This window comes from Lolium rigidum, chromosome 7 (assembly GCF_022539505.1).
Source record: "Lolium rigidum isolate FL_2022 chromosome 7, APGP_CSIRO_Lrig_0.1, whole genome shotgun sequence".
Taxonomy (NCBI): Eukaryota; Viridiplantae; Streptophyta; class Magnoliopsida; order Poales; family Poaceae; genus Lolium; species Lolium rigidum.
The window spans coordinates 226,592,598-226,664,686 of NC_061514.1; the positions used below are offsets into that span (position 1 = coordinate 226,592,598).

The following is a 72,089-nucleotide window of genomic DNA, read 5'->3' on the forward strand; positions in this document are numbered from 1 at the left end:
TCAAATGACAAATATGCAATGCCAGATAAAGATTGGAAAATATAAAGGAGTTGATCTCATTACTCTTTTCAGACTCTCCATTCAGTCTGTTAAAATTAAAGCCTGTGTATTGTATTCATACAAGGCTTCACATAATGCTCAATATTGTTTTAATGAATAGAAATTGGTGCATTTTGAATTGGAATCTGAGAGGAATTAATAGTCAAGTAAGATGGGATGATTTAAATAAAAAAATTGATGAAAGCAGCTGCAATATCATATGTCTCCAGGAAACAAAAAAAGAGCACTTTGATCATGCATATCTGAGGAAATTTTGTCCTAGAAAATTCAATCAATTTGCTTTTGTACCCTCAATTGGAAGTTCAGGAGGGCTCATTATTATTTGGACTGGTTCACTCTTTTCTGGTACTGTGGTTCATCAGCACCAATTTGAAATCACAGTCAAATTCAAATGTAACATGAACAATGAGGAATGGACAATAACCAATGTTTATGGGCCTACCAGTACTGAAGGAAGAATCTTATTTACTAACTGGTTACTTTCTCTTGATCCTGATGAGCATAATATGTGGATGTTTACTGGTGATTTTAATTTAATGAGAAGCCCCAGTAACAGAAATAGACCAGGAGGGGATCATAATCATATGCTTCTTTTTAATAGTATCATTCAGCATTTGGATTTAGAAGAAATACCTTTAAAAGGGAGATCGTTTTCCTGGAGCAATATGCAAGACAATCCACTACTAGAGAGAATTGATTGGATTTTTACATCAGCAGAATGGACATCAAAGTATCCTGATACTATGGCTATTCCCCTAGCTAAACTATCCTCGGATCACATTCCCATCCAGATTAAGATCGGGTCAAATATTCCAGTGGCCAGAATTTTCAGATTTGAGGAATTCTGGACAGATTTTGAGGATTTTAATAATACTGTGGTGTCAAACTGGCATAATAAAGGAGTATATAAAAATTCTGCACAAGATATTACTGCAAAATTCAAGAATTTGAGGCATGGCTTAAAAAAGTGGAGTAAAAGCTTATCTCAGCTAAATAAACTTATTGAAAATTGTTGTTATGTGGTTGCAGTTATTGATGGGTTAGAGGATCAAAGAGCTCTTTCTGTCATAGAAAGAAATTTCAGGGAGGCCCTCAAGAAGCATACACTCAATCTCTTGGAGGCTAAAAGAAAATATTGGAAAAAGAGAGCAAACATCAAATGGGCAAAACTAGGTGAGGAAAATACAAAGTTCTTTCATGCTATAGCAACAAGGAATTATAGGCATAACTATATTGCTAGTATTACAACTGAAGATGGAAGAATTATTACTGAGCATGCACATAAAGCTGCTTTGTTATGGGAATCTTATAAAGAAAGGCTTGGCTTATCGGCTCAGACTAATATGCAATTTGAGATTGGCACTAGTAATCACAATATTGATCTTGCTGAGTTGGAGAGACCTTTCACTCATGAAGAAATTGATGAAATAATACAGCACATGCCAAGTGACAAATCACCTGGACTCTGATGGGTTTAATGGCTTGTTTATGAAAAAATGCTGGGCTACTATTAAGGGTGATTTCTATAAACTGTGTGAAGCTTTTCACAATGGGAGTCTGGATATTCAAAGCATAAATACTGCATATATAACTCTCATCCCCAAAATTGATTGTCCAGAGACTGTTTCTGATTTCAGGCCAATTTCTTTAGTCAGTATGGCTCTAAAAGTGCTCACAAAACTCCTTGCAAATAGGTTGCAGAAAGTAATTATTCCTCTCATACACAGAAATCAGTATGGATTTATTAAGAGCAGAAACATACAAGACTGTCTTGCCTGGGCATATGAATATTTGGATATCTGTCACAAATCAAAGAAAGAAATTGTTATCTTCAAAGTGGATTTTGAAAAGGCATTTGATAAAGTAGAATATAATGCTATCATACATATGCTCAGATATCTAAGATTTGGGGACAAGTTCATATCTTGGATAGAAAATATCCTTGGATCAGCAACTACTTCTATTATCTTGAATGGGGTTCCAGGTAAATCAATAAAATGCATGAGAGGAGTTAGACAAGGGGACCCCCTGTCACCTATTTTGTTTGTCCTAGCTGCTGAGTTATTGCAGATTGTTGTCAATAATGCCTGGAATAGTGGTGAGATTCAGTTACCAGTTAATAATTCATATGGACAAGACTTTCCTATTTTACAGTATGCTGATGATACACTGCTCATTCTCCCAGCTGATACAATTCAGCTAAATAAGATAAAGGAAATTCTGGATAAATTCACGGTCTCAAGCTGGACTTAGAGTCAACTACCATAAAAGCTCTCTTGTTCCTATAAATATCACAGCTGCAAGGTGTAAAGAATTGGCAGACATTTTGGGTTGCAAGACAGAAAGCTTGCCATTCACATACCTAGGACTCCCTATGGGAACTACAAAGCCTAAGATTGAAAACATGGTATATATAACTGAAAGAGTGGATAAAAGACTTGCAGGTATTGCAAGATTGCTGTCATATGCTAGCAGATTGGAGGTTATCAAATCTGTTATATCTTCTATGCCCATCTTTGCAATGTGTACTATCAAGCTGCACTATACTATCATTGATCATGTGGAAAAATCCTGTAGAACTTTTCTATGGAATGATAAAGACATTCACAAGAGAGGGAAATGTCTGGCAAAATGGGACCTTGTTTGTAGGCCAAAGAAAAATGGAGGACTCGGAATGTTGAATCTAAGAAAGCAGAATCAAGCTCTACTCATAAAATTTCTGTTTAAATTTTTCAACAAAAAAGATATCCCTTGGGTCAATCTGCTGTGGGAAGCATATTACAGTGATGGAAGAATACCACAAGAAAAAAGTAATAAGGGCTCTTTCTGGTGGAGGGATTGCACAGAATTAATTGATTTGTTCAAAACAGTTGCTGCACCACAAGTTAAGTCTGGAAACTCTACTCTCTTATGGAAGGACAAGTGGTTAGATGAATGTCCGAAACTGAAATACCCACGACTACACTCTTTTGCCAAAAATGGAGACTTATCTATTAGTCATGCAAAGGGTTACATTGAATCAGATTTCTTTGATATGTTCCACTTGCCCTTATCCACTATTGCTCATAATCAAGGTCATGAACTAATTTCGGCAATGGAACCAATAAATACGAATCTAGGCAATGATATTTGGAATCTCTCATGGGGAGGAGGAGGAAAGTACAGCACCAAAAAGGTTTATGAAAGTATATCAGATTTCCCTCAGGCCTCTAGTCCTTTCAAGTGGATCTGGAAATCATGTTGCTTATCCAAACAGAAATTTTTCTTTTGGCTGTTACTCCTGGACAGACTAAACACCAAAGACCTTATGACTAGAAAGCACTTTTATGTAGAAGACAGCTGCTGTGTGATATGTGATGATGAGCCCAATGAATCTCTTTTACATCTCTTCTTTGCGTGTGATTTTAGTCAGAACTTCTGGTGGAGACTTGGATATGAATGGAATACTAACCTACCCCTTGTTGACATGCTCAAAGATGGGAAGCAAAGACATGGTGGTATATGTTTCAAGGAAATTCTCATCATAGGGGCATGGAGCCTATGGAATCATAGAAACAGAATAATTTTTGACAATGAAGACAGAAGCCAACAGACATGTTTTGCTATGTTCAAAGAATATTTTGCTCTTGTTATGCATAGAGCAAAGCCGAGTCTGAAGGAGGGTATGCAACAATGGGTTGACAGTTTGTAGAAGACTTGCTTCTCTTTTGATTTTATTTTCTCTTATTTTTCTTCTCTGTTTCTTGAGGAGCCCCTTTCCTCATTTGTAAATATTTGCTCTCTGATATATAATGAAAAATGAAGCAGTAGGGGTCTTCCCTACTGTATATGCTTCAAAAAAAAATAATAAAGTGTGGCTACCCTAAAGTGTTTGAAAAACCAAACACATGCCAAATTGCTAAATTTTGGCTTGGAAAAATGTGGCTCGGAACCAAACACCCACTAAATCAAATATGATCGTCGCGTTAAAAAGGAGTAGTTCCCGTCGGAGTTAGCCATTCAATATTACAAATTCAGGCACAAATGAAGTTTGGCAGAACAGGTTACCTTGAGTCGTCAATGGCGGGCACTTCAATCATCGTTTGTTTTTCTCCAGCACGTCTAGAACTATGACCTGGGTGATGAAGCTATAGTATAGGTCCATGTCGTTCTTCCACAGGGATTTGAGTATAAACCAATTCCTTTGAATCGTAGTTGGATCAAATCAAATTCTGGTTCATGAAAGGATCAAACACACATCCAAAACCTTGCACCAACGTTTAGAAATGATCTAAGAATAGGAAGAATTTAAACTAGACGACCAAAATTGCTTGGATGCAACTTGATCACCCCCAGCAATCTAACCAGAGATGTGCAACACAAACATGAGGAAGATTTCAGCGTCGATCACGCATAGCATCCATAAATATTACAAGGAAAAAGTTAGAGAAATGTTATGTGCTCAAGTTGATCTCTCAAATCAACCCAGACCAACTCGACAAGTTCTAGGTTCTAGAAGTTTACAGAGATCACAGAGAAATGGAACAAGGGAGAAGGGAAGAGTTTGGCTTCACCACCGAGCGATGATCTGATCTTCTGTTTGCTTCGACTGGTTGAAGAGGAAGTAGAGCTAGATCAGATCTAGATCTCGCTGTCGTCTCCTTCTCTTTCCATCCCCCAACCACTCTATCTTTTCTCTCTGGTCTCCTTCTCCCTCACCGTAGGCTCCCTTCTTTCTCGTGCGGGTGTACGAGGCGTTTGGTGGTGTGTTTCCTAAAATCCATATTGTGCGGATTTTGGCGGGAACGCTTGAATCCGAATAGTACCGGTTTTGGGGCGTCACACCCATTCACTATCTCAGATTGGGTAAATGATATCTGTGGCCAGTAATCTCAAGATCTCTTTCTTGACCACTTCTTGCAAGTGAGGGTTCAATCTCCTTTGATGTTCTTGTCTTGGTACACATCCTTCATTCAGATAAATCATGTGTGTAAACATTGTTGAGCTAATGCCTTTCATCTCAAGTATAGAATATCCAATCACTACTCTATATCTTTTTAATAGGGCAATCAGTTCATCTTCTTATTGTCCACTCAACTTGTTACTGATAATCACTGGAAATTGTTCTCCTTTTCCAAGAAATGCATATTTCAAATGGGTTGGCAAAGGTTTGAAGGTGTCTCTATCCATCTTATCTTTCTCTTTATCCTCTAACTCCCTAGATTCATCATCTGCAACTTGATAAATAGCATAGTGGCAATGCTCTGATTCATTCGGCTATTTTGCAACTTCCTCTGTACTTTGAAACTGGACAGGATAAGGTACACAATGAGATATTATGTTAACTGTCTCTTGATGTTCACTCAACACTGATAATCCTATAACATTACACATATTGAAAGTAATATGTTCATTACCCAATCTGGGAGTCAGATTTGCTCCTTTCACATCTATCAAAGCACCTGCAGTAGCCAAAAATGGCCTTCCAAGGATTATTGATTCAATGTTATCTTCCATTACCAGTACAATAAAGTCAACATGGTAAGAGAATTTGTCAACTGTCACTGGAACATCAGGTAGGATTCCATGTGGCTCTCTGAATGTTCTGTTAGATAGATGCAAAGTCATATTTGTTCTTTCCAGAGACCCAAGATGCATTGTTTTGTTGTACACACTGAATTAGGGATCACACTAACACTTGATACCAAATTATAAAGAGCTTTAAATTTTTTGTTTCTAATGACACAAGGCACATAAAAACTTCCTGAATCATCTATCTTTAGTGGCCACTGATTCTTCATAACTGCACTGCAGTCCTTTGTCAATGTCACTACCTCTGCATTATCCAAGCTTCTCTTCTTTGTGATCAGTTCCTTGAAGAATTTTGCATAAAGAGGTATTACTGCATCCAATATAGGAATACTTATATGCGCATCTTTCATGACTTCAAGGAACTTAGCAAATTGTTGTCCTATTTTGGTTTCTCTAATCTTGTTGGGGATGGCAGTCTGACCTGAGGGCACTCTTCTTCCTTCTCTGATTATTTTTCTGCTTCTGCACTTGATGTGGTTCATATTTTCTTATCTCTTTCATATGTGGTTAGATGTGCATGCATTGGGTTTGCTACAGTTTCTGTTCTCCTAGGACGTGCCACATATACAGGTTTTGTTGACCCTTTGGCATGTGTGGCATGTGTAGTCTTTCCTGACCTGGTTATTACTGCATTCCTTGATGTAATAGCACCACACTGCTTAGGATTTTCTTCAGGTTGAGAAGGCAATCTATTGGGTGTGTTGTGTACTGGTTGAGAAGCCAGAAAAGCTTGGAACATCTCTTGACTGGTCTTCATCATATTTGTAAGGTTACAAATCTCTTAACAGATCTTAGTGATTTGTTCCTTCATTTCTTGCTTCTCTTTCACAGCTTCATTGTCAACTGTTTGTGAGCTACCTGCAGTGCTAGCTTGCCTTGATTCATTATTTTGTTGTTGATAATGTTGAAACTGATGTGGTCTTGAATTTGAACTGCTATAGTATTGTTGTTGCTAGTTACTTCCATGTGCATTTCCTTTATAAGACATATTTGGATGGTTTCTCCAATTTGGATTGTAACTCTGAGAATAGGGACTATTTTGAGCATAACTGACTTCAGAGATATGATTGGAGGCTTTTGACAGGATGTTGTGTGCCCAGGGTCTCCACACACTTCACACTTGAGATTGTTGTAGTAGTTTATCTATTCACTCAACTGTTGGTATTTGCTAAAATACTAGACATCTGCTTGTTCAGAATTTCCACTTGAGTAGCTACTAAATTGTTTTGGATGATATTGTACATTCCTGGTTGTTGCTGGTGTACTGCCCTTTCATTTGTCCAAGAGAAATTGTAACATGCCATGCTTTCAATCAGTTCAAAAGCCTCATCCTGTGTCTTGTTCATCATACCTCCTCCTGCTGCAAAATCAACATATAAGCTCTTGTTTGTGAAGTCAAACCTTTATCAACCAATTTTCTTGGCCATGATTGGGACACATCCTTATCAGGCATTAATATCTCTGCCATGCATCATATAAACTCTCTCCATCAAACTGAGAAAACCTGGTGATTTTGTCTCTCGGATCAGCAGCTCTGATAGGAGGGAAGTACTTCTCAAAGAAAGCCTGCAGTAGATGTTCCCAAGTATCCTTCAAATGATATGGCAATGAGTGAAGCCACTATTTTGCTCCATTCTTGAGTAAAAATGGGAAAAACTGCATCCTTATCACATCTAGTGTGACTCCATTACACTTCACAGTATTGCAATATTCCAAGAGTTCATGAGGATCTTCACCAGGACTGCCTCCAAATGCATTATGCTGAACTATAGTGATCAGTGCTGGCTTGAGCTTGATTTTTTTTGCTTGAATCACTGGTGGACTCATATCTGAAATACGACTTTGATTGTTTAATATCCATAACTCCCTTAATGACTTATGTTCTCCCATTGTTTCCCTATTCTGTTGTCTGCTGCCAACCTTCTTCTTCGTGTGAAATTTCTCTCAATCTCTGAATCAAACACTTCTAATGGTGAATTTTCACTATCGCTCATCCAACAAATTCCTACAAGTACCACTTGTATATTATGAAATCACACAACAGCTAGAGATATGAGATGGTTAGTGTCCTCGTAAGCCGAAGCAACAATTAACCAACCAACTCAAAATCTACTACAAGAGCACACGATCCAGACTACAATCTTTCAGTTTCGTTTATATCAAATCCCTAGCAACGGTGCCAATTTGATGAAGCTATAGTATAGGTCCATATCGTTCTTCCACAGTGATTTTAGTATAAACCTAGTCCTTTGAATCGTAGCTGGATCAAATCGAATTCTAGTTCATGAAGGAATCAAACACACATCCAAAACCTTGCACCAAGGTTAAAAAATGACCTAAGAAAAAGGAAGAATTTAAACTAGACGACCAAAATTTCTTGGATGCAACTTGATCACCCCCAAAAATCTAACCAGAGATGTGAAACACAAATATAAGTAAGAGTTCAACATCGATCATGCACAGCATCCAGAAATATTACAAGGGAAAAAGGCAGAGAAATTTTATGTGCTCAAGTTGATCTCCCAAATCAAACCAGACCAACTCGACAAGTTCTAGGTTCTAGCAGTTTACACAGATCACAGAGAAATAGAACAAGGGAGAAGGGAAGGGTTTGGCTTCACCACCGACCGATGATCCAATCTTCTGTTTGCTTCGACATCTCGTCGTCGTCTCCTTCTCTGTCCACCCCCCAACCACTCTCTCTTTTCTCTCTGGTCTCCTTCTCTCTCACCACAGGCTCCCTTCTTTCTCGTGCGGGTGTACAAAAAGGGGACGGCCGTGGGCTCTCTCCTTCTCTTTTTTCTATACCCCTCCTATTCTTTGTCTTGTGACCCACGATGGTCCTCCAAATTGACTCTCCACCACGTCCACATCTTCTCCTTTATAGCCTTTTTCTCCACGTCCACATCTTATCCTTTGAAGCTTGTTTAAATTGTAATAATTGTTGCTTTTGCACCAATCAGTAGGGTAGTTTACCCAAAAGCTTGAATTAAAGTAACTAAAATATGTATGCAAAATGGAAAAAGGTGTCCAAAATTACATGCTGAAAGTACTTTTATCACTCGGCTTGTTCTGTCGGCGTCAAATTTGTTGTCACCGGTGCGGTGATCCAGTACACCATTGCATGTTGAAGTGTATAAGTCGTTGGCATAACACTCACGAAACATTATTTAATAAATATTACACCCCTCAGAGTGGTACAACAGAATCATCACGGGTCCAAACTAATCTCACTTTATAAAATAAGGTCACAAATCAAAAATCTACAAAGAATGCGAGATACTCCTCGGCCCAATGAGGAGTCAAAGCAAATGAAAACTTTGAATATAAGGTCTTGAAGCAAGATGACACAACTAAGTCTGACATCATCTGAGATTAGTAACTTATTTAGTAATTTGCTAAGCTGCTCGGCTCATCTATCATAATCTAAGAGTTTTGTCTCTGGTTCCTTCTCATCTAGTCCATAAACTATATCATAATCGATTCCCTCGACACCTCTTGATAGATCTGGTTCTACATAGTAGACCTCCTCTACTTCGGGTTCATCGGTAGCCTCCTCAACATTCCTATCGGAATCTAAAGAAGAGGTGAAGTAATAGATTGAGTACACTAGAGTACTCAACAAGTTATATGGTAGGTGTTTGATGTATAGTCGTGGATGCGGCTGGTTTTCAAAAATTATTATTTTATAAAAGGCAGGTTTTAGATTATAAAAACTATTTTTAGATTATAAAAACTATGTTCATCAGTCCCCAAGGGTTGTGAGAACTTCATGGAGTTCCTTTCCCGCAGCGGTCCTAGTTCTTTAGTCAAGAACATGGAGTATCATGCAACATTCTATACACTCTCGAGTGGTTCGCTACTTTACCCACAAACGTCTTAAGCCTTGGTGCCCAGCCACGAGTATGTCCATGTTCACATAATCCAAAATGGTGCGAGGCCCGACTAAAAGACAGGTCAATCACTGCTCTTGTTTGTGACCCAGTATAACGAGTTTCGGTTGAGATACTGCATTCAATTACCCCCAAGGTTTAAAATAGCGCGCTATTTTTTCGTTAATAGCGCGCTAGCATATCTGGACAGTCCATGCTAAATTTAAGTATTTTTTCTTGCTATGACGCTATTTGCGAAATAACATGATATATCGAGCTAAGATGTCATATTATTGGCGCGCTATTTTTTCCCGCCCACTTGCACAAAGGTATGATTTTTCCTTGTTAAAAAAAGAAGAAATTGTTTTCTATTTGTCGCGGTGATGAACATCAATCTGTTGGCTTCTTTCCAAAATCGGAAGATAATATCGTTAATTATGAATTATTAATAAATAATTTATACTATGTTGTCTCGTGGAGTGTTGATGTTAGGCTTCTAATAAATTGGAGAACTATTTTTGTTAGTGGTTATGTATGCATAAATTTGTCACTTTTGGATGAAAATACTTTATTTTTAGGCTATATCTTGTATATTTTCAAAATGTTATTTAAAATATATCACGCTATTTGATGCGGGCTAAGCCTCGATTGTGTGGCCCGATCTCACGAATTGACCAAGAACAAGGGGGAGAGGGATGAACACCAAGAACATGAAGAACACAACGAAGAACACGATGAACGCACGTAACACAACCCGATACAATTTTGGTTTACTCCCGATAGCTCGAACCACTATCCCGGTAGAATCTCTCGAGGGAAAGACACGAGGTTGAATCCCTGAGAGAAAGATCGGTATACGATCGATAGAGTCACACGAGTGAGAGACCGAGGTAGAATCACAAGTATGAAAGACCAATCATATGAGGAGTGCCTTGATACAATAGATTTGGTAATCTAAGGAGGGGGTTTCCCTAATCCCAAAGGGATGGTAGGGGCATAAGCCTAATTCTTCGTCGAGCTATGCCTTCTAATGAAGGGGTGGGAGCCTATATATAGGGAGCAACTAAAGGAGGGGTAGTTTAGGCATACAAAGGGATAAAGATACATAACAGCCACGAATATAGTTGTGGGTGACGCTGACCATCCATCTATCTTCAGGGCGGTAGAGCCGGCCCGCATGGGGCGGTAATGCAAACCTGGGCAAGGGCGGCAGTGCCGGTCGGGTGCAGCGGCAGTGTCGTCCCTGGAGTGTCCATCTCCTCTTCTTTCTTCGCTTCCATGCCTTCGTGACCTGGACCTTTCCCTCCTTGATCTTCCATGCTTCCCTCCTGTCTCTCCGTCCGTGATGATGTTACCCTAACATGGACATGAGGCGGATTATGAAGTAGTATGTCATCCTTGAGGGTAAGCAACGGAGTCACAAAGAGGATTGAATTCACCTTTAATTGATGGAACGTTGTTGACACAGATGATGCGGTGAAGACCTAAGGTCGGGCTGCATCATCTCCCCCCACTTGAAAAAGAGTTGTCCTCGATGATAACTCTTCATGAATGTGTAGAGGCGGTAGATGACACCAATGCTTGAATGTCCCTTCACTTGTCAAGAGCCCTATCAATAGCACAAGAAAAGCAAAGCAACACTCAAAGCGTAGCCAAAGTTTAATGATTTTAGCAATAGAGTGCAAGTAGAAGGAGGTCACCTTAGCAAGATGCATGTGTGCTCTCATCGAGAGATCTTGTGTAGTTGAAGTGTTGGGTTCGATCTTCTCACTGAAGCACTTGCGTAGGTAGCTCTCTAGAGCTCGTTTTGTCAACTCGTGCTCAATCGAGGTTGACATTCTCTTTCTTGTACCTACGCACATGTTAGATAACAAGAACGACGTGTGTGCATGGTATATGAACACATCATCCATCATGATGCGCCATTTCTTTTGCACGTCACCATTAGAGTTAAGCAAACTATTATAGTTAATGCGATGAATATGCGAAGTAAACATGGGAGCATGCTCAACATGGACATAGGCAAAATCCCCAAAATTTGAGAGAGCTATGGGGGCAATCTCATTTACAAGCATATTAACATTATTGCAAACCAAGCATTGGAAAGAGCAATTGTTCATCATTTTGGTTGAATTAATGGGAGAATATTGCAATCATGTAGCACAAAACATGTTCAAGTTTTTATCATAGCATGGCATGATCAAATTGTCACAAGCAACTACTTCCACATGATCAACAATGGTGGTATCACAAGTATCACAAGATAGAGTGAAAGAAGCATATGGCATAGCAATACGCTCATCAATATCATGCATGCACTCACAAATCGTCATGTCCACTAGTGGGATCATGGCATCATCAACACCCATATAGTTACCTTTGTAGTCAGACTCATTTGAAGTAGGTGTTGTGGAAGTAGTAGAATCCATGTGGTCGACATCTTCGTTTTCTTGTAAGCATGGTGTGATATCATCATCATCTTTATGTACCATGTATATCTTCGTCTCCGTGATCAGCGCTTCATCATCCATGGAATCTAGTGCAACATGAGAAAACACAATAGAGGGAGAGGTTAAGTTGTTAGAATGTGGGATGGTCTCCATGAACCTATCAACTACCTCTCTCATATCACTCGGTGTATCACTCATGTCCTCCAAATGAAAGCACTCAATCTCACATATGGGGTGGGAGTCACTCAACTCACTATCACTCTCACTCAAGTGGCTAAGTGGCTCTCATGCTCACATAGGATTGGTACATCTCATCATTCAAGCATATAGGAGTAGGCTCGATTTTCTCATCTCCATGTGCCTCCTTGGTTGAATAGAAATTTCCATGCTCAACCATCTCAACTCCATCGCCTCCCAAATGGACCTCGTGTGGTGGCGCCATAGTGTCTCTGAGAGCTAGGCTTGAATCAACTTCACCCTTGACTTGGCCTTGTCGATCTTCATCTTGAAGTGTAGTCGCTATGGGCCTCTTGGCGGCTTGGGCATCTAGCTCGTCGAAGTAGAACTTCTTGGCACTTGGCGTTGTGCATTGCCACGTCATGTGACCCTTGTCCTTGCACACATCACATAGGAGATTGGGACATTCCCGTCGATGGTGGCCTTGTTGCTTGCACTTGTAGCATCGGAGTCCATAAGCATATGACGATGTAGGGGGCCATTGTGGTGGTGGCACAAGAGATAGAAGTCACCTTATGAGGAAGGTCTGCTTGATGTGCACTTTCCACCCTTGGAGTGGTAGGCAGCATATGATGATGTTTGTCGCCTTCATGTCGAGGATCTCGTCTTCTTGCATCATCACCATGTCTTGAGGGTTGTCGTCGAAGATCCTTGGTGGATGCTTTTCAATGGCGATCATGAGGTGACCTGTGTCGGCGATGATCATGTGGTGATGTGCGTCGAGGAAGTCCATGAGGTGGTGATGGTCGACGACGAACATGAGATGGTGTGTGTCGATGACGATCCTCGACATGCCTAGATGATGGCTCATGTGCCTTGGCATGTTTCTTATGGCGCCTTGTTGAGCTCGGAGAAGAGTGTCGATGACGATCATGTTGGTGACGCTCTTGATGATCCACATGATGAGCTCGATGTAGATGATCATGTGCATAAGCACTCTCGTGGTGGCGCCGTCTTAAAGGTCATATATCTTCATATGTAGCTCCAATGGCCAAGATAGGGTACTTGGAAGCACCGGTGTTGTTCATGGTGGATTCGAGGTGAGGTTCCACCATGGTGTCGATGTCGTACTCGTGGTGTTGCTCCACCATGTCGTCCATGCTTGGTGAGCCATTGTCGTTGTAGAGCTCTTCGATGTCGTTCATGTCCGCGACACTTGCGGAGCCATATTCGGTGTCGAGCTCCACATGGTCCTCCACATCCGCGGTGCTTGTGGAGGTATCATCCTCGAAGTACTCCATGTAGTCCTCCGTAGCCTCTTCTTCACTATCCATGTTAGTGACAAGCAAGTTATATGTATATGGTGGAAGGAAAACTACACAAGTATCTCACCTTTCGAGATGGTATCGAAACAATGGTTCATGCCAAGAGCAAAGTTAAAATTGTACCGGGGTACTCACACACACACGCAAAAGGCTAAGAACTCTATATGTGGTAGGAGTGGAGTGGATAGCAAACAAAAAAGACCGAAGGAAAAGTCTATTGTCAAATATGGATAAAATCCAAAGTCAAATGTCAAAAGTGGTGATCTATGTCAAGGGAACACAGAAACACACACAAGGAGAACAATGGGGTTAGCGCGACCAAGGAAGTGAGCAAGTAACAAAAGTGGTCCTAACGAAGACTATAAGTTCGTTGTCACGCCAACACAAGAGAGACCGTAACTTGGTTGCATATGAGAGAAGCAACTAGATTTGCATAATATGTCACTCTTGTCTTTCTCTCTTTGTGTTTAGGAGCTTTGGACTCCTTTGTATCGGTGGCGCACACACTCTTTTGCATCTATTTCTTTTCCTTTTTCACTTTTTTCTATGCTTAAAAGTTTTATTTTTCTCTATATGTTACTATTTTCTTATTTTGTGTATCTTTCTCACCGAGCTTTCTTCGAAGCTTTGCTCAACACACCGCGCACACACTCTCACGATCGTGACAATTGTGCAATGTTTCGCAACTCTCGGAAAGCCACTCTCAATGGGATAGGTACACAAAGAAAGAAAGAAACGGGATTACAAGGGGTGAGCAAGTTATAGCTAGATGAAAATATTAGGTATTGTCGGAACACACAACTTGCGATGATGAACTGGTGTCAATGATGGTGTCGAAGTTGCACGAAATCCAGGATACCAAAGGTATCGTCGCGGTGTTGATGTAGGCACGGAAGCGAAAGAGACAACCAATGCATTTCGAATTGCGAGGCGGGAGCATGTCATCAAGGCAGGAGCGAGGCGGCAGGGGCCTGGGGCGAAGGGCGAGCTCTGGTGCAGCACGGGCGAGCGGGGTGCGGCTTGGGCGAGGCTCGGTCGAGCGCAGCAGTGGGCCAGGGGCGGCGGCAGCAGCTTGTGGTTTGAGCGGCCGGGCAGGATGGAGCGGATCGAGCTGTGGTTGGCCGGCTGCCGGAGGAAACGAGCCTCGTCGCTCGCGCGCGAGAGAAACTATGCAGGGGCGAGGTGAGCTGCATGATAAACTACATGTATAGGTTGTACATTATGTTGTATTATACCCTGTACGTATTGTACCATTGTAACCCTGTACACTATATATAATGGATGAAGGCCGGCCGTGTGTGCCCAGGTCGCTACCCTACCAAAACTACCCTACCGTATTGTTTCTCATGGTATCAGAGCGAGCGGCGGCGACAAAACCCTAGATCGGTTCATCGATCACCATCGCCGCCTCGATCCTCTCTCTCTTCCGCTGCATCAATGGGCACTCTGTCGCCTTCATCCTCAGAGTCCGTCGGCTCCAAGTCGAGCGCGTCACGGCTTCCCAATCTCACCCTCAACTTTGCCGGGTCCTCTTCCTCGTCGACTGGCGGCGGTGTTGCCGGCCCGTTCAACTTCGCCCCGATGGTGACCATCCGTCTCAACAACGACAACTACCTATACTGGAGGGCTCAGGTCTCCAACATCCTCTGAAGCCATCTGCTTATTGGTTTCGTCGATGGAACGTTCCCCTGTCCGTCGGAGATGGTTTCCAATCCGGCGGTCTCTACCGATGCCAAGGCTCCTCCCATGATGTACAATCCGGAGTTTACAGCCTGGCACCAACAAGACGCCGCGCTCCTGTCGGCGATCATGTCTACCTCGACTGAAGAAGTTCAGGGTTTGATCCTGTTTGCCTCGTCTGCGCAAGATGCCTGGAGCACTCTCTCCGCGAGTTTTTCCTCTCAGTCAACTGCGCGTGCGATGCACCTTCGCGATGCTCTCCATGAGTGCAAGAAGCTGGACTCCACCGTCTCCGCCTACTTCAAAGCCTGGCAGATACCCTCATGTCCATTGGGCAGCCTCTCAGGCCGGCGGAGTTCTCTGGCTATCTTATGAATGGCCTTGACCAGGACTATGATTCCCTGGTTCAGCTTGTATCCGCTCGGTCCCTCACTGATCCCATGCCGATCAAGGACATCTATGCCCAAATGCTGCACACGGAGCAGCGCGTTGCTGGGAGGAAGGCTGAGCTCAGTACGGACATGCACATGTCTGCAAACTATGGGGCAAAATCTTCAGCACATGGTGGTAAGCAGCATCAGCAGAACTACACACCCAACTATCCGCCGAAGACCGATCCTCGCCAGCAAGGGAAAACCGCGTACAAGCCTACTGGCGGTGCTCCGACTGGTGGTGTCAGTAGCATTGGCGGTGGCACACGTCCTACTTGTCAGATTTGCACTAAGTTGGGGCATGTCGCCTTCTGCTGCTTCAAATGCTTCGATTGGCATTACCTTGGCGCCGGGAACGATGGGCGCTACATGGACAAGCAGATCGCTGCTTTCTCTATGACTACAACTGGATCTCATGGGTCTACACCATCCTTTCCCGTAGATCCCAGTTGGTATGCTGACACGGGCGCGACAGACCATCTCACTAATGAGCTAGACAAACTCCATACCATCTCACTAATGAGCTAGACAAACTCCATACCAGGGAGCAATATCATGGCCAGGACCATGTCCACACCGCTAACGGAGCAGGTATGCGCATTACTCATGTTGGTCATTCTACTGTTCCCACTTCCTCACATTCTCTTCATCTAAAAGATATTCTACATGTACCATCCGTCACACGCAACTTGCTTTCTGTCAAAAAATTCTCCACCGACAATAATGTTTTCTTTGAGTTTCACCCTTAGTTTTTCTTTGTTAAGGACCGCGTTACGAGGGAAATTCTTCTTAGAGGGGGCTGTCGTGGAGGTCTCTACAATCTTGATTTATCTTCTCAGTCCAAGCATGTCTTCAGTGGTGTCAAGGTGTCCCGTTCGAGGTGGCACTCGCGTTTAAGTCATCTAGCTACTCCGATTGTTTAACACATTTTGCATCGTCATGAACTTCCTTTAGAGTCAGTCAATAAAGATGTAATATGTGATGCGTATCAACAAGGAAAAAGTCATCAACAACCCTTTTCGCTTTCTACTCGTGTTACTACTGCACCTCTCGAGATCATATACTCTGATGTTTGGGGCCCTGCCCAAGTTTCTGTTAGTGGACATGAATTTTATGTGAGCTTTGTTGATGCTTATAGCCGTTTTACTTGGTTGTATCTCCTTAAGCAAAAATCTGATGTCTTCCAAAATTTTCTTCAATTCCAACAGCATGTTGAGCGTCTATTGAGTAGAAAAATAATACATGTTCAAACCGATTGGGGTGGTGAATACCATAGACTCAATAAATTTTTCCAAGACATTGGCATCTCCCATAGAGTATCATGTCCGCATACGCATCAACAAAATGGCACTGCTGAGCGTAAACATAGACACATTGTCGAGACTGGTCTCACTCTACTCGCTCATGCTTCTGTTCCTTTCCGGTTTTGGAGTGATGCATTTACCACTGCATGTTTTCTCATCAACCGGTTACCCAGCCGTGTTATCTCCATGAAAACACCACTTGAGCGTCTCCTAGGAGAAGTACCTGACTACACCTTTCTCAAGGTCTTTGGGTGTGCATGTTGGCCACATCTTCGTCCATACAATAAACACAAGCTCGAGTTCCGCTCTAAAAAATGTGTATTCCTAGGCTATAGCTCACTCCACAAAGGATATAAGTGTCTCCACGTTCCTACAAATCGTCTTTACATCTCTCGGGATGTTGTCTTTGATGAGCAAGTATTCCCTTTTTTCCAACTTCCGTCCACCTCTACTCCTTCAAATTCATCAACTACACCTCTTCATTCTGACCAATTTGATGATGTCGCATATACACCCCTGCTTTTAGCTAACCATGATGCAGGGAAACATCGCGGCGCACGGTTGGAATTACTGGATGATGCGCCTGATGATCCACCACCTGTACCTCCCGTCGATCAGTTGCATGGCTCCGTGCTACAGCGCCATGCAGACCAATCCGCTCCCGTCGAGGATGGCTTTGCCACTCCTCCGCGCGCGCGTCTGCCTGCTGCTGGTCTCTCGCCGGGCACCGGCCCAACTTGCACCGGGGCCTCTCCCTGCATGGACGCGCCTCCTGAGCGATCGACGATCAACGTCGCCTCCACCTCGCCTACACCATCTGCATCTTCCACACCTCCACCAATACCAGTACCGGGTGTTACCACTCGTCTCCAGCGTGGTATTCGTAATCCGAAACGGAGGACAGATGGAACAGTCGCTTGGTCTACTCTTCGTATGGCACATATAGCAGATATTACGGTCGATCATCGTGAGGCTATGGCTAGCCCTCATTGGCGTGCTGCCATGGAAGCTGAGTTCTTGGCTCTTCAAAACAACAAGACTTGGCGCCTTGTACCTCCAGCTCAGGGTGTGAATATTATCGACTCCAAATGGGTCTTCAAAATCAAGCAGAAATCTGATGGTTCAATCGAGAGGTACAAAGCTCGGCTTGTTGCAAAGGGTTTCAAACAACGGTATGGTCTTGACTACGACGATACATTTAGTCCTGTTGTCAAGCCAACTACTATCAGGATGCTTTTATCTATGGCTCTCGCTCATGGTTGGCACCTCCGTCAATTGGACATTCAGAATGCCTTCTTGCATGGAGTTCTTGAGGAGGAAGTTTACATGTGTCAACCACCTGGTTTTGCCGATAAGGATCAACCCAACTATCTCTGTCGTCTTGACAAGGCTCTCTATAGACTGAAACAGGCTCCTCGAGCATGGCATGCAAGGCTCAGCTCCGTCCTTACCGGTCTTGGTTTTACACCATCTAAAGCCGACACCTCTCTCTCTGTGTTGCGCCGACCAGATATTATTCTGTTCCTCTTGGTATATGTGGATGATATTATTGTGATCATCTCTCGAGGTACTGCTATTGATCGCCTTATTCATCAGCTTCGTGATTCTTTTGCTCTCAAGGATCTTGGACAGTTGCACTACTTCCTTGGCATATAAGTTCAACACTCTGCTGGTACCCTACTGCTAACTCAGCGCAAGTATGCGTCTGAACTCCTTCGTCGAGCCGGGTTGCTGAAGTGTGCGCCGTCTCCTACTCCTATGGTTGCCTCCCCTCTCCGCTATTGATGGTACACCTCTCACCGCCGAGGAATCTACCAAATACCGCAGCATTGTTGGTGGTCTGCGGTATCTTACCATGACAAGACATGATCTGTCTTTTGCAGTTAATAAGGTCTGTCAATATCTTCATACTCCTATGAGCACTCATTGGTCAGCAGTCAAACGCATTCTCCGATATGTTCAGGGCACTTTGTGTGATGGACTGTGTCTCCGTCGACCTACTGCCTCTACTGACCTTTTATCTGCCTTCTCTAATGCGGACTGGGCTGGCAATGCTGATGATCGGTGATCAACCGGGGGATATGCTATCTTTTATGGTGGCAATCTTATTTTCATGGAGTGCTCGAAAGCAAGCTATTGTATCTCACTCCAGTACAGAGTCTGAGTACAAAGCACTTGCTAATTCCACTGCTGAGTTGATCTGGGTGCAGGCACTATTGGGGGAACTTGGTGTATATCAGACTCGTCCACCTATCTTATGGTGTGACAATATTGGTGTCACATATCTGGCTTCCAATCCAGTATTTCATGCTCGTACAAAGCATATTGAAGTGAACTTTCATTTTATGCGGGAACGGGTTGCGAAGAAGTTACTTCAAATCAAGTTTATCTCATCTAAGGATCAACTAGCTTCATCTAAGGATCAACTAGCTGATATATTTACCAAGCCTCTACCATTGCCATTGTTTCAATCATGTAGACGCAATCTCAATCTTCGTACCTTGTTGAGATTGAGGAAGGGTGATAAACTACATGTATAGGCTGTACATTATGTTGTATTATATCATGTACGTATTGTACCATTGTAACCCTGTACACTATATATAATGGATGAAGGCCGGCCGTGTCTGCCCAGGTCGCTACCCTACCAAAACTACCCTACCGTATTGTTTCTCACTGCACGCGGGTGACTTCCATTCATATCGTCGCACACCTAACCTCCAAGGAGGGCTTTTATATTTGTCTCCAGTCTTCCGTAGGACTTTCATACGTATCATCGCACACCTAACTTCCAAGGAGGGCTCGGTTATTTGTCTCCAAACCAAAGCCTAGGTTCAGCGGATGGCGGTGTCTCCATTGGGAAGATAGTGTGTCCAGCCTGGGTTGGACCATGTGGCTACGTGGGCTCTGATCAATTGTTCCCAACACTTCAATCTTGAAATTTTAGAATTCAGAAAACATATCTCAGCCAATCAGAACCACATTGGACCATTCTCAAGATTTAAGGCTAAATCAATTGTTCCAAACATTTCAATCTCAAATTTTAGGATCCAGAAAAAACTCTTAGTAAACCAGAACCACATATAAGGAAATTAGAAAATGGGATTACAACAACATAGGTTCTTCCGACAAGTAAACTAATATAAGGAGGTGGTTTCTTGTTGGTGTTGAACTTGGGCGTAGCCCCACATAACTTGAGCTTTAAGTTACGCATATAAATTACCTCTCTACTTTCCTCAAGATTTAGATGCTCCTCTCGTCCCAATCTCCCATGAGCTGATATACGATGACCCTTGTATTTTGGAAAGTTGAGGGCTATTCCTTTGCGGTAAGCTATATACCAAGAATTTGCAGCCAGAGCCTTTGTTTTGCCGTCCTGATGAGGTGGCCTTGGTTCACAACTGAGATCGACCAGAAAGAGAAGCTGAATCGTAAGTCAGATTGAATCATATATTCATTCACACAAGAAACAAATAGACCATTAGAGTATTCACATCCATGGCAAGCTACGCAGTGCTTGAGGCAAGAGAATCCACTTAGCATCAATGGCTAAAGGGCAGCAAGCATAGCATCAACACTAACTTAGATAATGGTGCTAACTCATTTATTGTTCAAACACAAAATGAAATTTATAGAATGTTTGGTACTACTTAGCACCTGTAGGTGGTGCAGGATTACAACAGAAGTTACTAATAATGTTATTTCCCAGATTGGTGGATGTCATATTACTACCTAATTTAGACGCAATGTGATGCCGATGCTCAACCAGGCAGAGGACCTGTAAGAGCAATTCCAATAGTGTAGCCAGCTGCTGGCTATAAGCCAAGTACCATGTCATCTATAGCCAACTTAGAGCCAACATATACAATAGTGAGCTATAATAATATACTACTTTATCAATGTATGGCCCACATTTCACTCTCACAAAATGCCTAGGAGCACGTGCTAGAGCTGGCTCTTGCATAAGAGCCCACTCTCCTTCTCTCTCCTCATCTCTCTCCTCCAACTAAGCAATAATATAGTAGTTTAATCCTTATAGCCAGCTGACTAGGACTTATTGTACTTGCTCTAACTGTTGATGAAAAGTGTTGATGAAAAGTGCTGGAAGTAGACAACAAAACCTACTTGGTTATATTATAAATTAATATGAGTTAGCAAACAGAAAAACACAGCCATTGCACAGCTATTATGCTTTCTGACTGGTCTAATTACACATTTTTAACAGATTATGCCAATAAAGAAATTTAAACACCCAAAACTCCGTCAGCAAAATACTCGACTAATCCAGAAACATACTGCCCAGGTTCCGAGACCTGTGCCCATGGCCCAAAAGAGTCAGGACCAGTCACTGCAATTTTCAATACTTGAGCAAAAAAATAGTAAGAAAAAGAAAAGGAGAGCAAAAACTCAAACCTACTTCAGCAAGTCTATGCACCACCAATCAGCTCCTTTAATTCTACAAGGCAGTCATTAAGTGCTTTATACTCCTCCGTACCTGAGAAGTCCGTTGCCTACAAAAAGATCACTTCCTACATTCAATTTTCTGGAGGACATGGAACAGAAGAAGAAAGAGACTGCTGTTCTCAATACTTTATTTATTCGTACACAGGTTCTCAAGTAAAAGATTATATCCCCCCACAGAAATCCAATTTTGATCTAGGGTGCATATGCTCCTGCTATCAGAAAACACATTTTAAAATGTCAAAAAAATCCGAACAAAAATTTCCCGCCTACATGTCGACATTCTATATGTGCACGCCCAGTTTCACGGAAAATCAACATTTTTGATGTGCTGTGTAAAAAAGATAAGAAAATGTCCTTGTGGAGACCTTTTTTTAGCACCAAAATTTGTCTTTTTTACACATGACAAAAAAAAAATATCATTTTCTTATGAAACAACTTTGCCAGCACATAGAACATTAAGATGTACGTGTGACATTTTTTGTCGGATTTTTGCAACATTTTAAAATATGTTTAAAAGTCATTTTAAAAATCAGGAGCGCATGCTCCTGGGAATAACTTCTTAACTCAAAAAACTAAGAGAAATGGGCAGGATATTACAGTAGACAACATGGCTTTTGCTTCCATCATGTTATTCCTGAAGGTATTATAGAAATAATGCTGGTGTTGTGGCATTCCACATGTTCATGAACAAAAAATTCTAGCCAAGATAGCTAAACTTTACATCGTTATCCTTCATTCAATACTTAAGGACAGTGGGCAGAACGAGCAAAAGTCGGGTACCTGTTTTAACGAGCTTTTAAGATGCATCTCAGCTGACAATAATTCTCGTCTGCTTCCAGTCGTGGAAGAAATTTCAATGTAGACCTTGCAAAGCTGGAGAGAAGCTTGAGCATATTTTGTGAATTTTATCTGCTCATGCCATAACCCTGAACCCTGTGAGGAGAACAGTCACTAATAAGATGATGTCATACAAGCAATAATAGAACATACATCAGGCACACAAACTGTTGTAAAAAAGAAAAAATGAATAAGCGATTCAGTATTAAATAGTTGGATTCAAGAAAAAATAGAAAGTCTGCAATTACAGGACAAATCAGATTCTCAAATACATCGCTTAAAATTAATAAAACTGTACCCAGCACAGGTGTGCCTAACCTCAAGGTAATATTTGTGTACTTGCAACTACAAAGGTAGCAACTTGCAAATGCCATTGCAAAGAAGCAAAATGTTGTTTTCTCGCTACAAAATAAATTTCTCCAAAATACCCTCCATCGTTTCTTCTCCACACCTCCCAACATCATTCCTTTTGTTAATGCCGTGTATGCTTCTCATGTATTAGCAGTGTATATCCCCACTGTATAAGGGGTTTTCTGCATGTTACCACACATGTACGTGTGTACATATATATCAGCCTATGGCCTCACAGAAATACAATTTGCATATTTCATCACACGGTATCAGCTATGACCTATGAAGCACTCATATGTTAGTTTGTGTCGTATCCCTCTATAAAACACGAGCGGCACGGGGATCCACGGGTGACAGTGACACTGTCAGGCACCTGCTGCTATCTGACAAAGTGTCGAGCATGGTTTTCTTATTCAATTAGCTGTAGACTGCAAGTCAGGTTGCTGGACCAGTCATCAGCCATTCATCCTACATGATGTAGGCCCTACATCCAACGCCTCTGAGCACACCGTACCGCTTCGCCCGGGAGACATTGATCTGCAGTCCAACAGCCGGGAAGCATTGCAGCATCGCTGTTTGAATTCCGACAAGAACACTTTACAGTCTGGCATTTGTCTGCTCAACCACTCTCTTCTGTCTTATACTTGGGCATGCTTGTAACCTTGGGTTGAAACCCTACCCGCCTCTGTTCGAGGGTTGGCCTATCATCGCTGTAATCGTGTAAATCTTCCGCAAAATAACTCTGAATTCGGCGCTAGTTTGTGTGTTCTTCGGAATCTGTCGTTAGTTAAGATCGATTGTCAGGCTTGAGCCTGTCAGACACACCGTATTCTGCAGTTTTCCATAATTTCCTATTTAAAAAATTCTGATACACCTAGGATACGTAGAGGCATCGTTAAAAAAGCCGCGCTTAGGCGTGCACTCAAGCACACATAGGCGCCAAACACCAGCAAAATGCCTAGTGCTTAATTTGTAGGGTATACAAGGAGCTGCTGTGCACATGATTTAAGATAAAAACAAATGCAGTCAACTTTCTAAGTGCAACACGGTGCATAGATTTGTCTTTTATTTGATCTTATACAGTTCTTGGCAGTAGATCCTAGCCCTATCCAGGTAAATCATTTTCTAATCCAATTAGGCGTTATTTATTTATTTCACTTTATAATACAATAAGAAGCGTTTAAACCATTACAAAATGGAGTTATGTGTGCTTGTGCATGCGATGTATGTATTGAATGTTTGTTGTATGTGAGCTGCTGTTTTGTTGTGGAAGTGGTTTGGAAATGGGTTTGTTTTATATGCAGTTTTGCGTTTGAACTAATTTATTATATATTTACTTATTGAGTCATGCACAACAGACTGTATTCCATCAAAATAATCATTTTGATGAGGATTGAAGGGATTAGCAAGGTTTCAACTCCTCGGGGATGGGTGGCAGGAGGATAAACCCATTCTCTGGGTGTATTGAATCCTCTAGTGGATCAATTCCCAGGCAATCAAACAAGGCCTAAGTGGACAGAGGTAATATGTACAGTAATTAATTAAGCAAAACATAGAGGAAAAAGGAATAAAGTCATTCAGTGTGACCATAGTTTACGCACCTGCAGGGATCGAACTTGCTTTAACAAAGCTTCAGAGCATGCCATGAGGTTTCCCTTGCTTTTGTGCCATCTTGCATATAATCCCCATATCTCTGCATTGCTAGCACCACTTCGTACAATCTACAAACATAACCAGTCAGGTAAACTGCAATCCATGTGAGAATGCAAGATGAAAAACCAAACCACATAGCTTATGAACCTGCTGAAGGATATCGCCAATTATATCTAGCAATTGATTTGATCGCCTAGTCTCTTCATGTGCATCATATGAAGTATTGCTTATGGATTCAGCTTCTTGTGTATTATTAAGATGGGTAGCTTGTTCTTCGAGAGTGGTCATCACCTTGTCCAATAAATCAGCATTGAAGCGCTTGTTCGACGACAAATTCAAAATCGTTTTGACAGCTTCAAGTGTCTACACAGGATAGTATGCGTTAATGTATGTCATATATCACAATTCCGACAAATTTTTACTGGTATCTTGGCCTGAAATAGGAGAATACTGAGATAAGCTATGTACTCATATATCTTGCTAGACTGTTAAGACTTTTGGTCAAAAAAATGGAAATCCATCATTAAATGTTGTCTAGAACATCATTAAAAAAGATGAGTACCATCATTTGCATATGGCATTACACTAAACAAGTAAACAGAAGAAATAAACCATTTACATATCTGGAGAGGTCACCAAGGGGCTTACTAGCTAGCAGCTTATATGGTGGGGTACCAATGGGTTCAATCATCAGCTCTACCGTGATTAAACTGATGCCTAGTTCCTCCTAGGCATCACCCTTTTTACAGCAAGCAGAGCTACGAAAGGTGATTTAGGAGAATGTCGCACAAAGCAAGCTTTGAGTGGCTGGGATAGCCTCTTTTCTTTTATCTTTTCTGTAATTCTATATGCATAGTACTAACCTATTAAAATATATTCTACTAACAGCAGGGTTCTCCCCTGCTGTATTACTTTCAAGCAAAAAAGATGGAGGTGTTCAAAATAAGAAACAGATCCTGAAAACAGGACTATGCAAGTTAATATGACTGCTTCATGAGAAATCCTAGAATTCACCTAAATACATATCTTACCAGTTGAATATTGCATGTGTCCAAAGCAACCTTACTGTAATTTTCCCAAACTTCCCAGCTATTCCTCCTATAAATGATTAATTTGAAATGAGAATTGAAATATTTTCACGAATAAACTTATGAAATATCTGGTGATACACACTTGTACTTTACAGCTTCCTTGAATGCCTGGACTGCCGCTTGGCTCTTTCCTCTAATCATGTGCCTGAAAAGTTAAATATATCAGACAAATGATAGGAGAGAAAAACCTACGCAACAAACAAAGTTGCATGCTTGGTACATAACTTCCATTACAACTAAGCAGTGGCGGATCCAGCAGGTGTTTCATTCTAGAACATATTTCAGTGAGAAAAAATAAAAAAAATCTAGGAAACCTACATCATACATCAGTTTCTAGACCCACCACTGCAACTAAGTATACACAAGTCTCCATGTGCACTTCTTTTGAAAACTATAAAGATACAGCCTAGCACTTTCCTATAAAGTGAACATGTCAAAACAGGAACAATCTGAAGTTAGCTTGACCTGGTGAACTAAAAGGTTTTCAACTGAAATAAAGAAATATCAACAGCACAAATTCAGGGAAAAGAATGAAATACAGTCACAGAACAGTGAAACCATCAATATCAGAAGTCAAATCACAGTAATGAAGGAATATATACTGAAGGTGAACATACAGGCAGGCTATGTTGTTCCATGCTTCTCCATTTTCAGGATCTATCTGCACAGCACGACTAAACGCATCCACAGCCTTGTCAAGGTCTTTATCCTGTGTGAACAAAACAAGAAAGCAGCTTATGTCTGTTCCAAGTCATAGTTTTCGGACCATGAATGTCAAGTCACTTGTAATACAGTAGGTATATGAAACCGAACATCGAAGGAAATACAAAAGGAGTCCAAGTACAAGACAACTATCTCTAACAAATAAGACAGTTGGGAAATGCCACTTTGCAAGTGCCCCTAAGCTGTGAGAGATTAGAGGACAGAGTAAAAATTATCTCGTCATTCATTTCCCAAGTTGATGCCACTGGCAAAAGAAAACCAGAAACATTATTGCACAAGGGTAGAAATACGCAAATATGTATCACAGGATCTAACAAGATAATTTAGAACAAATTACATGGTACTGGCTATACTCCCAACAGCTGGATCTCAGATAGTAGACCATATTCTAATATTGTGATTTCACGAGTACTCAAATATACATATCCTCCTGTGAAATATATTCTTATGTAGGTATATAATCACATAACCATATCCCCTCTCTAAGGAACTTTCCAACGCACATAAAATGGTTTTGAGAAGTTACCTTCCATGCAGCTGTACCATAGGCAAACCAGCCATCTGGAAACAAAGAATTCAACGCCAATGCAGATTCCCTACCCGAAGATCAAAGGCAAGTGATTTTCAAGTTCGTGACAACTGTAAACAAAGAAGTTCCTTAAATTTAGTCTTTTACCAGAGAATTTTTGATGAATAGAAGTCATTCCTGTTGTATGCACTGCGAGCCAGCGAACGCTGCACCAAAAGGTATGGGACTGTTAGACCAGTTCCCATTATATGAGATCATCATGTACTAGTAACAGAACTGGTGAGCAAAACAGAAAAGAAGAATACCAGGGCTCTAGCAGATCTGTTATTTGAGACTTCCAATGCTTTCTTATAATGATCATCGTTATTTGTAGCATCGCCAAGTGAGCACCTAAATAAAAATGAAGTAAGTCAACCACATACATAGGTTTCTGCCCAGTGCCAAAAGAAATTTAAAAAATAGCATGAGGGAGAGAGAGATGGCATTAAATCCTTACTGTGGCTGCTAAAAGTAACCATTTTGTATCTTGGACGCGATACAAGATGGCTAGTCCTTTTCCTTAGGAATCATTCCATGTCAGCACGTAAGTAGTAATTTTTGTGGATCTTTATTGTAATGGTAGTATTATTCTACACCAAATAAAACTCTATATCTTTGGTCGTGTATGAGCAAGTAAAACTATGTACAATTGAGCGCATGAAACAAGGCCATGGATATTGGTGATTAAGCAAATGAGAAAGAGTTCTGGTTGATTAGTAGGAGATAAAGATTGTGCAAAGAAGAACCAAACATTTATATGTACCATGGTATAAAAAGTGCAAATTTGTTGCAAGGTTGTTGTATATACATGTGGTTGCACCATACATGGATGAGACAAAAGATACAAATCCACCAGATGTGCATGTATTCATGTACTCCCTCTGGTCCAAATTAATTGTCGCAAATTTAGGCAAAATGTTGTCTAATTCTGTCTAGGTCCAATGAACCTGTAACAACTAATTTGGATCAGAGGTAGAACTTGAATTTTGTTGCGTTAGTGAAGTTTCTCAATGGCGGACATCAAGTAGTGAAATAGGTGTATACAACTTGAATATGACTTTGGCCACGAGTACAATCTGGCTTACTAGCCTCTGAAATAGAGACACAGGCTGGTGTGGATAAAGCAAATGATAAGGCCTCCGATCTTTCAAGATATGACGAAAGCAATGTTCGGGTTATTTCGAAATTCCAGTGGTAGACGAAGGATCTCAATCAGAAATGGAAGAAGGAATTGAAAGACCTAGCTCTTCTGGTGGTTGACAAACAGCGAGGTATTCCTCGGAGGAAGGGGAGCCTGGGCCAGCGTTGATGGCGTTGAGGCAATAACACACCAGTGGGGCAACCTGTTTCATCAATCTGTTCTCTTTTTAGATTTGCTTTTGGGGGTAGGCATTTCCAGTGATTGACCTCAGTTGATAACCAATTGAGCACAAATAGGCTAAGCTTGAAATGAAAGATTCCATTGTTGGTAATGTTGATGGGGAAAGGGAAACGGTAACTGAAATCACATTTCACACCCTGCTATGTGTCTCCACCCGCGAATGCACTTAGAGCGGTTTCAGGACCTGATTTAGACGTGACAGAATCAAACTAAGATCATGAGGATCAGTAAGCATGGTCCACAAGAGCGAGTCTCTTTGGGAAGCCAGTGAATTAACATACTGAGAGTGCAAAGGCCTGGCACTCGAGTCAACATGTCACAGCAGCGTTCACATGTGCGCTGGCGGTGAGGAGCAGCTAGCTGGCTGGTAGCAGGCAACAAATGCAATTTCAGTCTCTCGTGTTTCCAATGTGCCCATTCATTCCAATTTCCTCAGCCCCTCAATCTGCAAGTTCCACTATATATTGACCTTAACTAGAGAAAGTTCTACTAATGAGGTCTCATACTTTGCACGAATAATTTTGTTTATAGCTTTCTACACTGCCATGTGGGTCAGTGTCAATGGTTAAGGGGAACCGTTGAGCCTTTTTCTAAAGAAGAGATGAATGTGAAGCTAATTAACAAGTTAGTGGTTAGTTTTAAAAAAAAATAGTGATTAATGCAAGCCTTCCATGATGACTAAAGTTATATTTTGGTACAATCCTTTTCCATTTTTTGAGTAATTTTTACATATATATTCATAGCAAACATGTAATTTGCAAGCGAATTCGGACAAGTTCAATCAACCTTCTCTAAGTGCTACAAATGCTAATTTATTTTAGCTGTACTGTTAGTGACACCAATATTTTGCCTTTTCGTTCAAGGTCCGCCAATGTAACCCTTCATTATATGTAGCAAGGTGGGGCACTTAAGGTACAACATTTGTTGGGAGCAACAAGAAAAGTGACAGATAAACCCTCGAGTTCAAGTGCATGTGAGTGGGGTAACAGGGAACAGGGCAGACAGCGGCCACGGAGCAAAATGCAGAGTCGGGAGGTGGGCGCAAAGGGAGGGAGGGGAGTACCATGCCAGTCTCCTTGCTTGGATGGTGGTTCAGAAAGAGATGAGTGTGGACGAGAGAGAGAACAGAAGGGCTGTACAATGGTCATCCGATGAAGAAGTAGAAAGGTAACAGTTTGACATGGCAGAGTCAAAGACTGCACACATATTGCACTCAACACTAACAGTTCATTGTGGTGCGGTGCAGTTGAGAACCGCACACATATCACACTCAACACTAGCAGCATACCGTGGCAAAGTCCAGAATTAAACACAAATTTCAGTCGACACACGCATTTGTAAAGCAGAAGAACCCTACGTTCAATGCCTCTACGTGGATGCATACAGAACAAATCCGATTTGTATATGATGGGTAATTTTTCATTCAAGAGATTTTGTGCTCATCACATGTTTGCGACATATATAGAGAGCGAAGACTTAAGATACTACTAGCATAGTAGGTTGGCTTACTGCTTACTTAACTATGAACTGTGCAGTAAATGTGTCACACTTTCTCAGTAAAAACCATTTCTTCTACATTATTGCAAGCTAACATTAAGAACTCCAAAAGAAGAGAGGTCGCATATAAGCAGCATCCAGGCACTCAAGCATTTCAATTTCAATAATAGAGTAGGATAAGAAGTGAGCCTAGCTCACTTGGTTAGGGAAGTGGACGAAAAACCCAGCCACCCTGGCTCAAGTCCCCACGGACACAAATTTGGGTGCTTGTTATTTAAAAAACGCTGTAGGGCTTCCCGTACCGCATTCCTTTCAAAAAAAAAAGTAGGATCTTTGATGCCGCCTATATTCCTGTTCTTACAATAAGTGATGGGGATGGCTACAGAAAAAACACCTCTTACATACAAAATTTACTCAACTGTTGCTACCATACACATTTTCTCACTTCCAACTTGTGTGATGACTGATGGATGGTGAAAATTGCGACTGTAAAGCACACAAAATAGAGCCGCATGTGCACCAGTTAAGATTTTAAGTGGGGCGGGTTCATCCCATCCGCTTCTAGCAAGCCGAAATAAGCGGGATGCAAAACTGCATGTTGACCACTTATGCCACTAGCGGCATGGCGTTGTAGGCTTTTGAGGCCTACCTGATTTTGCAGCAAGTGCCAAACTCCTCTTCTAGGTCTTGTGTGGCACCTGCTCGGGCTGAAATCAGCATGTACGCATGATGCAGGAGCGCCCGCGGAAACGAGCCAGCGCCACTGCAGTTTCTCCCAATTCTCAACCGGGGGTTGATGATTAGGGCTGGAGAGGAATAGGCAGTAGGAGCAGTGTGCGGCTCTGAGGTCGGGCAGGATTTCTGGGCTGCGGGTAGGCTTGGTGAACCCGTCCGCTTGAGCCCGTGCGGGACAAGCAGGACTTGCTTAGCGGTATAAGTGGGGCATTTCCCAGCTGGATGGGATGCAGGACAAGCGGCAGACCCGTCCCACTCAAAATCTGAGAACAGTTACTCTAGTACTAAATGATTTTAAGTTTGTTGTAGTGGAAGATCCCAAAGCAATGTAAGGTGTTACGAAGCTGATTCAAGCGTCACAAACTATGAAAGAAGATATGACGGATATATTTGCAAATCATAATCAAAATACTGCAAACAAATAAATTTAGAATGATCTCCAAGATCTACTTACCATAACCTTGGGTCATTTGGTGTAACCAAGAGACGGGCATTTATTAGACTAACTGCATCCGCAACTTTACCCGCTAATCTGCGAAGAATAAAGCTTAAACTATTACAGTGAAAAATTCAACTGAAAGTACATTAGCTACATTGCAAGTGGAAATGCATACCGATAGCAATAGATTAGATTATCCCACAATTCAAGATCTTTGAATACATTCAAAGCTTCTCCAAGTAAACCACAACTTATCAAAAGTTCGCCATATTCTCTGTTTACACAGCAAAACAAGTCATGTTAGTAATTATTAGTGTCGCTGCAAAATGCTAGAAGGCTTGGGTGTATCAGTACATACTTCCTTAATGCAGGAATAGTCGGCATATGAACTCCAAAAACCATTTTGGCTCTTTGTGAAACCACAGGAAATTCTTTGGCAATATCTTCAACCTGAAGAATGCATCAAATTTGCATGTTAGTAGTAGCATACCTTTCAAACTTGTTAGCAGGCAGAAAGATATTTTGCCCAAACTTCTTTAAAATAAGATCCAGCATATTTTACAAACAACGAATATTTCTTCATACCGCAACTGCATTTGTTTTGGCATGTTAAACAGACATGATCATACCTCATTGTCCTGATTAACACATGCATTACATGCCTATCATGAGCACATTATTTTTAACAATAATCTTACCTATATAGTGCACTAGTGCTTATCTGTTTGTATGGATTAGAACTGTAGAAGTTCACATTTGTCCTATCAGGTAGCATATTTAACGAGACAGATTTGGATTCCACCAAATGTGCTAGTTCTTATGAAGTCTTCGATTATACACAATCATAACAACTTGAGGACATATCGCATCAACGCAGAATAGGAGATGACGGAGTCGATCGGAATTTTGTCCTATTCTTGGTTTAGAAAAAAGTTGTGAGTGGAGTTCCTAATACTCTAAAAATACGCCATTAATCACAAAACCACCATTTGTAAAACTATAGTATTTGTTGGATCCAAACACCTTATAAGTAAATTGTTTTTCACAAACTGTAGTATTCCATAAAGTTGTACTTCCTCGGTCCTAAAATAAGTGTCTCGACTTTTTCTAGGTACGGATTTATCTACTGTATAACAAAACTGAGACACTTATTTCAGGACAGAGGTAGTACTTCGCATCCAAACAGGACCTTACTTGTATAATGGGAATTATAAAGTTTGGCAAGCTATATTGCGAAGCAAACACATAACTCAGAATATGTGGCACGCTAAGTTTAAGTGTTGCAGACCGTGGCTGGGAATCAAGCAAGCCCTATATATGAAACATGGAGGAGCACTCACAAGATCACGATCACTTGATATTTTGAGAAAAATAACAATATTGTAGGAACCAATATTGCGCTTACCAAATTCTCCATCATTAAGAGTGCCCGCTGTTTTGTCCGACTGCGGGTGGACTCCCACCTAATACGCAGAACATTACACAAGCTCCTGACCTAAAATGAGAAGAAGCGCAGCTCCAAATTAGCGACAGCTAAAAAAAAATCTCAAAAAATAAAAAATAATAAGTTGAGTGCAGAGCAAATTCTCCACCACACAGATGCGAGACCCAAACTGGGGAACAATCTTTTACCTACTTATGTACACATGTTTCAAGAAAGAAATATGGTGCAATTAAGACATACCACAAAGTAAGATTCATCTTGAGAATCAATTGACTCTATGTAAGGTGCCATCTCCCACCCTGTGAAGAAATAAAATGAAAATTTGTTGCCATGAAATAAAATGAATGAGCTAAAAAAACAGTGACATCCTATTTCAAGCCAATTCATTAGTCATCTAGCATAGCATTGAGTACATGCCAAACTACGAAACAACTTGCTTTAACCATAAAGGGCTGTTTCAGTACAATACCTTCAATATGCGGAAACATTAACAAAAAATCATTAGGAAATGACACGTCATATTTTCCATGTGCATATATGTGAAAACAACAATATCACAGAGATGTTATAGACTCTATTCCCTCTGTCCCATGCTAGTTGTCGCAGATTAGGATGTATCTACACACAAAATGTGTCTACAACTCTAGATACATCTAAATCAGCGACAACTAATATGGAACCAAGGGAGTAGTATTCTACATTATGCTTTTACACTCATGAATTTTAGCTACTCCCTCCGATCCATAGTAAGTGTCGGGGTTTTAGTTCAAATAAGCTCAAATTTGAACTAAACCCCCGATTATGGGTCGAAGGGAGTATTATTGATGCAAATGGGACATCACTCTTTTAACAGGAAACGGTAGAGGAGAGCCATATTGTGAACAGATATACAGCTGCACTATTCTGCTGTTACGTGTTTGTACACTTCCAGGTTTTACAATATTCACACAGCCAAGTTTTACGATATTTTCTACTCCTACTTGCGATTCAACATTGATGACATCTCAAACAGAATTTTACTATCTAGCACTCTTTCACAGAATTCACAATCTTGTCTGCATGGTTTTTTACCACATGTAGAGTAAGTGTTCTATAACCTTAAATTCGTTTGCTTGGAATTAGCTGATTATAAAATTCAAATCAAACAACTACATTTAAAAATGTCACCTGATTTTACAAATTTAGATCATATACCCAAAAAACCAGGGTATTCGAGACTACATACCTCGATTTCAGGACATGTGATCCAGGTGACCAAGTATATCCCAAAGTATTTAACTTCAAGTACATTTTTGAAGATATGTATTTTTCAGTTTCTTTTTATATATACCCAGAAACAAAAGTTCTAAAAAATATACTTTCAAGTTCTAGTACTATAAGGGTCAACAAGATCAAAACAAAAGAACCAAGAGGGGAATAGCTAAAGCAGAACTAAGAGATAATCAGCAGATAGATCCTCTCCCAAGATCATGCATTTTTACATCTAATGATTTTAGCAATTGTTGTTACAAAATGAGCTATCTTTGTGACCCAGTAATTACGTACCTTATTTGAAAACTGAGATACAGATCTTTTATACCAATCATACATGTAATATTACAATTACTATAACAAATAATCCCTCCGCTCCTAAATATAAGGCGTTTTGGGTTGAACTCCCAAAACATCTTATATTTAGGAACAGAGGTAGTACCTTGCTTTGTTAAAAGATAAAACCAATATATATTGCAGTGTCCATAAGGAATAAAAATATGACCATACCAGACATTTCATCACTCCGACTCCTCCGACTCACATGTAAACATTGTGCAAGTACAGCAGCCTGCTGGATAGCAGTTAGTGATATCTTTGTGCTTGCAGATGGCGTACTCTCACTGATCGAGTCATTCCCATTTTGTGCCAGTCTAGGTGTTCTCAGTATATCACAAAATTCATCACTTTCACTAGGAACAGAGCTCCTCACAGTTTTTAAAGCCACCCCATCACTCTGAGCTCCTGTTAGCTCTGCTGATTGTCCCTCATCATCTGCTGGTTTAGTAGTCTTCGCAACTAGTACCATTTGGGACTTCGCATCCACCTATACCAAGAGATGGGTCGTTATAAAAGTCAAAGAAAATGGTTCTTCTTTGTTGTACAACAGCAAGATGAATGATATAGATGAAGTACCATTAAGTATTTAAGTGGGAAATACAACACATTTTTCTTATTTTCTAACACAAAGCCCTCTAAGAGTCGGACAAAGGGGGCATTAGATGTTACCTAATAATACTAGTTTCAGAGAAAGAAAGTCAGGACAGTCATATCAAAAGCATGCCAGTATAATGAAAATGATCCTCTATCAATCTAGCTCTAGAAGTTAAAATGGAAAGAGAAAGTAAAAGGAGGTTCAGTACCATATACCTGGTGTATTGTTCGAAAACCAAGAATCCCTGTGAGAGAGAGATGAATCCCACATGCCTCTTGAGCACTATCCAGATGCAACCTATAAAAACATCAAAACCAAAATTCTTTTAAGACCGTATTATACGAAGATCTTCTACAGGTTTTCTGTTCCCGCCATCATTCAGCATATAGGTTGGCTAAATCAGCAAAGTTGAGGTGTCATATGATTGCCAATCAGGCCCCTATGTCATCTACAAGTACAACACAACGAAGCCATGAAATGTCCATGGAAGATATCTATGAAGAACATTTGTTTACAAACATACTGCCAGATCCTCTAACAGAGCCTTTTGCAATTATTGCCGCACGCACTAACTCACTGTAAGGGAGATTGCCCAGCATTTAACGTCATGGCAGCCTCAAATAACACATTCAGTAAGACAGTATTGTGTTGAATATCTAAAGTACAAGACATTATCTTCTTTCAACATTTGTAACTAAGTAATAATTAAATATTGAAAGAACTAAAGTTATTTATACTCCACACTAACTTCATTTACTTTAAAGCGCCATGTTTGGTCCATGTTAAACATAAGAAGAAGTAACTGGAGAGAAGTTACATAGCGACAATGGGACCTCGTATTTTGAATTATGAACAAATGTCTTGGCACATTCTTGCTATTCCTCATTTTACCTCTAGCAATCTTAAATAGTCGCCTTATGGCATAATTAATGCCATTCATTTAGGTTCTCATGAGAACACGTTGAGGACAGATATCCTCTATATGATTTCTTACCTTGAAGCATCAACTCGACCATATTTATACTCCGCAATTCCAGCTTCTAGAAACGCAGCTGAGACAAAAGATGACCCTTCTTCATCACATAACAAAGAACCCCAGTAGCTAGAAACCTTTTCAAGTTCACCAAAATGGTTCAGCACTTTATTTTTGTACACTTGAACTTGATCAAACAAGGAGGACGATTGCTCATCTAGAATATTCTGCTGGCACATGGATATTCTGCACAACCACCATGACACACTCCAACAATCAGAGAAGTCCAGACTCTTTATGCTTGTGAATAGAAGTTCTGCGAAGATAATGAACTGCAAAACAACATATAAACTAAAATGTTCAATACTTAGATAGGCTATACATTTTTCCTATATATTTCTATCGAGAATCAATCACAAAATCCAGCCAAAAGCGACCTCAGACATAACTAAATTAGGTATTCATACCTTATGGATTTAAAACCAGAAGTTCTTAAGAAAAGATGATCCAAGATATGGAAAAAAAATACTGCTAACCTCCACAATAAGTAAAACCAAATATTAAATTAAATATATCGTTAGTATCAGACTAGCAGTATTAAGTGCAGTTGCAATTTAAACCAAAAGGTGCAGTACTCTATTTAACACATATTTACATATCCAAAGCCAAACTATTGTCCGGCATCTTAAAAAAAAATGTGCTAATGTCAATTATGTGTTTCTGTGCAAAGCTGACAAACTTGGACAGGTAAAGTTGCAGACCGTGATATTTACTCCATCAAGTGAGACTGAGACAAGATAATATTATAATAATCAATAAAAGAGCGTACAGAAACTAGTGATCCCAATGTTTTACCAAACTCTGTGCTATTTCAGCTTAGAGGAACTGCTTGCTGAAATATCATATGGGAGGTGACAAATAAAAAACTGAACAAAAAATGACAGTTCATACAATAGAGTAAATTCCATTGCGGCCAGATAAATGAGCAAGCCGGCAGAAAACAATACCTGCAAGAGAGAGAATTTCCCATGAACATGGGAACCAAGAGAAGCTAAATGATCTGAAGCCCATGCATCCCATTTGCATCCAGGATCACTGAACCACCCTTCATCCAAAGATGGAATCTGGAAAGGGAAGGGGGAAAACTTTCCAGAAGGTCTACAAATAGTTAACAGAAAACAAAAAATAAATAAATGTTAGCCACATTAGTATCTTTTTACAAATTCAAATTGATATCAGGTGTAAAAAAATCATGCAACAGTTTGTACTCTACACCTTGTGTGTTATCTGTACTCTGTCCCTTGCATTTACGAAGCAAAATAAAGTTCGCACAAGTTCGATAAGCTCACATCATTCTCACGTACACGCATTTTTAGAACAAAGCGAAGTAGTATTCCCACAAGTTCCATATAAGCTGTCATCATTCTCTCGTATTAATTTCTTCTTCCCTAGAATAAGCTATGACTCGCAAGAATCCATGGACAGCAGACAGGGCCTATGAATTACATTAAACTTCACTAAATTTACATTCCCTCACCCATACCTCACTGTCATACTACATCCATCCCTAGTACTGCCCAGTTTCATCTCCTCCTGCCAATTCCAGATGTGTTCCCCAGGCGTACTCTACTGTACTCTACTGGCTTTAACAAATATAAAGTAACATTAAGTTCTTAAGAGGCGAATGCTCCAATTCTCAATTTTCTCGTATTGCCCCAAGTCAAGCTACCGTGTGCTGAAGAATCCCGTTTTTTCTAATGCCGTATACAAAATGAAAATCCAGAAGGAACAAAGCAGGAAACAGTTGAGCTTTTACCAACTCACCCCGTCACGTTCTGCTGCGTGAATGCGAGCAGCGCAGCCACCGCCGCGGAGAGAACAACTGCGCACCGGCACTGGAACCCTTCGCCCGCCGTCGCTCCGCCATCCCCCTGGAGGAACGACTCGGCAGCGGCAGCGAGGTCGGCACAAACTTGGGCCGGGGAGGCAGTGGCAAAATCGGCGGAGGCTAAGGTGGAACCGTGGAGGAGGTGCGGGACAGCGGATGCGAGCGCGGCCGTGTAGTCCCCGGCCTCAACGGCGGCGAGGGCGGAGGCGGCGATAGGGCCGAGCGGGTGGGCTGGGGGAGGTGAGGGGGGCGCTGGTTGGGATGTAGGGGAGGGGAGGGTGCAGCGTAGGAGGCGGAGCTCGGCCTCGCGGAGGAAGGTGGTGGTGGCCGCCATGCGCATGGCCGTGCCCGGCGGCGAGGTTTAGTTAGGGTTTTAGAAGAGACGAATGGGGGCGAACACGGAAAGACGCTGCATTTCCTAATTAAAAGGGAAATTTTGTCGGTTGGACACCGATATTTTCTTTTTTTCCCAGACACCCTTATTTTTTGACCTTTGCCAAAAGACACCAAGTATTTTAGATGACTTGGAGGAGAGAGAAGGGGAGAGAGAGGGAGATACGCTCTTATGCAATAGCCAGCTTTTGTACGTGCTCCTAGGCACTTTGTGAGAGTGAAAGGTGGGTCATGTGTTAGTAAAGTACTTCATTTTTATAGCCAGTACATGTTAACTATACTACCTCCGTCCCAAGGAATAAGGCGCACGCGTATTCCAAGATGAACTTTGACCATAAAAATTGAGCAACAAAATCTTGGTTATGTTATATGTAATTAGTATCGTTGGATTCGTATTGAAAAACACTTTCTAATCATGTTAATTTTATACAAACAATCTTTATATACTTAAAGTAATACTTAGTCAAACGAAAAGCACGTCAAACGAGGGCGTCTTATTCCTTGAATCGGAGGTAGTATATGGTAACTATAAATGACATGGCATCAATTATAGCCAGCAGGTTGGCTATATTATTGAAATTGCTCTAATGAGTACCATTACAAACAAAAATTAACAGAAATAGGGCCTAGAAGGCCCCAGAGATTTTCATTCAGACCACACGTGGCGGGTACAATTTACAAGATGATAGGGCAAAGGTGGCCGATCTTTCGATGAGACGTGGATAGATCGATTTGTTGGTGGAGTTCGTGCTTGACGATCCGACTACACATGCAAAGCTCGTGCGCCAATGCAATCGCTAGGACAATCTCCGGAAGTTACTGATCTTGCGGATGCACGATCAGCCTGACCAGCGAGGGTCTTAATTCCTACCTGAAATCGAGAACAAGTAAGAACTAATGATGCAATCAGAATATTGCGGATGAAAGATGAAAAGCTTTATTGACAAAGGTGGGATTCCGAATAGTCGGTCTTGTTCTGGGTGTTGGCCTCAAAAGAAGTACACGAGAGTTGCAGCAATGGCTAACTTTTAATCTAATCAAAATCCAAGTCTAAACGTGACGGCTATGGGGGTATTTAAAGGAGGAAAAGGTGGGGTTTCGGCTAGCCATACAGGTGGTGGCCGAACCAAACCCTAGAAGGCCTTTTCCCCTTCAATACGGACTCTAAAAAGTGGCTGACTTAATTCCTGGTGAAAATGACATGGGCCTGGCCCAAAACTAAAGGTGACGCAGCACCATATTATGCTATGGACGAAATTATGAAGTGGAAAACTCTATATTTCGTCCATGTCTTCATCTCTTCTTATGGTGGCTTCAAAGTTTTAAATCTCCACTTGCGGCGTCATCTTCTATCCTCAAATGCTTGCTGCCATCTCCTCCATGTGTGATCATGCTCCAATGCTTGTCCTCCTCATCCATGCTAGGTCCATCATTTCTAAGAGTAACAAACATATCTGATTTAGGCAGCATCATATTCTCATGTATATGAGGAATAGTTTCAAGAAACGAAAGTACCTGATAGTTAAGTTGTTTGGCACGAGCTCGAGTGATTGGTCCTTGTATTTGTGTGGCTGTAGGTACAGCGGTTGTATCAATAGATGGGATGTCCTCATCATGCCCCCTTCTTGAATTGAAGTCGTCCTCGACGCAAGCTCATCTTCTTCACCAAAGTAAGGCTTCAAATCTGCAATGTTAAATGTAGGACTTACCGGACCCAATTCTCAGGAAGCTCAAGTTTATATGCATTATCATTTATTTTCTCTAACACCTTAAAAGGACCAGGCGGCACGTGGCATTAGTTTAGACTTGCGCAATGCAGGAAAACGATCTTTGCGCAAATACAACCAAACAAGATCACCAACATCAAACACAACATGTTTTCTTCCTCGATCCCCAGCAATTTTATACTTAGCATTCATGCGTTCTATGTTGTCTTTAGTAGTCTCATGCAATTTTAATATCAATTCAGCACGTTGTGTAGCATCCAAATCATTTTGCACCGAAGATGGTAAAGGCAATAAATCAATAGGTGCACGTGGAACAAAACCATACACAATCTCAAAAGGGCACATCTTAGTGGTAGAATGCAGCGAACGATTGTAAGCAAATTCAATATGAGGTAAACATTCTTCCCACAATTTTAAGTTCTTCTTCAAAACAGCCCGCAGCATAGTAGACAATGTTCTATTTACTACTTCAGTTTGTCCATCAGTTTGGGGATGACATGTTGTACTAAACAACAATTTAGTCCCAACTTAGCCCATAAACATCTCCAAAAGTGGCTAAGAAACTTAGTATCATGATCAGAAACAATAGTATTTGGCACACCATGTAAACGCACAATTTCGCGAAAGAACAAATCAGCAACATGTGAAGCATCATCAGTTTTGTGACATGGAATAAAGTGTGCCATCTTAGAAAACCTATCCACAACAACAAAGATATTATCCCTCCCCTTCTGTGTATGAGGCAAACCCAAAACGAAATCCATAGAAATATCCTCCCAAGGTACACTAGGAACAGGAAGAGGCATATATAAACCATGTGGATTAAGTCGAGACTTAGCTTTTTGACATGTAGTGCAGCGTGCCACAAATCTCTCAACATCTCGACGCATACGTGGCCAAAAGAAGTGTGCAGCAAGTACATCCTCCGTCTTCTTCACACCAAAGTGACCCATCAATCCTCCTCCATGCGCCTCCTGCAACAACAAAAGACGAACGGAACTATCTGGGATGCATAGCTTGTTAGCACGGAACACAAATCCATCATTGAGGACGAATTTGTTCCATGTTCTACCATCTTTACAATTCAGCAACACATCTTTAAAATCAGCATCATGAGAGTATTGTTCCTTTATAGTTTCTAATCCAAAAATCTTGAAGTCAAGTTGAGATAGCATAGTATAACGGCGCGACAAAGCATCAGCAATAACATTATCTTTACCCTTTTTGTGTTTGATAACATAAGGAAAAGACTCAATAAATTCAACCCACTTTGCATGACGACGATTCAACTTAGCTTGACTACGAATATGCTTCAAAGATTCATGATCAGAATGTATAACAAATTCTTTAGGCCATAAATAATGTTGCCAAGTTTCTAATGTCCGAACCAGCGCATATAATTCTTTATCATAAGTAGAATAGTTCAGAATAGGCCCACTCAATTTTTCACTAAAATATGCAACAGGTTTGCCCTCTTGTAATAACACACTGATACGTCTCCAACGTATCGATAATTTCTTGTGTTCCATGCCACATTATTGATGTTATCTACATGATTTATGCACACTTTATGTCATATTCGTGCATTTTCTGGAACTAACCTATTAACAAGATGCCGAAGTGCCGCTTGTCGTTTTCTGCTGTTTTTGGTTTCGTAAATCCTAGTAAAGAAATATTCTCGGAATTGGACGAAATAAAAGCCCAGAGGCCTATTTTCTCACGAAGCTTCCAGAAGTCCGAAGATGAAAGGAAGTGGGGCCACAGGGGAGCCAAACCCTAGGGCGGCGCCCCCCCTTGGCCGCGCCGCCCTGTCATCCGGGGCCCCCGTGCCCCCTCTCGACTTGCCCTTCCGCCTACTTAAAGCCTCCGTGACGAAACTTCCAGCACCGAGAGCCACGATACGGAAAACATTACCGAGACGCCGTCGCCGCCGATCCCATCTCGGGGATCCCGGAGATCGCCTCCGGCACCCTGCCGGAGAGGGGAATCATCTCCCGGAGGACTCTACACCGCCATGGTCGCCTCCGGAGTGATGAGTGAGTAGTCTACCCCTGGACTATGGGTCCATAGCAGTAGCTAGATGGTTGTCTTCTCCCCATTGTGCTATCATTGTCGGATCTTGTGAGCTGCCTATCATGATCAAGATCATCTATATGTAATTCTATATGTTGCGTTTGTTGGGATCCGATGAATAGAGAATACTTGTTATGTTGATTATCAAAGTTATGCTTATGTGTTGTTTATGATCTTGCATGCTCTCCGTTTCTAGTAGAGGCTCGGCCAAGTTTTTACTTTTAACTCCAAGAGGGAGTACTTATGCTCGATAGTGGGTTCATGCCCGCATTGACACCGGGACAAGTGACGTAAAGTTCTAAGGTTGTGTTGTGCTCGTTGCCACTAGGGATAAAACATTGATGCTATGTCTAAGGATGTAGTTGTTGATTACATTACGCACCATACTTAATGCAATTGTCCGTTGCTTTGCAACTTAATACCGGAGGGGGTTCGGATGATAACTCGAAGGTGGACTTTTTAGGCATAGATGCAGTTGGATGGCGGTCTATGTACTTTGTCGTAATGCCCAATTAAATCTCACTATACTCATCATGATATGTATGTGCATTGTCATGCTCTCTTTATTTGTCAATTGCCCAACCGTAATTTGTTCACCCAACATGTTGTTCGTCTTATGGGAGAGACACCTCTAGTGAACTGTGGACCCCGGTCCAATTCTCTTTACTCGAAATACAATCTACCGCAATACTTGTTTTTACTCGTTTTCTCTGCAAACAATCATCTTCCACACAATACGGTTAATCCTTTGTTACGAGCAAGCCGGTGAGATTGACAACCTCACTCGTTTCGTTGGGGCAAAGTAGCTTGGTTGTGTTGTGCAGGTTCCACGTTGGCGCCGGAATCTCTGGTATTGCGCCGCACTACATCCCGCCGCCATCAACCTTCAACGTGCTTCTTGGCTCCTCCTGGTTCGATAAACCTTGGTTTCTTTCTGAGGGAAAACTTGCTGCTGTGCGCATCATACCTTACTCTTGGGGTTGCCCAACGAACGTGTGAAATACACGCCATCAAGCTCTTTTTCTGGCGCCGTTGCCGGGGGATCAAGACACGCTGCAAGGGAGTCTCCACTTCTCAATCTCTTTACTTTGTTTTTGTCTTGCTTAGTTTTATTTACTACTTTGTTTGCTGCACTAAATCAAAATACAAAAAAAATAGTTGCTAGTTTTACTTTGTTTGCTATCTTGTTTGCTATATCGAAAACACAAAAAAATTAGTTTACTTGCATTTACTTTATCTAGTTTGCTTTATTTACTATTGCTAAAATGGCCAACCCTGAAAATACTAAGTTGTGTGACTTCACTAGCACAAACAATAATGATTTCTTATGCACACCTATTGCTCCACCTGCTACTACAGCGGAATTCTTTGAAATTAAACCTGCTTTACTGAATCTTGTCATGAACAATCAATTTTCTGGTGTTAGTTCTGATGATGCTGCTGCCCATCTCAATAATTTTGTTGAACTATGTGAAATGCAAAAGTATAAAGATGTAGATGGTGACATTATTAAACTAAAATTGTTCCCTTTCTCATTAAGAGGAAGAGCTAAAGATTGGTTGCTATCTCTGCCTAAGAATAGTATTGATTCATGGACTAAATGCAAGGATGCTTTTATTGGTAGATATTATCCCCCTGCTAAAATTATATCTTTGAGGAGTAGCATAATGAATTTTAAACAATTAGATACTGAACATGTTGCTCAAGCTTGGGAAAGAATGAAATCTCTCGGTTAAAAATTGCCCAACCCATGGATCGACTACTTGGATGATCATCCAAACCTTCTATGCAGGACTAAATTTTTCTTCGCGGAATTTATTGGATTCAGCTGCTGGAGGTACCTTTATGTCCATCACTCTTGGTGAAGCAACAAAGCTTCTTGATAATATGATGATTAATTACTCTGAATGGCACACGGAAAGAGCTCCACAAGGTAAGAAGGTAAATTCCGTTGAAGAATCCTCTTCCTTGAATGATAAGGTTGATGCTATTATGTCTATGCTTGCGAATGATAGGACTAATGTTGATCCTAATAATGTTCCATTAGCTTCATTGGTTGCACAAGAAGAACATGTTGATGTAAACTTCATTAAAAAAAAATTTCAACAACAATGCTTATCGGAACAATTCTAGTAATAACTATAGGCCATATCCTTATAATAATGGCAACGGCTATGGTAATTCTTATGGAAATTCTTACAACAATAATAGGAATTCACCCCCTGGACTTGAAGCCATGCTTAAAGAATTTATTAGTACACAAACTGCCTTTAACAAATCTGTTGAGGAAAAACTCAATAAAATTGATATTCTTGTTTCTAGAGTTGATAGTCTTGCTTCTGATGTTGATCTTTTGAAATCAAAAGTTATGCCTAATAGAGATATTGAAAATAAAATTGTTACTACAACAAATGCCATTCAAGTTAGAATTAATGAGAATATAAGATTAATGGCTGAACTCGCGTGCTAGGTGGGATAGAGAAGAAAATGAAAAACTAGCTAAAGAGAAGAATATAGCTAAAGTTTGGACTATTACCACCACTAGTAATGCTAATGCTACACATGTTGCTGCACCTCCTACTCATACTAATAAAAGAATTGGTGTTAGCAATGTTTCCACTTCTAATGCAAAGCGCGAAAACTGCCTGAAACTGCTAAAACTGCTTGAAACTGCTCGTGATAAAGCTGCTGAAATTTTTTCCAACATTGGGGATGATGATCCCATTGCTTTAGATTATAATGGTTTGAATTTTGATGATTGCCACATCTCTGAAGTTATAAAGTTCTTGCAAAAACTTGCTAAAAGTCCTAATGCTAGTGCTATAAATTTGGCTTTCACGCATCATATTACAAATGCTCTCATAAAAGCTAGAGAAGAGAAACTAGAGCGCGAAGCCTCTATTCCTAAAAAGCTAGAAGATGGTTGGGAGCCCATCATTAAGATGAAGGTTAAAGATTTTGATTGTAATGCTTTATGTGATCTTGGTGCAAGTATTTCTGTTATGCCTAAGAAAATTTATAATATGCTTGACTTGCCACCGCTGAAAAATTGTTATTTGGATGTTAATCTTGCTGATCATTCTACAAAGAAACCTTTGGGTAAAGTTGATAATGTTCGCATTACCGTTAACAATAATCTTGTTCCCGTTGATTTTGTTGTCTTGGATATTGAATGCAATGCATCTTGTCCAATTATATTGGGAAGACCTTTTCTTCGAACTGTTGGTGCTATTATTGATATGAGGGAAGGTAATATAAAATATCAATTTCCTCTCAAGAAAGGTATGGAACACTTCCCTAGAAAGAGAATAAAGGTACCTTATGATTCTATTATTAGAACAAATTATGATGTTGATGCTTCATCTCTCGATGTTACTTGATATACACTTTCTGCGCCTAGCTGAAAGGCGTTAAAGAAAAGCGCTTATGGGAGACAACCCATGTTTTTACCTATAGTACTTTGTTTTTATTTTGTGTCTTGGAAGTTGTTTACTACTGTAGCAACCTTTCCTTATCTTAGTTTTGAGTTTTGTTGTGCCAAGTTAAGCCGTTGATAGAAAAGTAAGTACTAGATTTGGATTACTGCGCAGTTCCAGATTTCTTTGCTGTCACGAATCTGAGCCCACTGCCCTGCAGGAAGCTCAGAAAATTATGCCAATTTACGTGCATGATCCTAAGATATGTACGCAACTTTCATTCAATTTGAGCATTTTCATTTGAGCAAGTCTGGTGCCATTTTAAAATTCGTCAATACGAACTATTCTGTTTTGACAGATTCTGCCTTTTATTTCGCATTGCCTCTTTCGCTATGTTGGATGAATTTCTTTGATCCACTAATGTCCAGTAGCATTATGCAATGTCCAGAAGTGTTAAGAATGATTGTGTCACCTCTGAATATGTCAATTTATATTGTGCACTAACCCTCTAATGAGTTGTTTCGAGTTTGGTGTGGAGGAAGTTTTCAAGGATCAAGAGAGGAGTATGATGCAACATGATCAAGGAGAGTGAAAGCTCTAAGCTTGGGGATGCACCCGGTGGTTCACCCCTGCATATATCAAGAAGACTCAAGCGTCTAAGCTTGGGGATGCCCAAGGCATCCCCTTCTTCATCAACAAATTATCAGGTTCCTCCCCTGAAACTATATTTTTATTCGGCCACATCTTATGTGCTTTTTCTTGGAGCGTCGGTTTGTTTTTGTTTTTGTTTTGTTTGAATAAAATGGATCCTAGCATTCACTTTATGGGGGAGATACACGCTCCGCTGTAGCATATGGACAAATATGTCCTTGGTTTCTACTCATAGTATTCATGGCGAAGTTTCTCCTTCGTTAAATTGTTATATGGTTGGAATTGGAAAATGATACATGTAGTAATTGCTATAAATGTCTTGGGTAATGTGATACTTGGCAATTGTTGTGCTCATGTTTAAGCTCTTGCATCATATGCTTTGCACCCATTAATGAAGAAATACATAGAGCATGCTAAAATTTGGTTTGCATATTTGGTTTCTCTAAGGTCTAGATAATTTCTAGTTTTGAGTTTGAACAACAAGGAAGACGGTGTAGAGTCTTATAATGCTTTCAATATGTCTTTTATGTGAGTTTTGCTGCACCGGTTCATCCTTGTGTTTGTTTCAAATAACCTTGCTAGCCTAAACCTTGTATCGAGAGGGAATACTTCTCATGCATCCAAAATACTTGAGCCAACCACTATGCCATTTGTGTCCACCATACCTACCTATACTACATGGTATTTTCCCGCCATTCCAAAGTAAATTGCTTGAGTGCTACCTTTAAAATTCCATCATTCACCTTTGCAATATATAGCTCATGGGACAAATAGCTTAAAAACTATTGTGGTATTGAATATGTAATTATGCACTTTATCTCTTATTAAGTTGCTTGTTGTGCGATAACCATGTTTATCGGGGAACGCCATCAACTCATTGTTGAATTTCATGTGAGTTGCTATGCATGTTCGTCTTGTCTGAAGTAAGGGCGATCTACACTGAGTTGAATGGTTTGAGCATGCATATTGTGAGAGAAGATCATTGGGCCGCTAACTAAAGCCATGATTCATGGTGGAAGTTTCAGTTTTGGACAAATATCCTCAAATCTCTAATGAGAAAAGAATTAATTGTTGCCAAATGCTTAAAGCATTAAAAGAGGAGTCCATTATCTGTTGTCTATGTTGTCCCGGTATGGATGTCTAAGTTGAGAATAATCAAAAGCGAGAAATCCAAATGCGAGCTTTCTCCTTAGACCTTTGTACAGAGCGGCATAGAGGTACCCCTTTGTGAAACTTGGTTAAAGCATATGTATTGCGGTGATAATCCAGGTAGTCCAAGCTAATTAGGACAAGGTGCGAGCACTATTAGTACACTATGCATGAGGCTTGCAACTTATAAGATATAATTTACATGATGCATATGCTTTATTACTACCGTTGACAAAATTGTTTCATGTTTTCAAAATCAAAGCTCTAGCACAAATATAGCAATCGATGATTTTCCTCTATGAGGACCATTCTTTTACTTTCAATGTTGAGTCAGTTCACCTATTTCTCTCCACCTCAAGAAGCAAACACTTGTGTGAACTGTGCATTGATTCCTACATACTTGCTTATTGCACTTATTATATTACTCTATGTTGACAATATCCATGAGATATACATGTTGCAAGTTGAAAGCAACCGCTGAAACTTAATCTTCTTTTGTGTTGCGTCAATACCTTTACTTTGAATTATTGCTTTATGAGTTAACTCTTATGCAAGACTTATTGATGCTTGTCTTGAAGTGCTATTCATGAAAAGTCTTTGCTTCATGATTCACTTGTTTACTCATGTCATATACATTGTTTTGATCCCTGCATTCACTACATATGCTTTACAAATAGTATGATCAAGTTTATGATGGCATGTCACTCCAGAAATTATCTTTGTTATCGTTTTACCTGCTCGGGACGAGCAGAACTAAGCTTGGGGATGCTGATACGTCTCCAACGTATCGATAATTTCTTGTGTTCCATGCCACATTATTGATGTTATCTACATGATTTATGCACACTTTATGTCATATTCGTGCATTTTCTGGAACTAACCTATTAACAAGATGCCGAAGTGCCGATTGTCTGTTTTCTGCTGTTTTTGGTTTCAGAAATCCTAGTAAAGAAATATTCTCGAATTGGACGAAATAAAAGCCCGGAGGCCTATTTTCTCACGAAGCTTCCGGAAGTCCGAAGATGAAAGGAAGTGGGGCCACGGGGAGCCAAACCCTAGGGCGGCGCGGCCCCCCCTTGGCCGCGCCGCCCTGTCATCCGGGGCCCCTGTGCCCCCTCTCGACTTGCCCTTCCGCCTACTTAAAGCCTCCGTGACGAAACTTCCAGCACCGAGAGCCACGATACGGAAAACATTACCGAGACGCCGTTGCCGCCGATCCCATCTCGGGGATCCCGGAGATCGCCTCCGGCACCCTGCCGGAGAGGGGAATCATCTCCCGGAGGACTCTACACCGCCATGGTCGCCTCCGGAGTGATGAGTGAGTAGTCTACCCCTGGACTATGGGTCCATAGCAGTAGCTAGATGGTTGTCTTCTCCCCATTGTGCTATCATTGTCGGATCTTGTGAGCTGCCTATCATGATCAAGATCATCTATATGTAATTCTATATGTTGCGTTTGTTGGGATCCGATGAATAGAGAATACTTGTTATGTTGATTATCAAAGTTATGCTTATGTGTTGTTTATGATCTTGCATGCTCTCCGTTTCTAGTAGAGGCTCTGGCCAAGTTTTTACTTTTAACTCCAAGAGGGAGTACTTATGCTCGATAGTGGGTTCATGCCCGCATTGACACCGGGACGAGTGACGAAAGTTCTAAGGTTGTGTTGTGCTTGTTGCCACTAGGGATAAAACATTGATGCTATGTCTAAGGATGTAGTTGTTGATTACATTACGCACCATACTTAATGCAATTGTCCGTTGCTTTGCAACTTAATACTGGAGGGGTTCGGATGATAACCTCGAAGGTGGACTTTTTAGGCATAGATGCGGTTGGATGGCGGTCTATGTACTTTGTCGTAATGCCCAATTAAATCTCACTATACTCATCATGATATGTATGTGCATTGTCATGCTCTCTTTATTTGTCAATTGCCCAACTGTAATTTGTTCACCCAACATGCTGTTCGTCTTATGTGAGAGACACCTCTAGTGAACTGTGGACCCCGGTCCAATTCTCTTTACTGAAATACAATCTATCGCAATACTTGTTTTTACTGTTTTCTCTGCAAACAATCATCTTCCACACAATACGTTTAATCCTTTGTTACAGCAAGCCGGTGAGATTGACAACCTCACTGTTTCGTTGGGGCAAAGTAGCTTGGTTGTGTTGTGCGAGGTTCCACGTTGGCGCCGGAATCTCCGGTGTTGCGCCGCACTACATCCCGCCGCCATCAACCTTCAACGTGCTTCTTGGCTCCTCCTGGTTCGATAAACCTTGGTTTCTTTCTGAGGGAAAACTTGCTGCTGTGCGCATCATACCTTCCTCTTGGGGTTGCCCAACGAACGTGTGAAATACACGCCATCACACACCTCCCAAACCAATTCCACTAGCATCACATTCAAGCTCAAAAGTCTTATTGAAATCAGGAAGTTGGAGTAATGGAGCATGTGTTAACTTATCTTTCAGAATCATGAAGGCGTCTTGTTGTGCATCGCCCCACACAAAGGGCACATCCTTCTTTGTAAGCTCATTCAGCGGCGCAGCAATGGATCCAAAATCTTTCACAAAGCGCCTATAGAAACCAGCGAGGCCAAGAAAACTCCTCACTTGTGTGACCGTCTTTGGCTGCGGCCAACTCTCAATTGCCTCAATCTTGGCTGGATCAACTTCAATTCCCTGCGCAGTAACAACATAGCCAAGAAACGCAACGCGATTGGTGCAAAAGGTGCACTTCTCAAGATTACCATACAAACGTGCATCACGTAAAGCATTGAAAACAGCACGTAAATGATCTAAATGATCCTCCAAAGATTTGCTATAAATCAGAATATCATCAAAGTATACCACCACAAAACGTCCAATAAAAGCACGTAAAACTTCGTTCATCAGTCTCATGAAAGTACTAGGTGCATTAGTTAAACCAAAAGGCATCACTAACCACTCATATAAACCGAACTTAGTTTTAAACGCTGTTTTCCATTCATCTCCTAATTGCATACGAATCTGGTGGTAACCACTACGCAAATCAACTTTAGAGAACATAATAGAACCACTCAACTCATCAAGCATATCATCTAAACGAGGTATAGGATGACGGTATCGAATGGTAATATTATTAATAGCTCTACAATCAGTACACATGCGTGAGGAACCATCCTTCTTAGGTACCAAGATAATAGGAACAGCACATGGGCTAAGAGACTCACGAATGTAACCTTTATCTTGGAGAACCTGAATTTGTCGCTGAATCTCTTTCGTCTCTTCGAGATTGGTACGGTATGGTGCACGGTTGGGCGGTGACGCTCCCGGAATCAAGTCAATCTGGTGTTCTATGCCACGGATAGGTGGTAGTCCAGGGGGAACATCTTGTGGGAACACATCAATGAATTCCTGCAAAAGATTAGCAACCGCAGTGGCAAAGAAGGAGGCATATCCTCAAATGAAAACAGAACTTCTTTGCAAATGATAGCATAGCATTGAGTAGTGTTCACATCAAGTTCAGCAATATCAGATTTGCTAGCAAGCAAACAAGGATTTTTCAAACGAATTTCAGTAGCATGGTTCGAATCAGATTTAATATTAGTCTTATGTGGAACAAAATCTGCAGCAACAATCTGATTCTCACTCTTAAGTTTCTCCTCATTTTTTACTCTACTAGCTCTAGCAAGATCATCTTTTAGTATTTGTTCAGGAATCATAGGTTTGAGACCAATTTTCTTTCCATCATGCATAAGAGAATACTGATTAGTTTTACCATTATGAACAGATTCTCTATCAAATTGCCAAGGTCTACCAAGTAACAAAGAACAAGCTTGCATAGGTACAACATCACAATCCACAAAATCAGAATATGTACCAATAGTAAAATGCACACGTGTAGTTCTTGTTACCTTGAGCTTCCGAGAGCTCTCAAACCATTGTATGTAGTATGGATGTGTGCGCTGTCTTGTAGGAAGAGAAAGCTTCTCCACCATGTCAACGCTGGCCAGATTATTGCAACTCCCTCCATCAATGATGATCCGTATAGCTCGCTCTTTTACAACGCCTCGTGTTTGGAATAGATTGTGGCGTTGATCATGCTCAGCTTTGCTCAATTGCACGCTCAACACACGCTGTGCAACTAAGCTCCTGTACTGATCAGCAGTGTCAGCTTCCATTACCTCCATCTCTCTCTCAGAATCAGTGTTGGCGCTATCGCGAGCAGCAATAAGGGCCAATGTATCTTCATCAAAGTCACTTGCAGAATCATATTCTCCATCTTCACGCACCAACATCACACGCTTGGTTCTGCATTCTCTCTCTATGTGACCAAATCCCAAGCATTTGCGACATTGAATATCGCGCGTCTTCCCCGTGGAGGCCATGGAAGATGAACTCCGAGGAGGACCAGCCGATGGTGGTGGTGTAGCAGCAGGAGGTGCTCGTGATGCAGGTGCGGTGTACTTGGAGGTAGTAGGTGCTGGTGCAGTACCACGAGATGGTGGCGCTGATTGTCGCGGAGACCACGACGATGTACGACCTGCAGAAACATTAGCTCTTCTCCATGGTGGTTGACGATCCTGCACTTCACGTTCAGCTTTGCAAGCAAGATGAAACAAGCGAGTAATAGTGTTGTACTCCTTATAATCTAAAATATGTTGAATCTCTTTGTTCAAACCACCAAAGAAATGTGCAAGCATAGCCTCATTATCCTCTACAATACCACAGCGAATCATGCCAGTTTGCAATTCTTGATAATAGTCTTCTACAGAATTTTTTCCTTGTTCTAAGTGAGACAATTTTTTCAGCAAATCACGTTGATAATGTGGAGGAACAAAACGAGTACGCATAGCAAGTTTTAACCCAACCCAAGTAGTAGGAATATTAGCATGATGTACTCGACAATGCTCAGACCACCAAATAGATGCAAAATCTGTGAACTCACAAGTAGCAGCACTAACACGCAAGTGATCAGGGTATTTTAAACATGCAAAGCGTTGTTCTACTTCTAATTCCCATGTAAGATATGCATCAGGATTATATCTACCCTCAAATGGCGGAATATTCAGTTTTAGTTTAGCAACATGATCATCATCATTACGTACCGGGCGTGGAGGTGGTCGAGCGTGGCGGTTCAGCTGCCGTGGACGACCAGGTGCAGGTTGTTGGACTTCCTCGCCGTCCGATGACGTTCTCATCTACCTGCTCGTCCGCGTCCCCTTCATAATCTTCGTAGCCTTCATCAGAAGGTGCGTCATGTGCGGCTGCTGCAGCAGGAGCGGTACCCGCAGGAACGTCCGCACGAGGAACGCGGCGTGCGCGGCGTTGCACGTTGGCGCGAGGCGGCGGTAACCGAGTCAAAAGCTCCTGGAACTTGGCGTCGAGCTTGGAGTTGAAAGCGGCCTCGAGGCCATCCAGCTTGTCCAGCACGTCGGTGAGTTTGGCATCCACGTCACCAATGCGCGCATCGGTGTCGCGTGCATGCCCGCCCAAAAGGTGGGTGAAATGAGCATGCAACTGCTCAGGCGTCATCTTGGCCGGGTCAACAGCGGTCGGATCAACTGGTCCTGACATGGTTAGTACACAAAAAGCACAAATGTATATGCCTACAAACTACGGAATATGGTGGTTCACGCGCAATTCGTCAAGCAAAATACAAAGCTCTTACAAGTTCTTACCAAACAGGAGGAAGGTGATGTAACAACCAGCAAGGGTCAGCGTCTCCAAAGATTGCCAAAGCGATTACCAGGTGTCGACACAGTGCACGTGGAGACAATATGTAGAGCTGTAGGAAGGCTAATATGGTAGCAAACAGCAATTGTCAAAACAGCAATGCAATATTGAAAGTATGCTCAACAACGGTACTGTGCTGGTCCTAGGCTAGACCGTACTAGAGACGCGAGCTTAGTTCACCAACGAAGTCACGGCGCGGCACACAAGCAACGAGCAGCTATGGAGTGATATATGGTGGTGGTTGGCTCCAACAAGCAAAAGGAATAGCTCAAAAGCAAGATATAAGTGAAAAACACAGGAATTTCCGGGTAGTAAACTGAAAACGTCAAAAATCTCAACCTTCCCGACGTTTTTTGGAAATTCTGAGAGTTCCGGAGGCCGCACAACTACCAAGTTGTTGTGGCTGGATAGAACTTTTTCTCCCGGTGATTTTGACTGGTAAAACATCGAAAACGGAGTTCGTATGCAAAAGTTATGCTCGGTCAAAGTTTGCTGTCGAAAACTGCCCAATTCGGACTAAATCCGACCTGACTAGTGGAAATCGGGTCAACCCGACTTGGATGCGGATTTGACTTTTTTTTTTTTTGCGATTTTTTTTTTCGCAAATTTTTTTTTGCTCCTCTACTCACAAACGGAAGGCGGCGATCGGGACACGACTATGGACACAGTAATGGTGGGGCGTGTATGCGGATGTAGATGGTGATGGCGGAAGTATGTGGCAGATGTATATGGTGATGATGGCGGTGATCTGCGTATGGTGCGAGTGGCGGCGGCGGCGTAACTAATATGACCAGAACTCGAAACTCTAAAGGAACTAGACGCTAAGACCAGCAACTCGACACGAAGATGCAGACACAAATTCAACTATGCGAAACTGAAAAGACAATGCAAGGCGTGGCAGGGGGTTTATGGGACGATATGATCGAAACCCTAACTGTATTTTTTTTTGGCTTTTTCGTGGTTTATGGGTATGATGGCAGATGCAATCTACACTAGGAAAACAATAAAATCTCACCGAGCAACCTGAAATCTGATACCACTTGATAGGGCAAAGGTGGCCGATCTTTCGATGAGACGTGGATAGATCGATTTGTTGGTGGAGTTCGTGCTTGACGATCCGACTACACGTGCAAAGCTCGTGCGCCAATGCAATCGCTAGGACAATCTCCGGGAGTTACTGATCTTGCGGATGCACGATCAGCCTGACCAGCGAGGGTCTTAATTCCTACCTGAAATCGAGAACAAGTAAGAACTAATGATGCAATCAGAATATTGCGGATGAAAGATGAAAAGCTTTATTGACAAAGGTGGGATTCCGAATAGTCGGTCTTGTTCTGGGCGTTGGCCTCAAAAGAAGTACACGAGAGTTGCAGCAATGGCTAACTTTTAATCTAATCAAAATCCAAGTCTAAACGTGACGGCTATGGGGGTATTTAAAGGAGGAAAAGGTGGGGTTTCGGCTAGCCATACAGGTGGTGGCCGAACCAAACCCTAGAAGGCCTTTTCCCCTACAATACGGACTCTAAAAAGTGGCTGACTTAATTCCTGCGAAAATGACATGGGCCTGGCCCAAAACTAAAGGTGACGCAGCACCATATTATGCTATGGACGAAATTATGAAGTGGAAAACTCTATATTTCGTCCATGTCTTCATCTCTTCTTATGGTGGCTTCAAAGTTCTGAAATCTCCACTTGCGGCGTCATCTTCTATCCTCAAATGCTTGCTGCCATCTCCTCCATGTGTGATCATGCTCCAATGCTTGTCCTCCTCATCCATGCTAGGTCCATCATTCCTAAGAGTAACAAACATATCTGATTTAGGCAGCATCATATTCTCATGTATATGAGGAATAGTTCCAAGAAACGAAAGTACCTGATAGTTAAGTTGTTTGGCACGAGCTCGAGTGATTGGTCCTTGTATTTGTGTGGCTGTAGGTACAGCGGTTGTATCAATCGATGGGATGTCCTCATCACAAGAGAACCTCTGGCGTCTATTGCACAGAGAAACCTAGTATTTGAAGAAAGGTCCTCCATATTTACAAAAAAACACCCTGGGGTAAATTCTAGAAAAGCAAACAGGTCCCCGGGGGTCTCCGCCACCTCTTGCCGGCGATCTCAAGACGTTGCCGTCGAGATGCGATGCCATGCTGCTCAAAAGCATACTTCCGGCGAAGCATCTAATCCGCCGGCCACTCCTCCTCCTCCGGGGACGACCACTTGTCGGTGGAGAAGTGCTGAGCTCCGACGAACCGAGCGCAGAAGGGCCTTCGCGATGGAGGTTGATGAAGGACCGCCTTGTCGGCCAAGGATCACGGCGTCGAAGTAGAACACCGTGTGTTTCGATCGAAGGAGCGCTTGATCTGCAGCTCCATAGCACCCTGCATGCAGAAGCCGACGAGCAAGGGCCGCGAGTGCATCGCCGCCGCTTCTCTTCTGGCCACCATAGCCAGGAAGGAGAAGTTGCAGGCTAGCAACCGCCAACCACGCGCCGCGTCGACGGAGAGGACAGGATCCTCTACCTCGATCCAAAATCAGCGCACCACGCATCCGCTCCTCCACGCCACCAAGGCCGGCCAGGAGAGATTCAGTAGCACACCTTGCAGCACGAAGAAGAATCCCCACCTCGCCACCATGGCCGGCCTGGGGAGCTTCATCTTCACCGCTAACGAGGGAGGGAGAAGAACTAGTCGCCGCAGATTTATTGAAGAAGACGGCGCCGCTACCCGCCGCACCTCCCTCCGACCACCGGAGTAGAGATCGCGCCAGCAGCAGCCCTAGATCGGCCGGGATCCGGCGGCGAGGATCCAGACCTCCGCCTCCTCTATGGGGCATCCGCCCAAACGATGGCAGAACAACCACAAACAGCTAGAAAACCTACAGATCTACAGCTAATACTACTCCGGCAACCAACCTATACCGACTCCAGCCAGCTATTCCGGCGGAGTGGCCGTCGGCGGCCTGGTCAAGTGAGGGGAGAGAGCAAGGTTACTGTAGATGCTCTAGAGCAGGGGAGCAGTACCATTACAATTTGATGTACCATTACAATTTGATGTACCATTTGCTAGAACACACACTATTAGTCCAAAAGGAAAAGCTGCAGTTATGATTACCTTTATACCCTCATCTTCTACCTTCTCTCGTGTGGTTAGACTTGAAAAAAAAAACTGCCAAATAATATCAACACTGAGAATCAATTATGGATACAAATGTTGTGGTGAGAATTTCATTGGGGGAGATGAAACAGCGAGAAACCCAGAGCATCCCATGGGAACAGAGAAGTGGCATCAGCATGCACTTAGGGCATGTTCGGCAACTCTCCAGCTCCGAACTCCACTGACGGAGCGGTGCAGAACGTGTCAACTTCACGAATCTGATAATGTAGAGCGGAGCGGTGCATAGTGCGATTTTGCGGAGCGGCCTTTGCCTCGCTCCTTGTTTCAAGGAAAAGCAGGATTTTGTTGAAATTACAAAAAAATGCCACCGCCAAGTGCCACAACCGAATCGGTACGAATCTTTGTTTTCCCCCGTCTCATCTCTATCGGCTCAAAGAACATAGACAAAGCGCACCAGCGCTCATAGTGTGTTTTAGCAAATGGTACACAAATTTATAATGCTACTGAGCAAAGCCACAATTTAGCAATGTCTTTTGGCAAAGGCCAGAAAATAACGGTGACCAACAACATTTTTTCCCAAATTAAAATGGCAAACGCAAAGGTCGGTTGTAAAAACACCTCCCATCAGCGCCTTCTTGACCATTCCATCTAGTTATATGAGCAAATTCCGTGCGTCTAATTGTATTAAAAAACATTTTGCATGTAATATTTTTTTGCAGTATGCAACATCAGTGTCCAACATTTTTCAATTAGTCGCGAAATAATGGTACAAACTTTTTGTCAATGGTACAAAAAAAATCCCGGTGTAGCATTTCTCTCCGTGTATGTAATATCATCAAAAATGCAACATTGTTATACAATATTGTCTAACATTTTGGTCTAATATATCCAACATTACATGTAATACATGTAACATTGATACAAATCTCTTTGTACCAAAATTCATGGAGACACCAACTGACATAGGCATCCAAATGGGCCTGCCGAATAAAGTATCCGAGGTTATCTGGAGGCCCACGACTCGAAGCTTTCAAGGCCCAGAAGTCTGGCGAACATTGATAAGGAATATAGAGTTATATTAGGAATCACGAATCATGTAATCGTACGGGAAAGACTCGGATAGCTTCCCAGAGTTTGTAACTTGTACGGCACGAAAACCCTCGGCTCTCCTTCCTATATAAAGGGGAGCCGCGGGGAGGAGAAAGAATCGAATCTATTGCCAACATCAACCCTAGTTTCTTAGTCGAGCACTTTTTCGGCTGAACCTTCGAGATCTACTTGCCCTCTACTTTATACGAAACCCTAAGTCTACAATCTATAGGCATTGACAAGTTAATACCTTGTCAATTGGCGCTATCTGTGGGGATCGAACCCACGACCACATGGGAATTTTGTCAACACACCCGACTTGAGGTCGTCGGCGATAATTTTCTCAGCATAACAATTCTATGACATGTATCCAACATTTTGTCCTAACTTAACCCACATTACATGAACACTTTTGTAACATTCATGCATTTTCTATGTACCATACGTAGGATAAATGTACCACTTTGCTTATACTGAAACACGAAAAATGTTCCACATACGTAACAAATAGACATCGTGTGTAATGTCGACAAAATTATCTGTGAAGTGGCCTTCCCAAACAACCATGGAGTCGCTAATTCAAGCTCATCGGTGACGAATCCGCCATTTTTTAGGTCAGGCGAAGTGCAATCTAACAAAGACCATGCAATCCACTCGTGGGACGTGGTCCTCTACAAGTCTGGTGGCGTGTTGTGGTGTCGATCTCCGCCATGGCGTCCTGTAGGGACCAGCCGATGGATGGTCGCGGGCGAGCGGCCCGGGGATGAAGAAGCGGCAATGACCATACGAGAGGCTTGTGGTCGTCCCTGGAAGATCTGACCATGTCTTCCATGGGGATTTTGTCAGCGCCTTCTATGGCGGCCGCAGCCGGCGCGCATGGGAGAGCACACAGGAAGGAGCGGCGGCAACCCCATAGCTCTCGAGGGGAAGTATAGTGGCAGTAGCGGAGTCGCGAGGAAGGAGAAGTTGCACACGAAACTCGCGAGAGAGCGATGTGAGTTGAAGACTTATCAAATGTGTTTTGGACGTGGTCAAACCGGCTGATCCATCACCCGCTGACATATAGAATTTTCCAATTAAACTCATGGTTTATACTTCTTAGACGTCAAATGGAGAAGTGGTTCGTCCAACCAGGACGATTCAGCGGTTCGGGATCGCACGGGCCAGCCACGTACTATTGCCACGATTGACGATACGTCGCTTCGTCAGTCTTCAGCTGCCACGATTGCGCGTTGCCTGCTCGACGCATCTTGCTTCCCGACCGACTAAAAATACTATGGATCAAAAATCATCTTCGGGCGCCAACGAATTGTTAAATTGGGTATATGCTAATGAGAGGTAGCAGTTAAGGCACACACTATGGCCAACAAAATCATGTTTGTTTTCAGATGTCGACGTGTTTTACGTCTCACTCTTTTCGTCAGAAGTTCAGGTTATGTTTGTTTTTGCTATTATTCCGCGCTTACCTTCTGCCCTTCTATGAGATAAAATACTATGTCCTACCTGCATATGAACTGACTAACATGTTTTGATCTTTGATCAGAATTGAGGAGTGTGCTAGTGTGGTGGCCTAGCATACCACTGCATGATGTAGTATTCAAGTCGTTACATAATACTAGTCAAACACTGTTCCACTAGTATTACATCCCTCAAAGTAGTACAATAGAAATATTTATGGGTCAAAGGCATATCTATAGAATTACAGCACAAACTCTTTACAAAAGATCAATGCAACCTCCTAATTACAATGAGGTAAATTGCAAATAAAATCTAGAAAAACAATTTGTAGACTAGATTTATCCTAGATCTACCAATAGAGATATTTGGCTTACTAAATAACTATAATTGAGCTCTATCTACTTACACTACTGGGAAAAGGAGACATGAACATACTATCGAGCATAAATACCCCCTCTTGAAGTCACAAGTGTCCATTTGGCCAGAGTTTCTACTAGCAACAGAGAGCATGCAAGATCAGAAATAACATATGACATGAATATATAATTAATCTCAACATTGTATACAATATTCATCGGATCCCAGCAAACACAACATGTAGGATTACATAAAGATGATCTTGATCATGTAGGGCAGCTCACAAGATCTATGCATGAAGCACAAAGTGGAGAAGACAACCATATAGCCACTGCTATGGACCCATAGTCCAGGGATGAACTACTCACGCATCACTTCGGAGGTGGGCATGACGATGCAGATGCCTGATGACCCACAAGTATAGGGGATCGCAACAGTCTTCGAGGGAAGTAAAACCCAATTTATTGATTCGACACAAAGGGAGCCAAAGAATATTTGTAAGCCTTAACAGCGGAGTTGTCAATTCAGCTGCACCTGGAAATAGACTTGCTCGCAAGAGTTTATCAGTAGCAACAGTTTTATAGCAGTAGCAGTAGTGAAATATAAGTAGCAGTGTAATAAAGACAGCAGTAGTGATTATAGTAAACATCAGGATTAAAATATTGTAGGCACGGGGATGGATGAACGGGCGCTACATGGATAAGAGAACTCATGTAACAATCAAGGCAGGGCATTTGCAGATAATAATAAAACGGTATCCAAGTACTAAACAACCATAGGCATGTGTTCCGTATATAGTCGTACGTGCTCGCAATGAGAAACTTGCACAACATCTTTTGTCCTACCAGCCGGTGGCAGCCGGGCCTCTAGGGAAACTATCTGGTAATTAAGGTACTCCTTTTAATAGAGTACCGGAGCAAAGCATTAACACTCCGTGAACACATGTGATCCTCATATCACAGCCTTCCCCTCCGGTTGTCCCAATTACTGTCACTTTGGGGCCTCGGGTTCCGGACAGCAATATGTGTATACAACTTGCAGGTAAGATCATAAAATAATGAATATCATCATGAATAAATAACATGTTCAGATCTGAAATCATGGCACTCGGGCCCTAGTGACAAGCATTAAGCATAACAAGTTGCAACAATATCATAAAAGTACCAACAACGGATACTAGGCACTATGCCCTAACAATCTTATGACTATTACATGATCAATATCATCAAATCCCTACCATCCCCTTCAGCCTACATCGGGGAAAATACTCACACATGGATGGGGGAAGCATGGATGGTCGATGGAGAGGCGTCGGTGGTGATGATGGCGATGATCTCCTCCAATTCCCCGTCCCGGCAGGGTGCCAGAACGGAGTTTCTGGTCCCGAGACGGAGTTTCGCGATGGCGGCGGAGTTCTGGATGTCTTCTGTAAATATGATCGAACCCCGTGCGTTTTTAGGTCGAAAGCCTTAGGTAGTCCAGAGGGGAGCGTCGGGGGCTGGCCGAGGCGGCCCCACCATATGGCGGCGCGCCCCCCTCCTTGGCCGCGTCGGCCTATGGTGTGGAGGCCGTGGGCCTCCCCCTGGCCTGCCCTTCTGGCTCCATCAATCTTCTGTGAAAATAGGCCCATTGCGATTATTTCCGGGGATTTTCCTGAAAGTTGAGTTTCTGCACAAAAATAAGACATCAGGGCAATTCTGCTGAAAACAGCGTTAGTCTGTGTTAGTTGTATCCAAAATACACAAATTAGAGGCAAAACAATAGCAAAGGTGTTCGGGAAAGTAGATACGTTTTGGACGTATCAACTCCCCCCAAGTTTAGCTTATGGCTTGTCCTCAAGCAATTCAGTTAACAACTGAGTGCGATAAAAGAACTTTCACGAACACGTTTGTTCATATGATGTAAATATTCTCATGATATAGACGACTACTTAGGCAATTCATAATAAGATACATGCAAATAAAGTCATCTAATAGTTATGTCAATCATGAAAAAGATACCAACAAACTAATAATAAGCATCATGAATCACATCCATCAGCAGGATTGCAATGTTCATAAAGAGATATGATGAGGTGGTATCTCGCTTGCCCGTATTTGTACAGCAAAACATAAATGCCTAGGCACCTCTGAATTTCATGGAAAGACTAGAAGTAAAGATTATCAAAGATAAAAGCATTAAAGTCATACCACAGCTGATCATATTTTGGGACAAGCATATTACACTAAGAATGAAAATTATGGTCTCAAGAAGGTGCTCAAAGAAAGGATGGTGACTCAACATAAAAGTAAAAGATTGACCCTTCGCAGAGGGAAGCAGGGATTAACATGTGCTAGAGCTTTTCATTTTTCTAAAGACAGAAGTAAAATTGTTTTGAGAGGTGTTTGTTGTTGTCAACGAATGGTAGTGGGCACTCTAACTACCTCGTCAACCAGACTTTCAAGAGCGGCTCCCATGAAGGACGTTATCTCTACCAGCAAGATAAATCATCCCTCTTCTCTTTTGTTTACACATGTATTTTAGTTTCATTATGGATGACACTCCCCCCAACATTTGCTTACACAAGCCATGGCTAACCGAATCCTCGGGTGCCTTCCAACATTCTCATACCATGGAGGAGTGTCTATTGCAAATTAAGTTGCTTACTGAGAAATCAGGCAAAGCATGTGAAGAGAATTATTTATGAAGGTTGATTAATTGGGGCTGGGCACCCCGTTGCCAGCTCTTTTTGCAAAATTATTGGATAAGCGGATGTGCCACTACTCCATTGGTGAAAGTCCGTCAGGAGTAAATGACAAGGTTGAAAGATAAAACACCACATACTTCCTCATGAGCTATAAAACATTGACACAAATTGAGAAGTACTTTGAAGATTTTAAAGGTAGCACATGAACATTTACTTGGAATGGTTTGAAATGCCATGCATAGGTATTTATGGTGGACACTTTGGAATAACTTGGTTTTCAGGGGTTTGGAAGCACGAGCAGCATTCTCGCTCAGTACAAATGAAGGCTAGCAATAGACTGGGAAGCGACAATCAAGAGAGCAATAACTGTCATAATCATGCTTGCGGCAGAATAAAATTAACGGAGGCATAAAAGTGATACAAGAACTCTGAAGCAAAGTAAATCATCGAGGCTTAATTGACTTTTTGTTTAGTCATATGCATGCGTGAGCATGTGCCAAGTCAATTCAAACGAGTTATTCAGAGGAGGATACCACAATATCATACCTATCTATGAATAAAACAATGCAAGCAAATATTTATGACATGCTACTGATATGTCTCCGACGTATCGATAATTTCTTATGTTCCATGCCACATTGTTGATGATATCTACATGTTTTATACACATTATATGTCGTATTTATGCATTTTCCGGCACTAACCTATTAACGAGATGCCGAAGAGCCGCTTGTTGTTTTCTGCTGTTTTTGGTTTCGAAATCCTACAAAGGAAATATTCTCGGAATTGGACGAAATCAACGCCCGTGGTCCTATTTTGCCACGAAGCTTCCGGAAGACCGAAGAGAAGACGGAGTGGGGCCACGGGGCGCCGCCACACTAGGGCGGCGCGGCCCGAGAGGGGCCCGCGCGGCCTCGCCGTGTGGGGCCCCCGTGACCCCTCCGACTCCGCCCTTCCGCCTACTTAAGGTCTTCGTCGCGAAACCCCCAGTACCGAGAGCCACGATACGGAAAACCTTACTGAGACGCCGCCGCCGCCAATCCCATCTCGGGGGATTCTGGAGATCACCTCCGGCACCCCGCCGGAGAGGGGAATCATCTCCCGGAGGACTCTTCACCGCCATGGTCGCCTCCGGAGTGATGAGTGAGTAGTTCACCCCTGGACTATGGGTCCATAGCAGTAGCTAGATGGTCGTCTTCTCCTCATGTGCTTCATTGTTGGATCTTGTGAGCTGCCTAACATGATCAAGATCATCTATCTGTAATTCTATATGTTGTGTTTGTCGGGATCCGATGGATAGAGAATACTATGTTATGTTGATTATCAATCTATTACCTATGTGTTGTCTATGATCTTGCATGCTCTCCGTTATTAGTAGAGGCTCTGCCAAGTTCTTACTCTTAACTCCACGAGGGAGTATTTATGCTCGATAGTGGGTTCATGCCTCCATTAAATCCGGGACGAGTGACGGAAAGTTCTAAGGTTGTGGATGTGTCTGTTGCCACTAGGGATAAAACATTGATGCTATGTCCGAGGATGTAGTTATTGATTACATTACGCACCATACTTAATGCAATTGTCCGTTGTTTTGCAACTTAATACCGGAAGGGGTTCGGATGATAACCTCGAAGGTGGACTTTTTAGGCATAGATGCATGCTCGGATAGCGGTCTATGTACTTTGTCGTAATGCCCAATTAAATCTCACAATATTCATCATATCATGTATGTGCATTGTCATGCCCTCTTTATTTGTCAATTGCCCAACTGTAATTTGTTCACCCAACATGCTATTTATCTTATGGGAGAGACACCTCTAGTGAACTGTGGACCCCGGTCCATTCTTTTACATCGAATACAATCTGCAATACTTGTTCTACTCGTTTTCTCGCAAACAATCATCATCCACACTATACATCTAATCCTTTGTTACAGCAAGCCGGTGAGATTGACAACCTCACTGTTTCGTTGGGGCAAAGTACTTTGGTTGTGTTGTGCAGGTTCCACGTTGGCGTCGGAATCCCTGGTGTTGCGCCGCACTACATCCCGCCGCCATCAACCTTCGACGTGCTTCTTGGCTCCTACTGGTTTGATAACCTTGGTTTCTTACTGAGGGAAAACTTGCTGCTGTGCGCATCACACCTTCCTCTTGGGGTTCCCAACGGACGTGTCATCTACGCGCATCAAGACTGTTTTCTGGCGCCGTTGTCGGGGAGATCAAGACACGCTGCAAGGGGAGTCTCCACAATCCAATCTCTTTACTTTGTTTTTGTCTTGCTTTATTTTATTTACTACTTTGTTTGCTGCATTATATCAAAACACAAAAAAATTAGTTGCTAGCTTTACTTTATTTACTGTCTTGCACTCTATATCAAAAACACAAAAAATTAGTTACTTGCATTTTACTTTTGTTACCTTGTCTAGTTCTGCACTTGTTACTTCTTCACCTGAGGAATTAGTCTTCACTTTTAAACAAGGGGATGAGGAGAGTTTTAAAGATGCTTGGTCCAGAATTTTTACTTCTTATCGTAAAACTGAACCTCAAATGACTCTAAGCTTGCTCGTTAGTAATTTTTATTTTGGTCTTATGATTCGCTATAGATATGCCTTGGATGCTATAGTGGGAGGAGATTTCCTTCATTGCAATGGGGATCAAGCTTTTAATGCCATAAAGAAGTTGGTTGCATCACATGATTCAGCTAATAACTTTGATTCAGCGCTTATTAGCATTTATAATAGATTAAACACTCTTGAGACAAGTGCATCTCGCTTGAATGAAAATTATGGATATGTTCGTAACCGTCTTGATCAAGTTTTAGTGAACTCTGAACCTTCATTATGGGATCCTACTATTAAAATTGCTATCGGTGATCAAACTCTTCATGCTAATTGTGATATTATGTCCGAATTTTGCCTAATGCCTAAGAGTATTCATGAATCTTTGAAACTTTGGGGATTCGTTGAAGGGGGAGAAGGAATAACTCTTATTGATAACTCTGTTATAATTCCCAAAGGAATAGCTGCGGGTGTGCATACAACCATTCTTGGGAGAACAATATCCATTGATTATCTTGTTGTTAAATGTGCAGGAACAGGACAAATCACACTCAGAAGATCCCTGCTGAAACTATTGGGAGCAGTCATAGACATGGGGGAAGGCACCCTAAAATTCACCTCTACACCCGGGGGTAGACATATATTCCCTAAGCCAAAAAGTAAGAAAAAGAACAAGAAAGGTAAGGGTAAAGCCCAAGGTAATTCCGATGCTCCATCTCTTGATAACACTTGATATACACTTTCTGCGCCTAGCTGAAAGGCGTTAAAGAAAAGCGCTTATGGGAGACAACCCATGTTTTTACTACAGTATTTTTGTTTTATATTTGAGTCTTGGAAGTTGTTTACTACTGTAGAAACCTCTCCTTATCTTAGTTTTGTGCATTGTTGTGCCAAGTAAAGTCGTTGATAGTAAGGTTCATACTAGATTTGGATTACTCGCACGTAAACAGATTTCTTTGTCGTCACGAATTTCGACCTGCCTCTCTGTAGGTAGCACACAAAAATATGCCAATTTACGTGCGTGATCCTCGGATATGTACGCAACTTTCATTCAATTTGGGAATTTTCATTTGAGCAAGTCTGGTGCCTCAATAAAATCCATCTTTACGGACTGTTCTGTTTTGACAGATTCTGCCTTTTATTTCGCATTGCCTCTTTTGCTATGATGGATGAATTTCTTTGTTCCATTAATGTCCAGTAGCTTTATGCAATGTCCAGAAGTGTTAAGAATGATTGTGTCACCTCTGAACATGTTAATTTTTATTGTACACTAACCCTCTAACGAGTTGTTTCGAGTTTGGTGTGGAGGAGGTTTTCAAGGATCAAGAGAGGAGGATGATACAATATGATCAAGGAGAGTGAAAGCTCTAAGCTTGGGGATGCCCCGGTGGTTCACCCCTGCATATTTTAAGAAGACTCAAGCGTCTAAGCTTGGGGATGCCCAAGGCATCCCCTTCTTCATCGACAACATTATCGAGGTTCCTCCCCCGAAACTATATTTTTATTCCATCACATCTTATGTGCTTTGCTTGGAGCGTCGGTTTGTTTTTGTTTTTGTTTTGTTTGAATAAAATGGATCCTAGCATTCATTGTGTGGGAGAGAGACACGCTCCGCTGTTGCATATGGACAAATATGTCCTTAGGCTTTACTCATAGTATTCATGGCGAAGGTTGAATCTTCTTCGTTAAATTGTTATATGGTTGGAATCGGGAAATGCTACATGTAGTAATTCTACAATGTTTTGAATAATTTGATACTTGGCAATTGTTGTGCTCATATTTAAGCTCTTGCATCATATACTTTGCACCCATTAATGAAGAAACACCTAGAGCTTGCTAAATTTGGTTTGCATATTTGGTCTCTCTAAAGTCTAGATAATTTCTAGTATTGAGTTTGAACAACAAGGAAGACGGTGTAGAGTCTTGTAATGTTTACAATATGTCTTTTATGTGAGTTTTGCTGCACCGGTTCATCCTTGTGTTTGTTTCAAATAACCTTGCTAGCCTAAACCTTGTATCGAGAGGGAATACTTCTCATGCATCCAAAATCCTTGAGCCAACCACTATGCCATTTGTGTCCACCATACCTACCTACTACATGGTATTTATCCGCCATTCCAAAGTAAATTGCTTGAGTGCTACCTTTAAAATTTCCATTCTTTACCTTTGCAATATATAGCTCATGGGACAAATAGCTTAAAAACTATTGTGGTATTAAATATGTACTTATGCACTTTATCTCTTATTAAGTTGCTTGTTGTGCGATAACCATGTTTTCTGGGGACGCCATCAACTACTCTTTGTTGAATATCATGTGAGTTGCTATGCATGTCCGTCTTGTCCGAAGTAAGGGAGATCTACCACTTTAATGGTTAGAGCATGCATATTGTTAGAGAAGAACATTGGGCCGCTAACTAAAGCCATGAATCATGGTGGAAGTTTCAGTTTTGGACATATATCCTGAATCTCATATGAGAACACTAATTGTTGCTACATGCTTATGCATTAAAGAGGAGTCCATTATCTGTTGTCTATGTTGTCCCGGTATGGATGTCTAAGTTGAGAATAATCAAAAGCGAGAAATCCAAAATGCGAGCTTTCTCCTTAGACCTTTGTACAGGCGGCATAGAGGTACCCCTTTGTGACACTTGGTTAAAACATGTGTATTGCGATGATCCCGGTAGTCCAAGCTAATTAGGACAAGGTGCGGGCACTATTAGTATACTATGCATGAGGCTTGCAACTTGTAAGATATAATTTACATGATACATATTCTTTATTACTACCGTTGACAAAAAAATTCTTGTTTTCAAAATAAAAGCTCTAGCACAAATATAGCAATCGATGCTTTCCTCTGCGAAGGACCTTTCTTTTACTTTTATGTTGAGTCAGTTCACCTATTTCTCTCCACCTCAAGAAGCAAACACTTGTGTGAACTGTGCATTGATTCCTACATACTTGCATATTGCACTTGTTATATTACTCTATGTTGACAATATCCATGAGATATACATGTTATAAGTTGAAAGCAACCGCTGAAACTTAAGCTTCCTTTGTGTTGCTTCAATACCTTTACTTTGATTTATTGCTTTATGAGTTAACTCTTATGCAAGACTTATTGATGCTTGTCTTGAAGTACTATTCATGAAAAGTCTTTGCTTTATGATTCATTTGTTTACTCATGTAATTACCATTGTTTTGATCGCTGCATTCATTAAATATGTTTACAATAGTATGATCAAGTTTATGATGGCATGTCACTCCAGAAATTATCTTTGTTATCGTTTACCTGCTCGGGACGAGCAGGAACTAAGCTTGGGGATGCTGATACGTCTCCGACGTATCGATAATTTCTTATGTTCCATGCCACATTATTGATGATATCTACATGTTTTATACACATTATATGTCGTATTTATGCATTTTCCGGCACTAACCTATTAACGAGATGCCGAAGAGCCGATTCGTTGTTTTCTCGCTGTTTTTGGTTTCAGAAATCCTACAAAGGAAATATTCTCGGAATTGGACGAAATCAACGCCCAGGGTCCTATTTTGCCACGAAGCTTCCAGAAGACCGAAGAGAAGACGGAGTGGGGCCACGGGGCGCCGCCACACTAGGGCGGCGCGGCCTAGGAGGGGCCCGCGCGGCCCTGCTATGTGGGGCCCCCGTGACCCCTCCGACTCCGCCCTTCCGCCTACTTAAGGTCTTCGTCGCGAAACCCCCAGTACCGAGAGCCACGATACGGAAAACCTTACCGAGACGCCGCCGCCGCCAATCCCATCTCGGGGGATTCTGGAGATCACCTCCGGCACCCTGCCGGAGAGGGGAATCATCTCCCGGAGGACTCTTCACCGCCATGGTCGCCTCCGGAGTGATGAGTGAGTAGTTCACCCCCGGACTATGGATCCATAGCAGTAGCTAGATGGTCGTCTTCTCCTCATGTGCTTCATTGTCGGATCTTGTGAGCTGCCTAACATGATCAAGATCATCTATCTGTAATTCTATATGTTGTGTTTGTCGGAATCCGATGGATAGAGAATACTATGTTATGTTGATTATCAATCTATTACCTATGTGTTGTTTATGATCTTGCATGCTCTCCGTTATTAGTAGAGGCTCTGGCCAAGTTTTTACTCTTAACTCCAAGAGGGAGTATTTATGCTCGATAGTGGGTTCATGCCTCCATTAAATCTGGGACAGGTGACGGAAAGTTCTAAGGTTGTGGATGTGCTCGTTGCCACTAGGGATAAAACATTGATGCTATGTCCGAGGATGTAGTTATTGATTACATTACGCACCATACTTAATGCAATTGTCTCGTTGTTTTGCAACTTAATACTGGAAGGGGTTCGGATGATAACCTCGAAGGTGGACTTTTTAGGCATAGATGCATGCTCGGATAGCGGTCTATGTACTTTGTCGTAATGCCCAATTAAATCTCACAATATTCATCATATCATGTATGTGCATTGTCATGCCCTCTTTATTTGTCAATTGCCCAACTGTAATTTGTTCACCCAACATGCTATTTATCTTATGGGAGAGACACCTCTAGTGAACTGTGGACCCCGGTCCATTCTTTTACATCGAATACAATCTGCAATACTTGTTCTACTGTTTTCTCGCAAACAATCATCATCCACACTATACATCTAATCCTTTGTTACGAGCAAGCCGGTGAGATTGACAACCTCACTGTTTCGTTGGGGCAAAGTACTTTGGTTGTGTTGTGCAGGTTCCACATTGGCGCCGGAATCCCAGGTGTTGCGCCGCACTACATCCCGCCGCCATCAACCTTCGACGTGCTTCTTGGCTCCTACTGGTTCGATAACCTTGGTTTCTTACTGAGGGAAAACTTGCTGCTGTGCGCATCACACCTTCCTCTTGGGGTTCCCAACGGACGTGTCATCTACGCGCATCAGCTACTCATATTAATAGATTGGAGCTAAACATGAGAGATTATGAACTACTAGACTTTCATTAAATGACATATACCTCACATGAACCAACTAAGCATGCTCACATGGATGAGTATATGTACAAAAATGAAAACAAATAGAGTTCATACCAGCCTCTCACCACGATCGAGTTGTCGTAGATCGTCATTATTGCCTTTCACTTGTGCGGCTTGAATAATATGAAATGAAAACCAAGCTCCAACCACCGGAGACCGCTGAACTCCATAATAAACTTTACAAAACCGAAGAAGAACAACAAATATTTTTGGTGTTTTCGAATTGGAAACAAGAACGAAAGTAAAATCTTTTTGGATTTTCTCATAGCAAACCAACGATAGTAGATAAAGCAAAATAGGAACAAGAAACCAAATAAACAAATGATAAAGAGAAACAACAAAAATATTTTTGGTATTTTTGTGTTTTAGAAAATAAACAAAGCAAAAACAAGAGAATGAAAACTAAAAGAATCACAGAAAAGCAAAGTGGCAGAAATCTGCCAAAACTTGACAGCAGTACAATAATCAATTTTTTCGAAAATCTTCTGCTATTCAACTCGAAAAGTGCTCAACGAATGAAAGTTAGATAATAACCTGGGAAACATGCACAAAAATTTGCAGCTCAAAATAACGTGCTGGATACCCACAGGAATTTTTTCAGTATCAGTCTAGAATCTGTTTTTAGACAGCACTTCCCCAAATATCATCTTCCTCATATTAGAGGCAACCATAAGAAGCGAAACAAGTATATACAAATGACCGGTAATTGTAATATGCAATAAATGAGTGATGCCGGCGTACCTCCCCCCAAGCTTAGGCTTTTGGCCTAAGTGGAGATCAATCCCAAGGTGCCCATGAAGTGGCGCCTCCGTAATATGATGAAGGAGGATCCTGTCCTTGGTATGAACTGGAGGACGCACCAGGATATGTGACATTGTACCCATCGGAGGGCTCGGCGTCCTCGGAGTCGTGCTGCTGGTGGAAACCACGTATCCTCAGCAGCTCATCCACCTCCTCCTTGGAGCGCGACCACGGTCTCCTGCGAACACTGAACAAATCGGTCTGCGGCAAGGGGATTTCCCTCTCATCCCCGTCAATAAACAACATTCTATAAACAATATTTTCTAAGTTAGAGTCAGTTGTGACAAATTGGTGACTCTTCATAGCAGCAATATCAAGCTTAATAGGAGCTAATTTCTCATCACAAGGTTCAACAGAAAGACCTAGATATGCAACAATACGCGAAGCAATAATCCCTCCATAAATAGGTCCCTTATTAGATAAGCGACGAGCAATGAGAGCACCAAGATGATAAGGAGTACCTCCAGTAAGTGCGGCAACTAGAAAAGCAAGATGATAACTAGAAATGTTGCTAGTGTTCTCCCTACCAAGAATGCTAGTAGCAAGATAGTAAGTGAAATATCTAATGGCGGGGAGCTGAATGTTCCTTATCTTGCCGCGCTGAATGGTGCGATTGTCATCGTTGGTAACTTCTCGATAGAGTTCCGTCAAAGCTTTGGGGTGGTTCTCGATCTCCTTCGCTGTACCTATAGGAGCAATATCCAATGCAGCACAAAAATCCTTCAACTTCATAGTAATAGGCTCGTCATAAATCTTAAATTTAACCGTTGGTGCGAAGGCTGAGTTGCTGAATTTAAAGCTTTCAACAAAGATTTTAGTTAGCATGTAAAACTGATCACTCTCATCTTCCATATAGGTAGATAAGCCCACACTATTGATGAGAAACAGGAAATCATCAAGTAGTCCTGCATTACGCAAAAAATCAAAGCATGGAAAGGATGAAGCATTAGGAACCCCATTATCCTCTTCAGCTTCAAAGCTAGGTGCGATGATATCCTCATCATAGGATCGCCTAACTCGAGTGGCTGCCCTTGAAGGCCTTGCCGCTCTTGTCGTATCCCTCTCGAACACTTCTCCAAAGGTGTGGTTATGCATTTTCCTTTTCTGAAATTTTTCAACAATCATTATACAAGTTGATTTTGAGACATATAATTGAAGGAAACTACTATAGGAACTTGGTAGAGTACTAAACATGCATCAAAACTAATTTTTACAACTTGAATCTAGCATGCAAACTCACTTAACATGTCACCTACAGCAGCAAAATATTCAAGATATACTCAACCAAACAAAATTCTATTTGGATAATCGGAGGAGTCACATACCGGAGAGCAAATGTGCCAAATTTCAGACTGAAATCTGGGCTGAGCAAAGAGATCGAAAAGTCCTGAGCTCTCGGGTGAAAACGCGAGTGAGAACGAACTGGTACGAGTTTTTTCGGGAGAGAGAGTGGAATGAGTGGAAGGGATGACTGAGTGGGGCCAGTTGGGGCCCTCACCACAGGGTGGCGCACCCCCCTCCTTGGCCGCGCCGACACATGGGGGCCAGCCCTGGGGTGCCCCACTGGTCAGCCCCAGGCACTCCCAAGTTGCATTTCGAAAAATAGGACCAGTGATATAATTTTTGTAAATTTTTGAAAACTTCGAAAAATGCACATTGCTGGGTGTTAAAATAACTAATTCAGGACAGAAAAAGATTTTCAAACTTCTAAATAACTAAAGCATCTTGCAAAACAAGTAGTACTACAGCAAGTAAAACTAGTGGAGAAAGAAAGAAATGTTGTTTAACTCTTCCATGCATTTAAAATATACTTGCTAACAAAGTTGATCAAGTCTTGCCACCAAATTAATTTTACATGTCATAAGAAGAAATAAACCTCAAATCAATCATGTTACCTTATATTGTATTGATATGGATCCAATCACAATAGTTTAATATCCTTCTTTAGGCTCATATATAGGACAATCAATATATCCCACTTTGATAGATCTCAAATTAGAAATTGTATTAACTCCATATACTTTATCAATCCTCTTAGGGAAATAAATAGTATGCTCCTTGTCATCAACATTGAAAGTAACTTTTCCTTTATTGCAATCAATAACAGCCCCTGCAGTATTAAGAAAAGGTCTTCCAAGAATAATAGACATATTATCATCTTCAGGCATTTCCAACACAACAAAATCAGTTAATATTAAGCAATTATGAGCAACTTGAACAGGAACATCCTCACATATACCAACAGGAACAGCAGTAGATTTATCAGCCATTTGCAAAGATATATCGGTTGGTATCAACTTATCTAGATCTAGTCTCTTGTAAAGAGAAAAAGGCATCACACTAACTCCTGCTCCCAAATCACATAGAGCAGTTCTAACATAATTATTCTTGATGGAACAAGGGATAGTTGGTATACCTGGGTCTCCCAGCTTCTTTGGAACCTTGCCATTGAAAGAATAATTAGCAAGCATAGTGGAAATCTCCTCATTAGGAATTTTCCTTTTGTTTGAGACAATATCTTTCATATACTTTGAATAAGGAGGCAATTTAATAGCCTCAGTCAAAGGGATTTGCAAAAACAAAGGTTTCATCCAATCACAAAATTTATTATAGTGTTCTTCCTCCTTTGATTTTAGTTTTTTAGCAGGGAAAGGCATTTGCTTTTGAACCCAAGGTTCTCTTTCATTACCATGTTTCTTAGCAATAAAATCTTCTTTAGTGTACTTTTTATTTTTAGCATGCTTTTCAGGTTCATTTTCAATCTTTTCTTTATCAGAAACATCATTCTTATCATT

At 41.7% G+C, this 72,089-nt stretch overlaps 1 protein-coding gene across 3 annotated transcripts; it reads right to left on the reverse strand.

The window, feature by feature from the left end:
• Positions 1–19,856: 19,856 nt before the first annotated feature.
• LOC124676906 (tetratricopeptide repeat protein 27 homolog) lies at positions 19,857–37,433 on the reverse strand. Of its 3 annotated transcripts, none has more exons than XM_047212918.1 (21): positions 37,036–37,433; positions 36,219–36,369; positions 35,233–35,543; positions 34,454–34,535; positions 33,815–34,130; positions 32,294–32,352; positions 32,015–32,104; positions 30,968–31,059; positions 30,785–30,883; positions 30,625–30,702; positions 26,824–26,908; positions 26,666–26,724; positions 26,516–26,585; positions 25,884–25,975; positions 25,349–25,411; positions 25,207–25,273; positions 24,323–24,538; positions 24,124–24,243; positions 22,115–22,267; positions 21,288–21,381; positions 19,857–20,271 (listed from the first exon to the last, which is right to left on the reverse strand). In XM_047212918.1, exons 1-20 carry the CDS (start codon positions 37,431–37,433, stop codon positions 21,298–21,300), a joined length of 2,685 nt encoding a protein of 894 aa, XP_047068874.1. In that variant the 3' UTR covers positions 19,857–20,271; positions 21,288–21,297. The 3 variants fall into 3 exon arrangements, with proteins under 3 accessions (XP_047068874.1, XP_047068876.1, XP_047068875.1); XM_047212920.1 differs by having other exon boundaries at positions 19,857–20,294; XM_047212919.1 differs by lacking the exon at positions 19,857–20,271 and adding an exon at positions 21,007–21,183.
• Positions 37,434–72,089: the final 34,656 nt, after the last annotated feature.

What these genes read in the sequence shown, in the direction of transcription:
- LOC124676906 (XM_047212918.1), bottom strand. Translation starts at nt 37,433, where the DNA reads ATGGCGGCCACCACCACCTTCCTCCGCGAGGCCGAGCTCCGCCTCCTA. An exon ending in GGAAATTCTCTCTCTTGCAG is followed by an intron (nt 35,544 to 36,218) that starts GTATTGTTTTCT and finishes GTTGTTTTGCAG; the next exon opens with TTCATTATCTTCGCAGAACT. An exon ending in TCGGAGTGATGAAATGTCTG is followed by an intron (nt 32,353 to 33,814) that starts GTATGGTCATAT and finishes ATTTCTTCACAG; the next exon opens with GGTGGGAGATGGCACCTTAC.